This window comes from Carassius carassius, chromosome 40 (genome assembly GCF_963082965.1).
Source record: "Carassius carassius chromosome 40, fCarCar2.1, whole genome shotgun sequence".
In the NCBI taxonomy this organism is placed as follows: domain Eukaryota; kingdom Metazoa; phylum Chordata; class Actinopteri; order Cypriniformes; family Cyprinidae; genus Carassius; species Carassius carassius.
The window spans coordinates 23234906-23306994 of NC_081794.1; the positions used below are offsets into that span (position 1 = coordinate 23234906).

At 36.6% G+C, this 72089-nt stretch overlaps 4 protein-coding genes across 8 annotated transcripts in view; 2 read left to right on the forward strand and 2 right to left on the reverse strand.

Moving 5' to 3' along the window:
* gprc5c (G protein-coupled receptor, class C, group 5, member C) overlaps nucleotides 1–1913 on the reverse strand; it is a 9367-nt gene extending 7454 nt beyond the window's left edge. For 4 of the 5 annotated variants that reach the window (XM_059532711.1, XM_059532713.1, XM_059532708.1 and 1 more), the window contains exon 1: nucleotides 1593–1873. The gene's annotated coding sequence lies outside the window, so the exon portion shown is untranslated. Of the gene's footprint in view, nucleotides 1–1592 lie in introns of all 5 variants that reach the window. The other variant, XM_059532709.1, reaches the window with a different exon arrangement.
* Nucleotides 1914–10578: 8665 nt separating this feature from the next.
* gpr142 (G protein-coupled receptor 142) lies at nucleotides 10579–18426 on the reverse strand. Its single transcript, XM_059532714.1, has 3 exons — nucleotides 18290–18426; nucleotides 13377–13524; nucleotides 10579–12009 (listed from the first exon to the last, which is right to left on the reverse strand). The coding sequence occupies exons 2-3, from the start codon at nucleotides 13507–13509 to the stop codon at nucleotides 11057–11059; spliced, it is 1086 nt and encodes a 361-aa protein (XP_059388697.1). The 5' UTR covers nucleotides 13510–13524; nucleotides 18290–18426; the 3' UTR covers nucleotides 10579–11056.
* Nucleotides 18427–27183: 8757 nt separating this feature from the next.
* Nucleotides 27184–33049, forward strand: btbd17a (BTB (POZ) domain containing 17a). The gene is made up of 3 exons (XM_059532706.1): nucleotides 27184–27504; nucleotides 28542–28824; nucleotides 30716–33049. The coding sequence occupies exons 1-3, from the start codon at nucleotides 27411–27413 to the stop codon at nucleotides 31800–31802; spliced, it is 1464 nt and encodes a 487-aa protein (XP_059388689.1). The 5' UTR covers nucleotides 27184–27410; the 3' UTR covers nucleotides 31803–33049.
* A 533-nt stretch (nucleotides 33050–33582) lies between these two features.
* Nucleotides 33583–56638, forward strand: map2k6 (mitogen-activated protein kinase kinase 6). Its single transcript, XM_059532715.1, has 12 exons — nucleotides 33583–34017; nucleotides 46274–46340; nucleotides 46548–46596; nucleotides 47586–47699; nucleotides 48274–48393; nucleotides 48688–48804; nucleotides 48970–49021; nucleotides 49107–49234; nucleotides 52093–52170; nucleotides 52857–52996; nucleotides 54089–54134; nucleotides 54892–56638. The coding sequence occupies exons 1-12, from the start codon at nucleotides 33930–33932 to the stop codon at nucleotides 54967–54969; spliced, it is 1077 nt and encodes a 358-aa protein (XP_059388698.1). The 5' UTR covers nucleotides 33583–33929; the 3' UTR covers nucleotides 54970–56638.
* Nucleotides 56639–72089: the final 15451 nt, after the last annotated feature.

The window sequence follows — 72089 nt, forward strand, 5'->3', positions numbered from 1 at the left end:
ATTTACTACTTAGTAAGAAAAGTATATTAAAAACACCAATTACATTTTCTATTGTGTTGTGAAGATTAACCACAATGAATTGAATTGCAATGAATTGTAAACACAATCTCATTACAACCTAGAAGTGAGACTGTTACCAAATGATAAGACCATTCATGGTTAACAGGTTGTGTCTGTTTGATCACATTATACTGATTTCATTACTTAATCGATACTTTCCCACAGAAATCAGTTTCAGGAACTGCTACAGTAAAGTTTGTTCTTTACTGAAGCCAGTTGCTTTCATATCCAACGGATAAAAACTACTTATATTAGTAAATGCATTTCTATTTGTTCAACTCTCGCAGTGGAAGAACTCTATTTGAAAATTACAACTTTAACACAGGCATACAATGTAAAAGGTGGTTAAATTGATGAACACCACGCAGGGCCTTAAAAAGAAACATAACATGCATTCAAGGTCTGTGAGTTGTTCACCTGCTGGATGTTTAAAACTCTCTCTAGGTTTCTAATGTTCTGGTTTTAGCCAAGCTCCAGTAGAGGATTACAGTTTTTGAGAGTTACATATTTTTTTTATATTCTACCATGTTAAGATATGTCAATTTATAAGACAAATCAACAAGCACTTTATTATTTCAAGTTCAAAAATAAAATAATGGGAAGGCTCTTCATTTTTCAAGCCTTTTAAGTCAAATGGCTTGTATGGTTTTCTCACATGGAAAGAGTTCCAGTAAAGAGAATTCATAGACTTTGTATTCCTTGTAGTTCTTTACAATTCATACTCATGTACTTAATTTACATACAGTACTACGCTCTTTCTTTCTTTGACCCCTGATAAAAGGAAGAAAGCCGAAGGAAGAGAGAGAGCTCTTTCTTTCAATTTTAAGTAAATCATAAATAGCTTCACATAATAATAAATAAGCTTTAACATACACACAGTCTATTGGAATATTCAACACACAATCCACCCAAATATATAGTGCTACCACACATCTAAAATATAGTGATTAAATATGACATTTTTTGTATTATCATGAAACATTTTAGCAAGGTTTAAATACATTTTGGTTCTTTTCGATATTTTATCCATGTTATCTAACAAACTCATATTGTCATATAGCCGTTTGAGCCAATCACATAATTCAGTCCGTTACAACGCACCAATCAGATCCCAGCACAGACAGGCATTCGTGTCTGCGACTGACTGGGCGTCTCACCTGAGCAGGTGAACAAAGATTCTCTTCTTTGCTTAAATATAACGGCTTTACGGTTTGACAGCAGAAGATGAATCTGAATGGATAAATATCCATAATAGCTTTACTAAACCGCAGTAAAACATTTGAAACAGCCCCCAAAATAAAACGTATTAAACCGAGTAGCGTCTAAATATCGTGCTATTTTCACCAACATATTTATAAACTAACGAGATCAATGCTCTCGTAATTCCATAAAACGGATTAAAAACCAAAGCACAGGCAATTAATATAAATAAGCCACGATAAAATAAAGTACAAACCACAAAAATAGCCTATTGTAAAACTGCAAATCTGTTCATGGAATCACGAAGATACACAAGAAACTAACAAACTCACCCTATGCAGTCAGACGTAGGTAGGCTACTGTGTCGTTTCTCTGTCACTCAGCAAGTGCAGGAAAATAAATAACACATCGCGACGCCTAAATGTTCCAGAGAGAGTTTAGGTGAGGCATTAAACCCTGAAGAAGAGAAAAAATTAAATCAACAATGTTCCCTTTGTATTCCAGGCAAACAAACCTTCAAAAAGCTTCAAGGATAGTCGAGGGTAAACACTTGGCGAGTTCTGATAGCGCCAGTGATGTGACTCAAACTCTCAGTTTCTCTCTCGCGCGCGCTCACCTCACACGAGCTTCCACCTCTCTCTCTCTCTCTCTCTCTCTCTCTCTCTCTCTCTCTCTCTCTCTCTCTCTCTCTCTCTCTCTCTCTCTCTCTCTCTCTCTCTCTCTCTCTCTCTCTCTCTCTCTCTCTCTCTCTCCCTCCCTCCCTCCATAGGGCAAAACCAAGGCGATCTTCCTTGAAAATTCACTTGCTTATACGCTGCCCTTTTAAAATATGCCAAAACTCTTGTTATGATCAAAACACATTACTTGTTTGTCGCTGTAACGTTACAAACCTAAACTGATATTACGAATCGACATTTATGTTATCTACGTTTCACATTTGCAAGCAGTAATGTAACAGGTTTAAATGTGGGAATTATATTTGCAAAAAAGTGTGTACATTGCCACCTAGTGGCTAACCATATAAACATAACCTATTCATCTCATTCACATTCATTCTCATTCATTGATAATTTGTTTTTTGCCTTTATAAAGAAGAATTGGATTCAAAATACAACAAATCTCACAGATTACAATTGAAATATTGTTAAAAATGAAATTTTAATTGATTTACCACTGAAAAGGTTTGAATAAAATAGCAAAAAATATATTTACAATGCAGATGTAAATAGGTCGATAAAACCCTTCTAATTAAATGATTATTACTGTGTTTTGGTACAGTGACAAATTTGGGGAGATGGCAAGTATTTAAAAACTTTCTGAAAATACAGTATGAGAATTACCTGCACTATTGTGCACGAAATGTGTGCCTTGGATATTTGCATTAAAAAAAATGTAAAAAAAAAAATATTTTTTTTTTTTTTCATGACTTTTACAACTCTGACATGGACCAATTCTGTAGAATTGCCCATATAGCTACATCTTAATCTGTCTGTTTGTATTGCATATAGAGGGCTTTGTCCATTTCTGTTACAGTTATGATATACTGGAGGTAGTCCTAGCAGACTCATTGTTTGTTTTCCTGTCTGGTGTGCTGTTGGAGTGTGAGGTGTGAATGTGTTCTGATCACATAACAGGATACTCTAGTTATTGCACAGTGTGTTTTCTTTCCGTTTTTGACAACAAGAAGGAAAGGAAGAAAAAAAGTCAAAGAAACCTCAGCACGTATCTCGACTGATTTTATAGGCTTGGATTCTGAATTTTTCCATCATTGATATGCGACAGAGATTCAAGTTTGAGTTCTTTTATTTTTAAGGACTCCAGAACATAAATGGATCATCACAGACATTTCATATCTGATCGGTATTATCAAAACACATAAAAAAAAAGAAAAAAATGTTCAGTTGTCAGTGCACATTTTTAATAAGCTTGTGTGTCACAATGTAAACCATGAACAACAATGCAACTAAAGGAAGTATCATGCAAGTGCCACATGCCATTTTATGGAGATTTCTATTCTGCAGTTATTCTCTTACACCACATCACACAGAAACATGTAGAATGTGCAAGCTTAAGTCATATTTCACAAATTAAATATCACATCAAGGCAAAATAAAGTATATCACATTACAAAAATGATGAAACAGGTAGGCAGTTTTAATCTGCCAGACATCACCATTAGTTGTAATTTCATTAATTTATCTGTCGTAGATCATTTAAAACCATTTAAGTCAACATGAAATCACTTGTTTCAACCCAATTTTCTAAACGCATTATTGGTCTTATTGTGCATGATTTATTTGCAGATTAATTAAAAATAAAGTAAGAAAAAAAAAGTCTTAATCTTAGTGATTTGAGGAAGAACACCATCTGTCATCCATGCTTACGGGAACCACCATAGACAGTAAAAGAAGGGAACCACAGACATTTTTGTGCCAGATTACATAGAAAACATGGCTACTTTTAGTTTCACACTAACTAGCCAGGGGTGCGTTTCCCGTACAACGACGTAGCTCGCAGATTAACCACCATAGTACGATACATCGTTATGAAAACGAACGACCTAGTCACGACTGTTTCCGGAAACCATGGTAACTGTGTCGCAGATCCATGGTTCAAACTACAGTCGTGGCCAAAAGTTTTGAGAATTACATAAATATTGGAAATTGGAAAAGTTGCTGCTTAAGTTTTTATAATAGCAATTTGCATATACTCCAGAATGTTATGAAGAGTGATCAGATGAATTTCATAGTCCTTCTTTGCCATGAAAATTAACTTAATCCCAAAAAAACCTTATTACTGCATTTCATTGCTGTCATTAAAGGACCTGCTGAACATCATTTCAGTAATCGTCTTGTTAACTCAGGTGAGAATGTTGACGAGCACAAGGCTGGAGATCATTGTCAGGCTGATTGGGTTAGAATGGCAGACTTGACATGTTAAAAGGAGGGTGATGCTTGAAATCATTGTTCTTCCATTGTTAACCATGGTTACCTGCAAAAAAACGCATGCAGCCATCATTGCGTTGCATAAAAATGGCTTCACAGGCAAGGATATTGTGGCTACTAAGATTGCACCTAAATCAACAATTTATAGGATCATCAAGAACTTCAAGGAAAGAGGTTCAATTCTTGTAAAGAAGGCTTCAGGGCGTCCAAGAAAGTCCAGCAAGCGCCAGGATCGTCTCCTAAAGAGGATTCAGCTGCGGGATCGGAGTGCCACCAGTGCAGAGCTTGCTCAGGAATGGCAGCAGGCAGGTGTGAGCGCATCTGCAACGCACAGTGAGGCGAGTGGTGTCAAGAAGGGAAGCAAAGAAGCCACTTCTCTTCAAAAAAAACATCAGGGACAGATTGATCTTCTGCAGAAAGTATAGTGAATGGACTGCTGAGGACTGGGGCAAAGTCATATTCTCCGATGAAGCCTCTTTCCGATTGTTTGGGGCATCTGGAAAACGGCTTGTCCGGAGAAGAAAAGGTGAGCGCTACTGTGGTGAGTGGGGCGGGGCCGAGGGACGTGGGATCAAGGAGTGAGGCCGGCAATGATTGGGCAAATCAGGGACACCTGCGACCCACCGCCGGTCTCGAGTTGCCGGGGACGGGCGAGCTCGCTGCCGGCCGCCCGTGATGTGGAGGGACGGCTGCCATCTGTGAGGGAGCGGAGGAGTCGGCGCCGTTCGCCAGGGGGCCGGAGCCTGCTGCCTCCGTGAAGGAATCCGGAGGAGCAGGGAACGGGGGACTCCTGCCGGCTGCCCAAAACCGGAGGAGCCGTCGCCGTCCACCGGGTGGCGGAGGAGTGTCGTACCGTCCGCCGAGGGACGTGGGAACAAGGAGTGAGGCCGGCAATGATTGGGCAAATCAGGGACACCTGCGACCCACCGCCGGTCTCGAGTCCCACGTAGGAGATGGAAGGATATAAAACTGGAGCGACGACAGTGAAGGACGAGAGAGGACCAGGCCTGGGCATCATTTTAGGTTTTGGTTTTATTTTGTGCGCATCAGTCGTCCGTGAGGGGCTGGTGCGCTGTTTTGTGTTTATTTTGAATTATTAAAGTTTCATTTTGATTGTCCGCCGGTTCCCGCCTCCTTCTTCCAGATGAATATGAAGGTTTTTATCATTACAGCTACCATCAGTCCTATGTCATGCCAACAGTAAAGCATCCTGACACCATTCATGTGTGGGGTTGCTTCTCATCCAAAGGAGTGGGCTCACTCACAATTCTGCCCAAAAACACAGCCATGAATAAAGAATGGTACCAAAACACCCTCCAACAGCAACTTCTTCCAACAATCCAACAGCAGTTTGGTGAAGAACAATGCATTTTCCAGCACGATGGAGCACCGTGCCATAAGGCAAAAGTGATAACTAAGTGGCTCGGGGACCAGAATGTTGAAATTTTGGGTCCATGGCCTGGAAACTCCCCAGATCTTAATCCCATTGAGAACTTGTGGTCAATCCTCAAGAGGCGGGTGGACAAACAAAAACCCACTAATTCTGACAAACTCCAAGAAGTGATTATGAAAGAATGGGTTGCTATCAGTCAGGATTTGGCCCAGAAGTTGATTGAGAGCATGCCCAGTCGAATTGCAGAGGTCCTGAAAAAGAAGGGCCAACACTGCAAATACTGACTCTTTGCATAAATGTCATGTAATTGTCGATAAAAGCCTTTGAAACGTATGAAGTGCTTGTAATTATATTTCAGTACATCACAGAATCAACTGAAACAAACATCTAAAAGCAGTTTAGCAGCAAACTTTTTGAAAACTAATATTTATGTAATTCTCAAAACTTTTGGCCACGACTATACGTTGGTTTGAGCATAGACAGTAAAAGAAATGGAGCCGTCGTTGTTCTTCTTCTTCGATCTAATGGCTGACTGGAGACATGAGCACATTCCGCCACCTACAGTAAGTTGGTTTTATTTTCTCTTTTCTTCGACTCAAATTCAGGCGGCAAGGAAGTCGACCGGAAGTTGAAGTCGGCCGCGTGCCGCCATCTTGTAGCAGAACTTCACTTGCGTTAGCATCCCATTGACTTTGCATTCATTTTGGCGTCACTTTGACAGCGAATAACTTTACATCTGAGGTGTTTAAAGACTCCATTTGTCCATTATTTATTTCTAAAGATACACTACAATGTATAAAGGGCTCCATTACCTTCTATATTACATTATGGCCCCATAGAAACAGTTTTTGTAAAAATAGGCTAACGATTGCGTCATAACCACTCGACGTTCTGTCACACAGTAGAGAAATTACCGTACAGACAGGAGGAGAAGCGCGCAGGCAATTAGCTTAATATGGCGTACTGGCCTTACATTTTAAAATACTATACAAAATAATTAATCAGAATACTTACTCCTGCTCACTCACGCCAAAGAACTCCCCGCTCAAGCTCGCCGTCTCTGCAAGATTAACGATGGCAGTTTTCACGCACAGCTACTAGAAGATTTACATCTGTCAGACAGGTTGCTGACGTCATCAAGCCTAGTTTGAGTCTGCGTCAGAAACGGAAGTGCAAAAAATTGCTAAAAATTGGCTTCACTCGTCTCAATTGAGTTCCAATGGGGTCGCTATGTCCATTTCTTTTACTGTCTATGCTCGAATTACGCTTTTGAAAAAACGTACGAGTCGAGTAATAACCAATCATTCGTTTGTACTGCAATACATTTTACACACACGGAGTTAAAAATGTGCTCTTTTCTGATCCCAATGTCAATAATTTTACAATTTCAGATAAATACTATTTCTTATGTAATATTGATAGGCTACATAACCACAATTATGTAGTAATTAAAAATTAATTTACTATAAAAATACTGTAATTTGAGTGTTAACATTTTATATAAGGGAAAACCTCTAACACACTGTTTTACCAGTATTGTTATATGAGACATGTTATGTATTTTGGAATGTTTTAACAAAGATAACTCACTTGACAAACTCATCGTTTCTTCGCACAAACGAAACAATGACTGCGTTCTAATCAGCAAGATTAATGCTTTCAGAGGGCACTTCGAAGGGAGAATAATCGCGAGTGCCACGCTGCTATATAGTTTCAAACTGAATTTGTAATAATAATAAAAAGGAGAATTATGTAATAAACTTAAACCACAACTTTAAGTCTTTTAAATCACTCAAAGTGGATGGTGAAATCTTCTAAAGGAATAGGGCATAGGGTCGATAACTCCGAATAGAACACAGCCCAGGTGCGGCGCAATCAATGACGTTGACACAGCAAACTAACGACGAACTATGCCTCTAACCACAGGTGGAGAGCTGTCGTTTGCGAATGTTCGATTGAACTATGGTTTCGGGAAACACCGAATCGTTGAACTACGTTGGTAACGACGGAACTTGCGACCATAGTTGGCTAACGATGCTTTTGGGAAACGCACCCCTGATTTTAACTGACAGCAAATTCTGGCATAAAACTCCTATATATTTCAAAATCCAAACAAATGCAAAAGTATTTTTTAAAGTTTATTGACTTATTCAAAAAACATTGGCGTATGTTTAACAAGAAAATACTATTCCTTTCCACTTCTAAATTTTACGTTTTATTCAGTTGATTATTTGCCATTTCTTTGTAATTATCTGTGAAATTTACTTGCAATTTCTGAGTGAAAATCGTAAGTAAATCCTCCACCACTTCTTTCTTTCTTTTATTTTTTTTTCAGTGTACAGGGTTATGAATGTCATTTCATGTTAAACTTAACATATGTAATGTAGGTAAAGCAGCAAAATGCATGCATAGCAAGGACAAAACAATCTTCTGCAGCAGCAGCACAAGGCTAAGCAAATCTAAAGCTGACCTCAAACAGAGCAGGCTATTTATTGTCTTAAATATTCAGACTCTTTCTTGTGCTGTCAGCCGTCTGCTTGCATTAAGGCCTTAACGATAGATGTGCTTTCTTCTCAGGCATCTGTGTTTGTGATGCAGCGGGGGATTTTTCTTTCAAAGAGACAACATCTGATAACATCTGCAGGGCCAGAGGCTCCCTCTCATGATTGAGAAGGGAAGGGAGAGAGAGATCAAGAAAGAAGAAAGGAGAGAGACACAGGATGCAACACTGGGTGCTGAGAAACACAAGTGAACTAAAAGGACAAGTGAAGTGTTCATAACCAAAGCTCCAGATAATAAGTGAGTTAGTGTTTTTTTCTTTTTTCAGACCAAAACTCAAAATGTTCCTCTGTAATTCACCAGATTAATTAAATGAAAGCTTTCAATGTACCTTTTAGTCAAACGCGTGCTTCACTAAACCATTAGTCATAAAAAGGTCTTCTAAACACATTTAATCATCATTTGTACAGTCAAGGACTATAATTGATTCTTGCAGCCTCCCATTAGATTTATTCAGATTAAATTTGACAGGAAAATCGACGCACGTGCTTGGTGTGTATGTAAAAACATAGAGACTTCGGTAATCATACCACATTTTTCATTGCATTTAGATTGAATTGAAGCTGAAGATCTGAATCTGTTCTCCTTAAGTACACGCTGGCATGTCCTACACAATATCTGATTAGATAACAAATTACAGAGTAATTCAACTGACCCCAGCACATCTCTGGTGATCCTGGTGAATTCTAGCAAGTGGAAATTTTTACTGTTGCTGCATGGGTGCATAGAAGCTCAAGCCTGGCTTTGTTCAGCAGAGCCTGAGCCCCTCAGATGGGTCTGTTTGTACAGTGGTGTCTTCACTCTTTGTGTTCCCACGTCGAAGCCCCTTTTAAAGCCTAATCCAGTCGCCATGCACTGAAAATAAACAGCTACGCTAGTGTCTGCAGTTTGCACACTGGGGATAAAAAGGTCAACCATCGTGCTCTGCTTCACTGGATGGGTTCTGAAAGGGTTTAATTTAGTCATGCAACATAAACTACAGCTGCAAGAAAGGTCTTGATCATAAGATTATGAACTTTATGGAACAGTGTGTTAAGTTTGATCCAAAAAAATTAAATACTAATTACATTCAAATGGAAAATTATTTAGCGTTGCATTAAGATGTCTTGAGTAGATTTCAGATGGCTTTAAATCCACCAATAAAAATATTTTATAGTCTGGAATGATAGATCATAAATTAATGAGACAAGTCTGTTAATGAAACATTGTATGTGTTTAAACAAACTCAAATTCATCTGCAATATGAGCAACATTTATAAAAACACTTAAAAGGTGACATGTTTTTACAATATCAAAACACAACAATTAAATGGATTAGTCTACTCAAAAAAAAAAAAAAAATCTGTCATCATTTACTCACACTTATGCTATTCCAAAACTCTATAACTTTCTATCTACCAAAGGTAAAACGTTTTTGATGTTCATGTGACATGACCATCATCATAGCTATCAAAACTTATGTAATAAGTGTCATATTTGAATGAATGCAAATTTAAAGAAACATATGGCTTCTCATATAATTAATTGAATTTCAGCCTTTTCTCACACAAAACTATCTAATGGCTTTAAAACACCTTGATAATCTTTTACAATATGCAACAGTTTTCCAATACTTTCATGCTGGTTTTTTGTCACTGTGGTGCTTTATTATACATCACCATTTACTTTTCTTATATAGAAAACTGTGTTCCACCAACCTGTGTTTCTCAGAAGAAAGGAAGTCTTACAGGTTTGGACCAACACAAAGGTGTATAAATGATGACAGAATATTCATATTTCAACCTATTCCTTAAAAGGATAGCCATTTATGGAAAATGACAAGACATAGTAGTACTCATTTGATGAGCCAAATATCTTTGTTTTCATAAATACTTTAGTATGTTTTTTTATCCCTGCAGAGGACAGGACAATAAATAACAGATATTCAGATCAGTGCAAAAGACAAGTAAGCTCTGCAGAACAAAATACAATGTTTTCTGGAATGGTTATGTCTTGATATGATGTCCTGCAAAGCTTACTTATCTTATCAGTAGACAAAGTTAATATTATTGGGCTTTTGTTTAATGACCGTAAACAGTGATCTCCCGGGTCACTTACCAGAGGCCAGATAAGACAGCATTCAGATTAACAATACCCGTGGTGCACATTATAGCGTGAATGGATGCGAGATGCGTGTTTTATTACAGGTGGATATTTTATTATGAGGATATTTTACTTCCACTGTTTGTGGGAAAGAAGTCAGTATTTTTTTTTTATTTTGTTGGGGATGCCAAATCATGCACAATTACACTGCGGTCACATTTACTGTTGGTGAAATTTCCCAGCAGAAAACCAGTCAATGCAATATGAGTCTGTACAATTAGGAGTTTTGAATGAAGGCAAAAAAAGTTCATCATGGAACTTGCTCAAATTCAAGTTAGTCACTTGGTTTGAAAGTGAATTCTGTATGAGCTGTGCTTCATATGTCGCTACACTATTGACAATAAACAATGCACCTTTTTTTTGCATGTGACATTTCGCTAATGTGACCGCACCTTTAACTTTTAAATCCATAAAAGACTCTAATTTGAATTCTTTTCAATTTTGTTTTAAGAACAACACCATGCTTTTTGTTGGGGCTTAAAAGGATAGTTCGCCCCAAAAATGAAAATTCTGTCACTATTTGCTGGCTTAAACTTTCCCTCCAAAGCTGTATTCTTTCTTCTTCAGAACACCAAAGAAGCTACTCTGAAGAAGTGTTCAGGGTTTTTTTTTTTTTTTTTTTTGGTCAAAATAATTATAATATAATTGAATTTAATGTATGGACATTAAGAAAAGTCATACATGTTTAAAAAAACATGAGGGTGATTAAATGGTAACAGAATTGTCATTTTTAAGTGAACTTTCCCTTTAAGCAGGACTATATCTTGATGTCTGCCCTTTTGGGTGAGAGAGGGGTGACCTCTCGCTGGGAACGTTTGGAGCTGGAAATAGAAGATGTGGAGACATTGGCAGCATTGTGCTGGTGATGTAGGGGGCGGCGTGGGTGCAAAGGCGCCCCCCGGAACAACAGGACGTCCCTCACTGCCCCTCTAAAGGGTTTGCTGACAAAACAGTACAGAAAGAAATTCACAGCAGTGTTTAGCATGGCCAACATGTTAGCTAAGTCGTATGCTAGATGTACCCGCCAATCGCTGTGCACTGATGACACATAGAGATGGTAGAGCACCACTCCGGTACGAGGCGCCCACAGGACAGCAAACACAGAAGTCACTGCTAGGAGCATAGCCGTGGTTTTACCCAGCTTGCTTGGCACTGCCAGCTGCTGCCCGCTCTCGTCTTGGCACATCTGCTGCCGCTGTCTCTTCTGGAGCCTCAGGATGATCAAAGAGTTTAGTACCAGGAAGATGCAGCATGGAAGGAAGTAAATAATAGTCACATGGGTCCAAATCAAGGCAGTATCCAAGCTGTTTGGCGCATGGCTGACCCTCCACATGTCCGACCACCAGAAGAATGGCACGCCGGATGCCAGCGCCAATGTGAGCACCACTGCGATGATCCGCCGAGCCCGTGCCGGGTAACTGATCTGCCGATGAAGTAGCGGGTGGCACAAAGCGACATAGCGGTCCACCGTGAGGGGAACGGTAGCCCAGATAGATGCATGATTGGCAGAAAACTCCATCATACTGACTGACCTCAGCAGCAGCACAGGGACGTCTCGGTGAAACACAGCCGTTTCCAACAGAAAGCCCACGAAGATGATGAATAGCTGGCTGAGGATGTCCGAGCCAGTTAGTGCAAGAAGATACACATACAGGGCCTTCTGAGTACGAACAGCCAGCCGGTAAAGAGCCACCAGCGTCAGGATGTTCACTAGGGAAAGGAGAAAACTGGAATTAGAAAGAAGGATTAGGGTAGAGGAGGATGGACAAGGCATAAACAGTAAGGGAATGAGGCCAGAGAAGGGAGAAGCATTAGACGGAGATAGAAATCAAGGGCATGGAGGGAGTTGACACAGCAGGATTGATGGGAAGTAAAAGATTAGGGGTCATATTTACAGAACATGGCAGCCCACGGGAACCTTTGACCTTATTTTCCACAAAGAAAAGATTAAACAAGTAAATTTGTGCTATTTTTACTGGTTGAAACAACTGAAGATAAGTGTATTTTACATGTTTTAAAGATTTTTATAGTAAAACTATTTATAGAAAAGACATGTCTTCATACAGCAGAATGGATAAATCCAATCAAAAAGATAATGATTTCTTCTCATTCACATTCATGTTGTTCCAAAACCATATGCTGGAATTTTTCCATTAAAATTTACTTACCATGTCATACCACAGAAGTTAAGTCTTTGGATAATTCATCCAAAAATAAAATTGTCATCATTTGCTCATGCTTACGATGTCCCAAACCTATATCATTTATTTTATTTTTTGGGGAACATAATATATATATTGAAAAATACTTCAGTATTTTGTGTCCATACAATGATGTTTCAGACCCTTTTGACTTTGATTATATGGAAAATAACATTTTACATTTTCTTCAAAATGTCTGCTTTTGTGGTCGTATAAGTTTAGAATGACATGAGCATAAGTAAAAATGACAGAATTTTCATTTTTGGGTGAACTAGAGAGATCTTATATTAGACAGCACTAAACGGATTTGAATTTACTGTTGTGAACACCAATCATCTGTCTGTGACCCTGATCCGATAAACAGTTGCAGTTTATGGGGGGCTTTCAAATGAGTCTCTAATTAATTGTCATTTGCATTGGTTGGTTTATTGATTTCCTTTCTTGTCTTCAAGCAGCTGCCAGTCTCTCCCAGGATTGGTGTAGTAAAATGTTTATGGATACTGAAGTGTGTCTCACAGAATGAATTTACTGTTCCATGATCTTCCTCCATCAAAGGAATCAAGGTGATGAAGATCAATTTCCCATGTGCCAAAAATGAATATTGTAGAACAGTTTATGTGCCATGGTGATTTCATTCCATTTTTTTTTGTGATTATTTGTTTTTTCTTGCAGAATAGAACATGGTCAACATGTGTGACACAACTTAACTATATTATTTCATTCCATTTTTCCTTCTACTAAATTAAATCCAGAATTGCATATTGATTGCTACCCAATTCTTGACTTAATATGCATTCTCAATTCAATTCTCAATGGCGCATGACCCTAATCTTAAATTGACCCATGTTTATAGGTATTAAAATGCACATCTCATACCTGGCACTCCAACACACAACAGAGTACTGTAGTAGATGACAGGGATGTAAGCCAGCACACACTCTGACCTCTCCTGAGCACTGCTCTCATCCTCCTGCTGGCCGGGTGTTGTGCCATTGTGCCAGTCAGTCATGGCCTCTTAGTTCCTCTTGTGAAAAGAAAGAGAACAGGAAGGAAACCTTAAAACTACAGTATCGTAATATGCCTTACAACTGAAATAAATGAAATTAACCTTATTGTGTTTATGTCACATAGATTGTGCAGTGTAGAATAAAGAAGAGAAGGTGTAATGCATTTCTGCATGGAATTTTACTGTGCTCTGGTGGTCTTTTACCGGGTCACTGTGTTAATGACCTCATAGGTTAAAAACAGTCAATTAGGGACAGATGGAACCAGTGCACAACACTCTCCCTCATTTACTTGTCTTATCTTTCCACTTTCTACCTTTCCTTCTGTGTTTAACTTTGATTACTCCCATAACTGCCCCCTCTGGAGAGGATGAGGTGATCAGCTCTGTGCCAAACATGTTTATTTGCTTTCAAACCCAGTGCAGAGAGCGGAAATGATTGCTTTGCTCTGTATATTTCCTTTACCTCAGGGGAAGTCGTGGCCTAATGGTTAGAGAGTCGGACTCCCAATTGAAAGGTTGTGAGTTCGAGTCCTGGGCCGGCAGGAATTGTGGGTGGGGGGAGTGCATGTACAGTTCTCTCTCCACCTTCAATACCACGACTTAGGTGCCCTTGAGCAAGGCATCGAACCCCCAACTGCTCCCCGGGCGCCGCAGCATAAATGGCTGCCCACTGCTCCGGGTGTGTGCTCACAGTGTGTGTGTGTGTGTTCACTGCTCTGTGTGTGTGCATTTCGGATGGGTTAAATGCAGAGCACAAATTCTGAGTATGGGACACCATACTTGGCTGAATGTCACTTCACTTTGTTTTTTTTTTTTTTTTTTTTTTTTCACATCTTTGAGTTTTACGGACAACTCTTCTAATGTCCTTAGGTGATTTTTGTATGGTCAAACTGTGCATCTCACCTTTGCAGTATGCAGTTTTTGTGTTGTCATTGGAATTGAACTGCCATATATTCATAAGCCATTCATTCTTTCCTCCTGGCAAAAAGACAATATGAAAGAGGGTTTATGTTGTGGAACATGATTGCTTGCTATGATGAGGCTGCTTCATCAACTGTCCTGCTTATGTGGGCAAATTCTCACTGTGAGTAAGAACTGGACAAGGCAGGAATGATTGGTCTTCTGTCACCTTATAATTACTAATCTGTCTTTGCCTTACTGGGGATTTATGTGGGGTTCTCTTTGTCACTGCTTTAGCAATTGCCTAAAGCAATTCCTCCCTACATTCGCCATTCATGTGCATTTATAGTAAATTTAATTTAGGTAAAGCATTGCAAAACATTTTGGTACTATGTTGTGGGAAAACATTCTCTACCCATAGAAGTTATATCTAATGGGCATGACCTATAAATGAATATAAAAATTATAAATACGCTAAAATATGATTAAAAAAAAATTATTGAAATAGTTTTAGTAGTCTAAGAAAACAAATACTACTTTTCTTTTTTTCTAGCAATAACATGAGATAAATGTGAAAATTAATAAAATAATCAAAAATACACCTGTCACAATGTGTAAGAGTAAATGGTTTGATATAAACACATTATTATTATTATTATGCATATATTATATGCAAATATAATTTTTAAATATATTAAACAACAGGGTTGAATGGTTGAGATTGACAAATGCAGACAAAGTTCAATTTGTGCATAAATCAGGAAAAAAATGCCTTCACAGTGCATTTCTGCATTAATAGTGATCCACAAATGTTTTTAAAAAGTGCATTTGTATCATCTCAATGGTAAAATTCAAAAAGCATCTTATTATTTCCACTTCCAGAGAAGCGTAATCTCATTATCATAGGCAGTTACATCATATATTGCAATAAGACTTTTATGGCTCTTTGTTACTGTGTAGTTGTTTTGATACAGAAGCTGATAAATGATAAATCTTTAACTAAAGCAGAGTGTGTGCTAGGCTACAGAAGAGAGGTTTTCCCTGAAAGGCTTTAAGTACTTCACTACTAATGTTGTTTTCCCTTCTGAAAATATCTCTACAAATAAATCATCGCTCATTTAATAGATTCACAATGAATGAGGAGTAGCGTGTGTGTGTGTGTTTATATGAGTCTGAGTGTGTTTATATGACATGCTGTTTGCACTGTGAAATCTGTCTCTATTTGTAGTAAAAAAAAAAGTCGGGTTCACTGGTAGCACCTATACTCTATTCACTATTCAAATCGTGAAAGCATTTATCAAAGGAAAGTATAAAATAATTATGATTATGATTATAGTGCAGTTCAAATGTTCTCAATATTAAGGAACTCGTATTGATTTTGGATTCAAGAATGTGAATATCAAACATTACAAATGATGTGGAAGCAATATCTTCTCACGAGGTTTAGATTTTGTGGAGAGGAAATTTGTTCTCGTGCATTAGACATGCCTGTTAGCAAAAGACTTTAATATACACACTTTTCCTATGGGAACTCTTTGGATATTATCCTATTTCTCATTGCCAATCTTTTATATATATATATATATATATATATATATATATATATATATATATATATATATATATATATATATTAGTATATAGTACAATTGTATAGGCTTTGTGATATAGCTAGAAATAGATACATTATTTCTCATGTGTCCTGATATGGATGGTGTTGTTATGCCTAGCTCAGAACTATTGTCTTGAAGCCAAGCAATGAAACTTATAGCATGTTTTACACATTTTGTCACTAAATTGTCAAAAGGAAAGATTATATTTAATATTTTAATTAAAATGCAACAATATCACAATACATACAACCATAAATCTTAATTTCCTCAGTTTTAATATACAAAAAATTATAATAATAGAAAAAATACAAAGGGACACAAACTTTTAAGTGATGATGCAAATGTATCGTTCACTCAGAGATTTGAATGGATTCATTTAAATAATTGTTTATTTATAATTATTTTGTTTTAAATTATTCACAGAAATGAATCACTTTAGCTAGCTTGAATCAGACACTATTAAAACATGCCTAATGTTCACATATTCAAGTGTCAGGATTGTGAATTTAGTCATACTTGTTAAGAAAACTTAATGGCCAAATAAAAAAAATATTAAAATAATCCTGATATTCACAATTTAACTCTTAATGCAAAAGTCTCAACTGGCCTTGCATTGTGTCCTCATATGCAACAAGGGCTTATTTCCATGACCAGGGATTTCCAAAGTTCCCATCCAGAGGCTACCATTTAGAATTAGGTTCTCCAAAGATTCATGTGAAATAACTCGGACGTTTAAGCTGTTTAAGCTGAAAGCATGACATTGCAGATTATAGCCTGAACTATGTGAACGCCAAATAGAAATGTTTTTCATTAATGCATTAGTTTACATGTGCTGCCTCAGGGCAACTACCAATACAAGCTTCTATATCTGTTCAAACAGTATAGACAATAATGAAAAAGGATGTTTTACCAAATAATGAACTGTGGCTCTATCTACAGTCTCGAGAGTAATCACCTCATTTTGTTCCAGTATAAATGGCCACTGTTTTCCATTCTGGGATGTACAGGGAGTCAATGTGTAAGGTTTCAGATCTCTCTCCATGGACTTTTTGCTCTAATGAACATGCTCAATTATTCATATTCAGCCGGTACACCTGAGACAATAGTTATGAGCTCAAGGACGATGGTATAGCAATACTATCCATATCAGCACACGCAGGGAAAAGAGTGTAATTTATGTTGTTTTCTAAAAAAGGAAGAGAGAAGATGAGAGGGACACAGAAATAGAGGTCTTGAAATTCACAGTCTCTTGATTGCATAAGACGCTCACAAACAATGCCACACATTTTTAAAGCGATCTTTATGACTTCCAGAGCTGACCTCTGGATATCCTGCAGTTCTTGGAGAAAATATTAAGATGACAAAACACAGAGGACACAACACATCAAATAACTGATTTATGTCCAGAACAAACCCGTTAAGACCCGTTTTAAAAAGCTGTTTTTTAAGAGGATATAAATAATAGTGGAAAGTACACATTGTGCCAATATAAATAAAATGATTGTGTTGTTGTGAGCATTTGGATGTTTTAAAATCCTACTATTTTATATACTTTTTAGAAACATACACTTGTATATGTGTAAATTAAACTAATAAATAAAATATCAAATTCATATCAAAATATTTTAAAGATTTTTTGTAAAAAATGTTTTTTAAATAATAATAAAATATATTCACATATCACAGTCTCAAGGGTTTTATGGAGTAAATTATAAATGTATATATAAACACACAGAGTTTATACTGTTCATGTTTTAAAGTATTTATATACTGTTAAATACTTTTTTACATTAATTTTTTTTTAATATAAGTATATATATATATATATATATTTTTTTTTTTTTTTTTTTTTCAATGTATATTCACTTATCATGGTCTCAAGGGTTTTATGGAGTAAATTATAAATGAACAAACTTTAATTATTAGTTAAGTTAATAATAATGAATTTCAATCATAATGTTACATTTTACTGTATATTGACATTTTGTAATACTGTGAAATTTTAATTCATTGTAGGCAGATTAAATCTGAATGCAAATGCTTAGCCCTTGCCATTTTAAATAGGCTAGCTAAAAATATCTACTAAATTACTACATAAAGAAATATTAAAAAAGAAAGTGCCCCACTTTACCTGCATTTACAAATTTAATACAGCTAAACATATTAACAAAAACTCTTAACTGCAACTGATGCTCAATTTATAAAATTCACTGAATGAAGTGATTCATCAGACAAAGACTGATAGATTATGGACAAAGAGGTTTTCTTACCCTCACAAATCGCTGTAGGTCCCCATCCGTGGACTATGGAGCAGGAGTCCTAACTGCTGATGCCCAGGCAGGCAGCCCTTGAGGAGGACGGGGAGGGAGAACAGGGGTCTGAATAACAGACACATCACTGCAGTCACAGAGTGAGTTCGGAGGAGGTTATGGAAGAGAGATAGAGAGAAGGAGGGGTTAAGTAGGGCTGGTATCTATAGGGAGGATTTTGGTAAATGAGTGAAGCATTGAGAAAATGAAGGTGAGTCAGATATAGAGGTCTGTCTTTCACAGAGGTCAATATAGCGCAGACACATGAGGAGTAGGGTGTATAGTTCCACACAGCGATGCCTTCAGACCCATGGGAGCTCTTATCTGTTGTGTGATTCCTCTGGCTGTGATGTGAATGTAAATTTAGCTTAAATCTAAGTATAGCCTCTGTGGTCATTTTTAAGCTTGAATCATTTGAATCAATACCTAGGTTTGTTTATTTACTAATGAAAATGTGAATGGTTCTTGTCTGTGCAAAACTCGCAGTGCATGCTAGGGTCTTCAGGTTGGTTGCCAGGGTATTGTGGTTGCTAAGGTGGTGCACTTTTTTATGCAGTCGCTAGGTGGTTGCTGGATGGTTGCTTGCAAGGGAAAATCAAAAGAATCTATCATTCTGGTTATATGCAAATAAATTCTTCAATGGAATGCAAGTTTATAGGATTTTCTTCACCATTCATTTAATGATGCACCAGAAGCATCATTTATATACTAAATGTAGTGTCTTTCAAAACATTGTAAATTGGCTTTTATTTTGAAATTTCCTGGTGTTTTAGTGATAATGCGGTTTTGTCGTTTTAATTGTTGTTTACTATTTCTATTTAGCTTTTATTTATATCTATTTCAGATTTCGTTTTAGTAATTCTAGTACTTTAAGGCGAGACACTGCAGGTGAATAGGGCAAAAAAAATAACTAATAGTTATCACCTTACTTACCCAGTTGATTGATTACATTGATTATTGCAAACATTTTTTGTATTACAAGTTTTCAAAAATGTTATATTTAAATATGCAAATGAGACATTATTTAATGAAATATGTGCTAATTTGCATAAATGTCTAGTACAAAAATCTGAACACTAGATGAAGTCAGTTTCAAATTTTTTGTTCAATTTTTTTTAACATATTAGAGTCAAATGTTTTTACAGAGGGAATTCTGGTTATCTTTTTTTGTCACTCCATAATTCAGAAAATACTTTGAACATCCAGAAAACAATATATTTTCACAATTTTGGGGGGAATAAAATGTTGTATATAATCAAGGAAAATATATATGAACAAATATATAGACAGGAATAAAAATGTCAAGTTTAGTGTGTGTAAGTGCTACTGAAGTGGAGATTTATGGCTCAGTGTTGAAGAAAAAACTCATTTTGAGAAAACGGCCTTTAAAAATATGTATTGTAATTGAAATCTATTGACACAAACAGATAAAGTGCTATAAAAGAAACACTTAACAGTGTCTTTTGGATGTTTTCCTTCCACTAGTTTGAAAAAGCACTTTATGAAAAACCAAAAAGCCCAAAATCTCAAAATTGACAGGTGCTTGAAAAAACAGTGTTTTTGCCTGCAGTGTCTCACCTTAACTTCAACTTATTATATTTTTCTCAGTTGTCAAGTCAACATTTCTGATTTTCTTTTATGTATTTCGTCTAATATTTGTTTTTTATTTCCACTCTATTTCAATTAACAGAAATGATTTTTAATTTTTGTTTCGGTCAAAATCAACAGCACTGCTCAAAAAAGTCACACAATTTGAGATATGGGACTTTTACATTTTTTATTTTTTTTTGACATTGTAGAACCATATTATTCTTTTAAATTCTTAGGCATACAAATCAAATTACAATTAATATCTACGTACAATGATATTGCCATCAGATACCATGACTGCACAATACTTTTACAATACTTTTTGTTCATTTAATGATCAAAATGTGCTATGGGGTCCAATATGTACAACTTTTAGCCAAATCAATAAAGGTGTTAGATGTTTTCTAGAAGAATTAGCATCCCTCACTAGCCAGCAACATCACATCTCCAGATGGATGGAACAAAAAGTACATGTACACCAACATCTGGACACAGAAGGAGAGAAAGGATGGAGGATGGAAATCTGGATGCATGGATGCTCTCTCTTTTTCTAGTAATCACCGAGTGTTCGCTTTGATGATCAGTCTCTGAAATGGCCTTGTACCACAACAGAGGACTGGTCAGGCAGAAAATGAGCTGTGTAAACTCTGTCATTCGTCGTGGTTCCAGCAGTATAGACATATTATTCCTATGGTGTGACAACAGAGACAGAATTCGCTATAACTATCTATATATATATATCAGTACAGATAGGGTAGATCACCACAGATCTTATTGACTTACGCAAGTAACATGCACTTCTGCAAAAAAGTCCTCTTTATGTGTCCAGATCATAGAAAAGTATGAAAAAAAATTAAAAGGATTGTTCACCCAAAAATGTATTTTAAAGAATGTTGGTAACCAAAAAGTTGACGGTAGCCATTGAGTTCCATACTATGTATTTAACTGAAAAAAATAAATAAAATAGTTTCGGGTGAACTATACCTAATGCATTGTGTTAAATAACCATTTCTTCACTATATATGATTTAGCAAAACATAAAATACTAAATAATTAAAAAAATACAATAAAATCTATTATAATAATATAAAACAATTGCATTATTTTCCCCAATGACACTGATGCAATATTCTCTAATAGAAGAGCAATTTATGTATTTTTCGAGAGCCTAATGAGCCTCAACTATCAGCCTAATGTTGTCACACTATATATCATAACCTTTTTTGGATGGCGAAACATTTCTCTTAAAAAAAAGTCTTGCAACTTTGTTTGGAATCCATGTTTTCATAATGTTAAAGTGAGGGTCAAACTCAGCAGAAGAAAATGTTGATTTAATATGTCCTGTGATGCAGAACAGCATTCATTATACCATATATTCTTGCACTATGACACTTCAACATGTTAGATCTGAAGCATGGTAGAGTTATAGATTTATAAACATATTCCAAAACCCTCTCATGTTTGTAATTGTTTTTAGCAATTGTCCCAAAAGAGCAGATGCTCACGCAGCTGCAGGAAGAGAGCAGTCTCTTTTTATTTGACCTACAACAATCTCAACTTCTATAGCATAGTGTAGGAGTGCAGTACTATCTTACACAGGTCTATAAATTCTGTCATCTATTTTTTTTTTTTCAAATGAAAGTATGTTGTTCCACTTCACAAAAAAGTCATTAAATATGCTGTCATGCAGAAAGCGGTTATGTCCTCTTTGTCCACTTTGAACTGGTTCACTTGTATCTACTCTTTGCAGAGTGAAGAAGAAAAATTGCCACCAGAAACTCACAGTTGAAGCACTTAAAGTGAAGGGTCCTTTTGTTCCATCTAAACACATTAATTCATAATGTGATTGCTGTGAGTGGGGTACACGAAGCCTAACATTATTAATGTGAATTTAATTACCTGTAATTTCTGAGGCATGTGGGGGAGATGAAGGGAGAGAAACAAGATAAAAAGGAAAAACAGATGAATAAGTGGCAAAAACTAAAGTAGTAATGAATGCAAAGAGATAAATACAGAAGCAATTTTTGTGATGAATTATGAATTGTTAAGGTTTATTTTTATTTTATTATTTTTTTTGTCACTAGGACAACAGAAATGAAGTTTGACAATGCAAATGTATGTATTTCGCTTGCAACAATACTGCCCTCTAGCGACAATATCCATTCAAGTTTAGTAAAATGCATGATTGTTTGGTTGTAGATATGAATAACAACATAAACAAAAAACAAAATTGTTAAACAAAATAGTCAACTAATTAATGAAAATTAAAAATTAAACCAATTTACTCATGACCCACAATACAAACAACACAATATACTGCTAAAAGGCAGTAGAGAGAAATAGATGCATTGAGGTGCCAAGTGGGTCAAACGTGGAGTCCTGTTATGAGAGAGGGAGAGAAATCGAATTAGGTTTGCTGGGTCACTGTATCACTGATTTTATCACTCTCATCAATCAATATTCCTGCAGGCTATCCAGACTGGCTTTCTCTTCACTGAGTAGTATAAATACTGGAGTTTGAGTTATACAAAAATAACAAACCAAAAGCTCTGCGACCATATTTAAATTATATATATAATGTAAAAAAGAGTTGGCATACAGTGTGCACTGTAGAACCGATTTTAAAATAAAAAAAGTATGTTTTACATAATATTTTAGTCTTTCTAACTCAAAATTTTTAATCCAATGTGTTACTTGCTGTTTCTGTGTGACTAGCAATCTGAAAGTTGAATCCTACTTGATATAATATAATATGACCTGTACACTTGTCAATTATTGTTGTTCTTTCACCTGAATATGAAAGCTTGCTGCTTTCTTACATTGTCTATGAGTCACTGCATCACTCATAGTTACTGTTCTAACAGTACAATAATATTGACCGTTCCTAGGACAGCTCACCAATGAAACAATACAAGCATTATAAGGAATTATATATAATCAGCTGGTTATTATCAGCTGACTGTACATTATCCTGCATTATGTGGCTTTGGTGTACCAAATAAATAAATAGCCAGTCATATGTGAGATGTAAGGAATGTGTCATAGTTTCCGAAAGTTTGTGTCAAAGGTTGCAAAGCCGAAGAGTCAGAAAGTTCCAACACAAAGGTGTTTAATAAAAGAATAAACATAGGGTAAGCCAAGGCAACATAATAGTGTGCATTACACAAACAACAACCGACAATGAACTGAGGTAACGAGGAACCTAAGTATACACTGGTAATGAACTAAAAGGCTAACAGGTAATGATCAAATGAATTGCCATATTAAATATTACTGTACAAATTACAATATTACTGTTTTTAATAACCGTTTTATTGGATGCAGCCATTTATCAGCTATGTTTTCTCCCAATCAAAATCAGTTTTCATATTCACCCAGAATATAGCCTTAAGAGGAATCCATTCATCGATACCAGATCAGGGTCACAATCGGCCTGATAGCTTTAGGCTTTCTCCTAAGTAAATGATTTACTCAAATTTTACTCGGAAGTTCATCTCACACACGCACAGCACACACACACACACACACACGCACACACACACACACACACACACACACACACACACACACACACCCGTACACTTACACAAACACACGCGTATCTGTTCTCCCTCTGCCGCCTTGTTACACAGCCAAGGTTCAGGCTCTCTCAACACATTTCCTCCACTCCTTTGACTGGCAGTAAACAAGTGACATAACCTCTAACTAGAGGACTCTGCAGCAGGGGTGGATGTCCTTACATACAGAGAGAGAAATAGACTCCAATCCTTCTTTTGATCCTGACTGTGGACAGCGTGTAACAGGATCCACATGTTCAGTCTGGCTGAGTACCTGGCTCAGTGCTAAACAGAAATGTACAGGGGTCTCAAATACTTCTGGGTGTCATATTTAGATAGGCCTATTACTACTTCTCATACTTTAAACAAACCCCTAACTGAGGAATTAAAAAGCTATTTATACGGGCATGAATGATATCTCAATGTTATGCAATTTTAAAATGGTAGCTCACCAAAAATGTATGTCATTCCAAACCTGTTTGATTTTCTTTCATATGCAAAATGCAACAGAAGGTATTTCAATTTTTTTTTTTTTATACGATGAAAGTCTTTCATTGTACTGAAAATAATTCCCACATATTTCTAAATTTGGTCTTTTGTGTTCTGCAAGAATAAATAAATACATATGGGAATGACAGAGGTGTGGGTAAATGATGACCATTATCATTTTGGGGCAAACTATTCCTTTAACTTGATTTTTTTCCCTCTTTTTTTTTTTTTTTTTTTTAATAATGGACAGTACAACAGACAATTTTAATCAGCTTTTGCATCTTTAGAATATTGACAGTATATTATGTGCCCCTAAATATCCCTGTTTATTTGTCAGCAAAATTATATATTTATTATTTTTGTTTTGACGAATGAGCATTTTTGTTTCCCCTCCCACGGACAATCAGATTGACAGTCGGATGGCACCAAAATCAAAAGTTCATTATGGATATTGAAGTTTTTTGCAAAAGGTAATGCCACAGCCATTTTTCACTGTTTTGTCTAGTCATGAGGGATCTTTAGAAAGCTCTGTTAAGGCTGCTCTATGCCTGCACAAAATTCAGTGTAAAGACGCAATGCTAGATAAAATCCAGACTAAATTATACCTGCTGTGACCCAGCTCAGTCCCTAGTATCAAAGTATACAGTTGAATTGCTTTGTAAATGACAAGTTCTGTCATGAAACTTTAGATGGCGCAGACTGATGGTTCGTTAATGCAAACTGATGATAAACTACTTGCAAAAAGCTGATTGATTCATGTCGCATATGCTGCAGATGAGCTTACTGCTTTATGTTTAAATGGTTGGTGCAGTTTGCATCGCACTTTCAGAGTTCCTCCGAAACCCTCCACATTCCCCAGCTCCACCTGTATAGACCTGTTATGGGTTATTATTAGTGGTGGGCATAGATTAATTTTTTTAATCTAGATTAATCTCACTGTGATCTTGAAATTAATCTAGATGAATCTAGATTAATCTAGATTAAAATGACTCATTCGAATTCTGCCGAAGGTATTCAGAATATGTGTGTTACCCAAATAAAATTGACAAACAGTAAGTCTTTGAGAAGGGGTTTATCAAGCTAGGTGGTGCATTAGAAAAGGGGCTCATCTCCTGTTTCCAAAATGCATCACAAAGTGCTTGAAAAAGCTGTAAACTAATTCCACATTGCACAAGGTGCAAACAACCTTACGCCTGTTTCACACATACTCCGTCTGCAGTGCGTATGCGTTGCATATTTGTTTACGCACCCATGTTAACGGATTCCAGTTGTGTTCCCGGAGCGTTGCGTCTGCAGCAGTGCAGCGATCGTTAAAGTACCGAGTAGCGAACTGCAAATGCGTCCTGTGTGAAAGCACATCGAGTCCGTGCTGCACCACATACGTAACGCACACGGACTGCATACGCACTGCAGACGGAGTATGTGTGAAACAGGCGTGTGCTATTTACACAATGTTTAAGTTTTTTCAAGTTTGTACAGTAGGTGTCAAGGTACAGAAACCAAATAATTAAATGTAAAATAGCACTGGATAGTCTTCAATGTAAAAATGAAATATACAATCAAACCTACATTTATTCAGACACCTTCATAATTTCTCACATTATTACAGTTTTGCTACGTATATCAAAAATGATATCTGGTGTCTGAATAATTTTTGGTTTGACTGTTAAAACTGCAAAGTAATTCAGTCAAGAGCAGTGAGTGATTTTCATTTTCATTTTCTTGGATTAACATTACAGCAGCCAGTAGCTAAATTAGGCGCGGTCACTTTAAGAGACGATGAACACATCCAATATAATAAACATCACATTTTTTTCCTCAACTGTTTACTTTCACTTAAAAAATAACTGACAGTTTTTTCGAGCATAATTTCCAAGGTGGATATTTTGACATATTTTGTATGTATTTGTCGGCACAAGAGCAAAAATAAGCAAATTCAATGTTCAAGTGTTTTGAGACGCTTTTCTCTGCGTGAGCCCTGAACACCAGAACACCGCGAGTACTGAATTGGGCTCTTTCACATCTTTTTGTTAGTTCAAACTGCGATTTGTATTTGTTTGTTCAGGTGCAGGAGGGACTTTGAAGAGAACTTCGCAGAAGAGAGCTTGGTTCAGTGTCGCTGTCCGTGATACGTGGCTCTCGATCTCTCTTGTATGCACCGAACACAGCGCGCGAGTAACCAGCTACTCTGTTCAGCTTTTCCGCATCTTGTTTTTGGATGCTTTAATGTTTAAATCGACAAGGGGTAAGGCTTAAAAACACGTGGAAAAGATAAGCTTTCGTGACGATGAGCAGCAGTGGCCCGTCAACTGTCCTGAGCATCTTTTCAGGCTGGGCTCAGCCAGTCGGTTATATAAAATATCAAGGTGAAAGTCATCATAGCTTGCTTAGTATAGACCCAGCTCCCAACCCAACTTTGAGATTAGATTAACGTCGATATTTTTTTTATCGCCCGATAAGAGTCTCCCATTAACGCAGCACGTTAACGCCGATAACGGCCCACCACTAGTTATTATATGTTATTTGTGCAGCAGCAGTATGTCTTAAATATTCACAGCACCGTATCAGCATATGTATTGGCAATAGCAAGTTCCTGTAGTTGCTTTGCAGCAGCAATAATCTACAACAACAGCAATAGCGTAGTTACATTTATTCCAAATACATTAAATTGTCATATCAATTACAACGCTAAAATCTTCAGAGAGTTGTTATGATAGAAATGCATTCATGCCAACTCTGAGCAGCATTAAACAGTCTGTGTCATCTTTGCTGTCTTCTCTCTGCATCTTTGTAATACCAAATAAAATAAAAATGTCTACAGTTACAGCCAAGTTTGATTAAAAGCTCATCTTGCCAGCAGTGGAATATCCCAAAAAGCAAACACATAGCAGCTCTCTGATAACCTCTTTTTCTTCAGTAAACTGTATAAATCTACTTGCTGTTTCCAAGGAAAGCCTGTATTAATTTCTGCATGCAGATACATTTGCATAAACACACCTGCAATTGTCCATAGCAGTTATAATTTGTGATTAGAATTCCACGCTCGCTCTGCCCGAACAGCTGAGGCCTCCTCTGGATCTATGTCATACAACAGTAAAAAAAGAGAAAAACCAAAATCAAAGCCGTTGTTATGGCAACTGCCGTTCCTGTCCACCAAAACGAACTCCCCACCCCCCACAGGTTCCACTGATCGATAGGATATTGTGAGGGTGGAACTAACCCAAATCAGCCAGGAACCTACATACTAGTTATGCACCATATATGCCACATAAAGAGAAAGGGGCTGACAGACCATCCATCATCCACTGAAGAGGAGGAGGAGGAGGAAACAGAAGAAAGACAATTAAATTAAGAAAGAGTAAAGGGTTGAAAAGAAAGAAAAGAGACGGAACTATAGAATACAGACAGAGAAGAGGAAGATCAAATCTACATTCGGACAATAAAAGATGGCTTATTTGTTGGGGAATGGGCTGCTTGCCCACGTTCACCTGCTCTTCCTGCTGTTGGCCACCGGGTCTCATGTGCATCCTGTCCATGGAGGTAAGGTGACTTTCTTCTAGATGATAGTTGCTTCGTTTGGACATCATGTCAGAAGTATTGGTTTTGAGGTATCCAGAACTCTGGGTATCATCTGTTGGATGATAGAAAATTATGAGTCTGAAGTGTGAAGTCTGCACTTTGGAAAGTTGCATGTTAAAACAAAAATCGATAGATTTTAACGTATCAGTTGAACTTCAATTCATCAAGGTTTTTTCTTTGCAAAAAGCATGTTTTAGGAAGAAATATAATGCTAAGATATTTTCTAGCACAGACAATGACATACCTAATCATGTCTGATTTTAAAAGATAATTATATTGTTTTAATTTGATGACATAAAAATTATCATCAGCCTTTCCTTTTATTTCATTATTATGTTGTGTTTATTTGCAGGTACAGCTTGTACTTTATGTGGTAACAAGTAATAGGAAACCAGGGCGCTGGTTTGTTCATATGCACACCAACACAAACAAAAGCACGCACACAAGCAGCTCATGGCATTTCCCAGAACTTTGCAATGACACCCAGTACAACAGAGGTTGGATGATCATCATGAGGGTGTAGATCCACTTGCCCGTTACAAAACACATTCTGTTTAAAAACATTTGTTACTTTCTGGGAAAACGGGAGGGTAAAGACAGTTCTACTATATGTGTAGTTTTAATAATGGAAAGTTTAATGCAAAACATGTAAAAGTTGTTTCAATATACAGGAGTCAAATGTCAGAGACTTTATTGTAAATCAATGATTCGGAATCTAGCAGAAAGAAGCAAACAGAAAGTTCTAAAAAATATCTGAGGAAAAAAGGCAAAAAGACTGGACTGATGATGCTGAAAATTCTATTAAATAAATGCCGTGGTGGGCATAATAGACACCTTTCCAAATAATAAAATTGAAATAAAAATAATTCATACCAACCCCAAACATTTTTTTATTGCACAAAACAGACAAAGCATACTTATTTGGCAACAAGGCAAGGCCTTCATTAAGCTGCATTAATGGAAATCGATAATTACACTTCTTCCCCCTCGCTCTGCAGGTTTAAGGGCAGAGGGACTGGTTGAAGGCACCACAGAAGTGATCAGTCACTCACAGGGGCTGGTGGCACGGCTGGAGGGCCTTCTGGTGCTGGGAAATAACAGTGACATTTCCCTACGTGTGGAAACGGTGGATGCGGATGAGGTCAAGGTTATCCAAGCCCACACGCTAGTGCTTTCACTGCAGAGCCGAGTGTTTGAGGAGATGCTGAGAAACCGCAATAGTAGCATGCTAGTGCTGCGAGAAACAGCAGAATGCACTGCCGTGTTCGAGAAATTCATCAGGTGAGAATCACTGAATTTAGAAAACAGTTTATTTATTTATTTTTAATATGAATTGTATTATTTTTAATATTATTTTGTTATTTTTAATGCAATTTTTATGTTATATATGTAATATAAATAAAATATATGTTTATTTAAAATAATAAATTTTAAAGGAGAACACAAAAGGAGTCTTTACCTTAAAAAAAAAATCTGAATAAAATAGGTCTAAACTAGAATTGCAAAGCATCATAAACATTTACCACAACACCACAATAATAAAAAAAGCCTGCAGTGCTGTTAGCCTAGAACATGTTGGGACATGACCAATTATGAGAACATTCTCATCCCACACATGTCCAAGACTCTCTCTAACGGCCAACGCTGGAACTGCAACTTTCCTCCTCAGCGACTCAGACCCAAAAGGAGATAACGTCTATGAAACAAAACAGCAATATTTAAAAATGAACTCTCTGCTGCAATGTAAGGTAGCTATATAATGAGAAGGGAAGAATAGGGTGCCATTACAATAGTGATGTGTAGCTAGCGTGAGAAGATGTTTTGTTACAAGAGCACATACCGCCTACTCATTTATTTTGAATGAGCTGAAGTTTTTTGTTTGGGGTTTTATTTCCTTTATAGCGATCCAAAGGATAAGACGACAAAGATGCAATCAGAATATTTTAAAAAGGGAAAACAAGGCAAACAAGGCAGTGACAGCATTAAACTACAACGGTAAACAACACAATGCATTCTTATAAAAAGAGATTTATATTTGCATATTATTTTATCAGATAATAATACAAGTTGGCTCACAGGGACATTGGATGCCATATCTGAGACAGCCTGTTAAATAGGTCTACATATCCAGGGTAGCAGGGAATGTTGACAATCATTCAGTTCAAGAGCTGCTGAAATATGAATTGAATTAGACAGACCCAACAGGAAGCTGAATTGCAATTCAAATCAGACTAACAGGAAGACAAACTGCATAGAGATAAGTGTAGAGATAAGCGTATGTAATTAAATTATTATTTTTGAATAATCATGCATATTTTTTTCCTGTTATGTAGAACGTGCCATATTTTTACACATCCAGTATTCTTTTCTCAGTTAGGAATAAAACAATTTTCAAAACACGGCCAAAACGCTCACCACAAAGTTCATTTAATAAATATAAATGTATTAAATATTTTGTTGTGAATATCTCATTTTGTTTTCCATGAAGAAAAGGAAATTTCAAAAATCCAGCCAGATCAATACAGCCAAATGTTCACCACTTTTGTCAGGTAACCTCATAAAAATAGTTAATTTAATATTAAAAGAATATGTTATTTGGTGATCCAAGAAGGAATGGAAATGAAAGTTTAGTAAATGATGACAAATAATTCTTACAATTATAGCCAAAAACAAATAATACATTCAAAATGGTCACCACAATGTTTTTATCCAACTTCATAAAAAAAATTATAATAATTTAAGTTAATTAACATAAATAATTATTAATTATTTTAAATACATTTTATTTATTAATTAATAATTTCTTGAATATTCTGCAATGAATATCTCCTTTTGTGTACCATGAAGGAAGGGAAATAAAAGTTTTGTAAATAATGACAAATTTCTTAAAACTACAGCCAAAATATTCTCCTCAATGGTGTCAGCTAATTTTATAAAAACAGTTATTTATTAAATATGAAATACAATTGAGGTTTAAAAAAGTATTACATATATGAAAGTAGTATACTACTACTAAATTAATATACAATAATAAACATTTAAATTATAATAATAATAATAGAATAAAATACAATTAAAAATCACAGTTAGGACACAGTTTGCTACCTTTAAACACATTTGGTTAAGATAAACTGATTGAAGCTTGATGAACTCGTTGTCTTCTGTTTCGCAGATATCTGTATTGTGGTGAACTCACATTGCAGTTAGACCAAGCCACACCACTGCACCGACTAGCTACCAAGTACAGCATCTCCAGCCTCCAGCAAGGACTAACCCAGTACATGAGCCAGAATCTGGCCAGCGATTCTCTGGGCGGTCACGTGGTGGGCTGGTACCAGTATGCCTTTTCGGTTGGTGACACGGTGCTGAGAGACAGCTGCCTTCAGTTTTTATCGTGGAATCTGTCATCGGTGCTGCAGAGTCCAGAATGGCCTTCGGTTAGTGTTGAATTGTTAACGACCCTCCTGCAGCGCTCTGATTTAGTATTGAAGAACGAGCTGGAATTGTTTGAGGCACTTGAAATCTGGCTCACCCGGAATGACCCAGACACCCTGACAGCAGAGAACACCCTTCGACTTGTGCGCTACGCCATGATCCCTCCACGCGAACTGTTTCGCTTGCAGCGACAGTCGGCGATCATGACGCGCTACCATGAGTCGGTGCGTGATCTTCTTTACATGTCGTACCAGTTCCATTCAGCTTCGCCGCTTCAGCTGGCCAAGTTCTTCGATGTGAATTGCAGCCTCTTCGTGCCCCGCAACTATCTCTCATCCATGTGGGGATCTCAGTGGGTCATAAGCAACCCAGCACGGGATGACCGCAGCACTAGTTTCCAGACCCAGTTGGGTCCGAGCGGTTTTGACTCCAGTAAGCGGGTGACATGGAATGCCCTGTTCTCGCCCCGCTGGCTCCCTCTCAGCATGCGGCCCATGTACACTGAGCAAGGTGCCATGCAGCCACCGCGACCCGATGGAGGAAGCGGCATTGCTCGGCCTCGTGTCATCATCACGCCTGCTACTTCCAGTGCAGATTTTGCAGGTGTCAGCTTCCAAAAGACTGTGCTCATCTTGACAAAGCAGAAGAACAAGCTTGTGGTGCGACATATCTTCAGTTTCCACCAAAGCACAGAGGAGGTGGGGGATTTCCTGCTTGGCGAGGACCTGCAATATCGCACGTCTGAGTACCTGGTGGATGGATCGCTGTACTGTCACATCATTGTAAAGCCTATCTACCAGACTCTTATAGCAACCAAGAAATAATGGAACAACAAGTACACTGAAGTAGAATACATTTTAGATTTAGAAGGTCTAAAGTTTTATTGGTGCATGGAAGAAAATGTTTAGGTCTAATGTGATTAACACTGATAATGTGCATCTCCACTATCCTTACTCTGGAAAAAAGTTTCGAAAAATTAAATGCAATAATCCACATGTACAAAATTGAAGGGATAGTTGACACAGAAATTAACATTCTATCATCATTTACTTTTTTTCTTTCTTCTTTGGAACACAAAAGGAGATGTTTGGAGGAATGTTAACGCTGCTCTCTTTAATATAGCGAAAATGGATGGAGAACAGGCCATGTCAAGTTCTGAAAAGCACAAAAACACTACTAATACTTCTTAAAAGTATCCATATGAGGCATGCATGACAAGCTTTCTAAATAATAATATTATGTGAAGAACAGACTGAGATTTAAGTTGAAAATTTTACCTTGTGGTCAAGAACAGCTTAGAAAATCTGCTATGAATATCTCCTTTTGTGTTCCATGAAGGAAAGGAAATAAAAAGTTTTGTAAATTATGACACAATTAAAATTTTTTGTGCATTTGTTGCTTTAATATAGACCTGTGATATACACGTCCCAGATATAACAACTCATATCAAGGTTTTTTTTTTTCTTGATTAGGCAGAACCCCTTTCCTTTTTAGGAAACTAATTTATGTGTAATCACCACAACATTCTTTCTCCACACTGGACTCAGTGGACAAAGAAAGAGAAAGTGCACAGAATTGTTGAATTTAGCATATTATTGCATAACGTATATTGCAAAAAAGAAACACAGGTTGCCACAATAAAAACATTATTATTATTATTAACATTTGAAGTATTAATATACTACGTTTAAAGTGTTTCAAGGTGCTTTTGTAAATTTAAAGAGAAATATCACATCTTTCAAACCTGTAATGTCTTGAAACATCAGACAGTTGTGCTGGTTATTTAATTATTTAGACCATTAATTGATGTTATAATTCTTAGATAGGGCTAGTTATTTTTCTGTAATATTCTGTGTCAATACTATTTTCTTAGATCTGTTTCTTTGCATGTTGGGATCATGTACGGTATTTACTCCCCTGTGCAGACCACACAATAAAAAGCATGATGCTTACAGAAAGTTTGATTCTATCATTGATTATGTGGGTAAAGGAAAGTAGACCAGACTTCAGACACATGGCCATGATGGTCTTCTTTAGGACATTTTTAAATGAAATAACTATAAAAAATATAGCCTAACAAGTTAATATAGTAATAATAATAATATACAAATATTAAATTAGTTATGTATAAAATGTTTTATTGTGGCCGCGACATAAGGATGAAATAGTTAAGAATCAGAACAGGAACAATAACATATATATACATATATATATATACACATATATATATATATATATATATATATATATATATATATATATATATATATATATATATATATATATATATATTTTTTTTTTTTTTTTTATTAAGGTATCAAGTTCAATTTCAAACTCTTATGGCATATTTCAACAACTGAACACATATTAATAGTGTTGATACAGCCAAATAGAAACAGGAACAAGAACTGATGATACATTTTCTAATGATTTCCAAAAATAAAACATTTCCGTCATCAAATATTCAGATTCATAATGACTCCAAATTAACGAAATGATGAAGTACACTTCCTCAAGTACTTTATCCCCTGCTTATCTGTCTGAAATACACAAGCTAATCTGTCTCTTAGTCTGAAAGATTCATATTAGTATCAGGCATCAGCACTGCTCCTCCTTTTCCCCCGGCGCACAGCAATTACGTGTAAACTACGAGTCCCATGATCCCCGGCGTCGTCAGGCAGGAAGAACGTGTGTTAGCAGGGGCTCACACTGATCCAAGTTAGGAGCTTTCAGCTGCTGGCCTTGGCCCATCATGTAAGTGCCTGCCGAGGTTTCTTTGCAGAGCGGTTGCAGAAATCTCTCCGTTTTCGTCGCGTGCAATTGAAAGGCCAGCCTTTGCACGGAGAACAGGTTACCCGACGCCCAAAGGCTCCGAGTGCATGAAGATCGCGGCTTGTATTTTGCACCTTTGTTGCAAGCAAGCCCGCTTGAAGCCTCACAGCGAGGGATAGATGGAAGGAGGCAGCGATAAGGAAAGCAAAGTCTTTTGTGCTTCCCCTTCCCCCAACCCAAAAGAGGAGATGTCGGTGTCAAAAGGAGGTAGGTACTTTTTTTTTTTTACTCAACCGATCCGTGCAAAACCTAGGAAATGCAGCCAGCGTTGCATGGCTTGCAAAGTGCACGGCTGCAGCTTCATCGTGGCCAGTGCATTAAAAGTTTGATGGCTCGCGAGGGTCAGTTGCAATGCCTGTTTTAATGATCTGCCCTTTTGCAGAGTTTCTGGTAAGCCGATGCTCTCCTTAGACACACGCACAGGCGCTATTTGCATTCTTGTTGTGCCACGATTATTAAAAGAAACGCCTTTCTTTCCGCGTTGAGGAACTGCCTAGCCAGCAATGCAAAAATGATTGTGCAATGGCAAAGCTGTCCGCACCCGACTTATTCACGCGCACGAGGCGATTTTCTCTCGAACAGTGTTCGATTGTTACGTCATGACGGCCTCGGCTTCGTTATGCACATTAAGATTAGTTCATACAACTTCTGACGTTGATGCATGCGAGGTGCATTAGATAACATTAAACTTTGGCCGACGGGTGACTGTGCAAGTGCAATGGGGAAACAGGGACCTTTACAGCCTGCTTGCATGCCATGTTGAGCATGCAACAATTTTTATTAGATGTGCGTAATGGAAAATAATTCGGACGCCCTGTCATGCTTTGTTCCAGCAACAATGCATAGGTAAATACTGCAAAAATAAGGGGCTAAATATAAGTTTGTTGCTGCAAACAGTTTAGGGAACAGGCTTCAAATGGGCTAAACAAGACTATTCACAAATATCCACAAACCCTCATGCCGAAAGCTGCAGAAAAATACGGTTAAGTATTCCAAAGTTGCTTGATTAATTGTGCATATTCTAAAATTGGCTTTTACTGGCATTTGTTCACCTGTTCATGCACAATGTCATTATACTCATTGTATGCAAATTTGTTGCGTGCATTTTCATCTTTTCCACTTACAATGTACCACTGCATGAAGCTTTGGGTGCTTGTTCAGACCCTGCCCTTAAATTGACCCCTCCAAGTTATGTGACCGAGGATGTGACACAAGTTAAATTATTGGCTGATGGACATATTTTTAGTTACGCAATTGTGATCATATGGTCAAACAAATGTCATGCAAAAGATTATTTGACCATCTTTTAGTGTCTTCAAGTTATAGCGCTATATTGAAAGTGCTTATTTCAAAATTACAAGCTTTTTACTTAACTGGGACATGTCTTAAAATTATTAATTTGCCTTGCACAGACAAACTAGTAGAATTCATGCATGTATATCAAAAACCTGCATTATATAGTGCTCTTTAGGACTGGTGCATGTTTCAAACTTCTCTACCATTTAAATTTTGGAATGCATGCTCAGAAAAAAGTATAATAATAATAATAATTCTGACAAAAACACAGGGTTCCCAGCACTGCATACTTAGGCCCCTTAATTACACTCCATGGAGCCTTTGCAACATATCTAATGTCCCTGCTCTTTCATGGAAGTACTGCAAAGAGCCTGTGTGTGAGGTTTCTCACACCTTGGGATAAATTGACGTAAATGCACAGCCCAAGCCCAAATTAAATCTATGGGCAGCAGCTGTTATACTGGGTCCCCCGTCCTATCAAGAGGCAGATTGCGGCGCAGGAGTATTTACATTTTGAGAACAGAACACTCATGCATTATATATTAGTAGGCGTGGTTGAAGAATGTGTGATTCTGACGCCCTAATGAGGTGATTTTGCATCATTGAAAGAGCAGTAATTGTGTTGTGAAACAGTGACACACCTGAGGAACATATGAGAACTAAATCCTTATGAACCAAGCCTCCGTCATGCAAACAAACACAGCTTTACCTTTACCAGGTAGTGGATTGTGAAGGGCAATGTTTAAGTTTTGTTTTTCAATGTTTAAGACTGCTTAATAGTGCAACTAGTTTAAACTCAAATATAAATGTATTGCATGGTTACTCCTTAAAGGGATAGTTCACCCAGTGTTCAATTACGCCTGTACTTCCAAACCTGTGTGCATTTCTTTCTTCTGTGGGGAAAATAATGAAAAGTTGTTTTGGACTTTTGGGCCTTTTTCACTTTTAAATATTGCTTAATCTTTGCGTATTTCTCTCCTGATCCAGATGAGACTACATTTTTTCACTGGATAAGATACTCATATTTTCGTTGAAGTTATTAATTATGGATTTATTACAAACACACAGCTTTAAGCTTAACAAGATGTTAATTGATCGGCTTAAGTTGTGTTATAGATTTTCTTCCATGCCCATGCATGCTTATTTTTTTTAATGATGCATACTTGCACACTAAAACTGTGATCTGAAGTGTCAAATGCCTTAAAGCTGCATAATTCAGAATGAAAACTGAAAGTCAGATTATAAAACTGATTGGAAACAGTTGCTTTTAAGTGAAAGCACATAGACGGTTTTAAAATTTGGCAACTATTTTCCTGGTTGGAAGCTGCTTACATCAGTGGGGGTCTATATTTTGCCTGTTGGCCCCTGGTTCATTGAGTTTGCACTGGCCCCAGTGGCAAATACAGAGAATTGATGTCCCCGCCATGCAACCATGCAGCATGCTGCCGCCATGAACAATTGTTACGTTTGTCATGCTAATAGACCACAGAGATACTAAATCCCCTATTTGCGACAGCTCAATTGTTGGTGACCGTCCAGCCTTGCTGTGTTGTTTTGATGCAATAGCATGAGGATTGTTTTAAGCATTGTGCAGCTGATCCCCCTTAGACCTGCACTTTTCATCTGTGTGCATGAAGAGCACAATAATGCCATTCCATCTCTCCAGCATGCTTTTGCATGAATTTATGCATGCTGCAATTCAGGCATGATATCTCCTATAGATACTTGCAAGCAAATCACAGTCTGCATGTTGGCAAGCTTGCATCCCAGTCTCTATATCAATGAAAGCAATACATTGCATGCATTTTTGTAAGCAGCTAAGCTGTTTTTAATGGGGTAATATCAGGCCTGGGAGTGTCCTCCTGCTGAATCGCTTGGGAGTGACCATATGATGACTCTATTGGCTCTCTGGGAGGCCCTGTCTAGAGGCCCCTTTCTGTCTGTCTTTGTTTTTGATTTTTCTCTCTCTCTTTTGTTCTCTCTCCCTCTCTCTCTCCTGTGGGCTGTGAGCTATGCTGGGTCACAGGAACTGCATTCTGACATTGATCCATCTTATTGCAGACTTCTGAATAATTGACCACTTTCAGGGTTTTCTCTTGAAGGCCGTCAGGGTGTCTCTTACCATAGCATTACTAACAGTATTGCTTTCCAAGAATGGGCTGCCTTTAGCTTATTGGAATCAGGGTGTGAAATACATGTCTAGAAAAGGTGGAGGTTACCTCCTTAGATGCCTCATGTTGGGGTGAAAAGCAGTTGGTTTTTTAAAATCGGTACAAAACTTTTTACCCAAATGATGCATTTCTTGATAAAAAATTTATCTCAAGTAAATAGTTTTTTTTAACAAAGGTTCTTTGAATTGTTCAAACTTAAGACATTTATAATATTACAAAAGATTTCAAATAAATGCTTTCTATTCATTAAAGAATCCTTAAATTGTATCACTTTCCACAATATATATGTATAGTTTCAATATAATAACAAGCAGTGTTTTTTGAGCAGCAAATAAACATAATTATTCCTGAAGGATCATGTGACACTGAAGACTGCAACAAATACCATCACAGCAATAAATGATATTTTGTAAAGTATATTAAACTAGAAAACAGCTTCACAATATTACTATTTTTAGTGTATGATCAAATCATTAACTTTAATCAAATAAATGCAGCCTTAGTAAGCATAAAATCGTGTAATTTGTAATGGTAGAATTAGTCGTGCAGACAAAGTCGTGCAGTTATTTGATGTTTTTAATTCAATTTATGATTTCTAATCTATATGTTCTAGAGAATGTGTGCAGAAATTTCCTGCATTATGAATGATTAAATTGTGTGAGAAACCCACAATGCTGCACTGAAATGAAGTTCTTGGTGATTATGCTATTGAAGAGAGTATGTCATGTATCCTTATTTAAAAAAAGGTTTTGTATTTACAGCACCCAAGGGAGGCCCCTTCTCTGCAGGGGGCAGTAAACTGCTTTCTGTTGTCATCCAATGAAGCTAAAATGTGTTCAATATTAAAGCAGCCTTTAAATGACAAGACAAATCCATTCTGCTGTGTAACATTCTTTTTATTATGCAGGTCTCTGTTCAAATTGAGTCTTATGAAATTTCTAGTTTTGTTAAAGCCTTACAGATTTCGTACCAACTTTTTTATAAGCTTGTGCATTGAATTTAAAATGGTGACGTCTTTAAAAATGGCAAGATGAATGCCTTCCAAAGTAGTTGCACTGTTTCCCATGCCCTCATTTACTGTTAACACTTTGATTTGGTTTTCAAAATGGCATGTGTCACAACCAATTATGCTAAGTGCTGAATAAAAGATTTTGCATCACATACAAACCACTTAGTGTGACTGCGGCAGTGTTTCGTGGAAGATGTCAGGGCAGAGATTGAGTGTCAACAGGTTGAGGACTCCACCCTCTGGTAGCACTTTGCCTTGCTCTAATTCTGCCAGATCATGCATCAGGGAATTGGGATGCCTCCTGGTATCCTCTCATGCTTTGAGGAGAATATCATCAAAAAACATAATGGCTCATTTCATTCTAGGGTTTGACTGTCAGAATATGCATGCACCGTTATTAGATTGCAATTTGAAGTAGATTTATGTGACACTCACATCACCAAATGCAGCTGTCCCCTAGTACAAGCTGAATCCGTCTAATGTAATATATGCATGAAAAAATCATAAGATTGTATTTAAAGGTATTTATGTGCCACTAAATGTACTTGCAAAAAATAACTGTTTTCAAACATCTTGGTTAATTGAGGCAACATTGCTCTTTTGGGTTGGCCTCCTATCCCAAGCTGGATCCATCTAAAATGGTGGCATGCAATATATGTGCATGCAAATGATTAGATTGCACTTAGGTAAATGTATGTGCCACTAATATCACCAAAAGCGCTTTGAGAAACTGCTGTTTTCAAACAGGTTGGTTTATTGAGCCAGTGTTGCCGTTTTGGACTGGTCTTCTATCACAAACTGTATGATGCATATGCACACTTTCAGTCAGACAAGTGTGCAGTAGTGTACAAATGTAATGGCGACATGGTTTCTGGTAGAAGAAACTGTTTTTGTAAATTGTTTTGGAATTAACAGTTTAAATTTTATAACATCTACAGTTACAGTAAAATCAGTATGAAGTTATACACTGTGGAAAACATCTCAACAAGCAATCTGTAAGAGCTCACATGGCAAACCACACAAAGCTGTATGATCTCCCTTAAAGCGTTTAGTATGAAGTGATCCCAATTTAGCTTGTGCACTTTCCGCTCCAGCTCCCTCTGTGGTCCCTGCCATTCAAATGCACGTTTTACATAAAAGTGCATTTTTGTAAAAACTCAGAGGTTTTCAGTACTGCAGCACGCATCCCAAAAAGTAAAAAAAAAATTTTGTTGCTGATAATTTTCTTTTATTTTCAGTTTAGTTGTTTGCTTTATTTATTGTTTTTTCTTTCTTTTTTTTTTTTTTTTTACTTTAAAGGCCACCTTTAAGAAGAATCACTTTATGTGTCCCCCGATTGTAAGTCGCTTTAGATAAAAGCATCTGAAATATTACTTAATGTAAATGTTTATATACACACTACTAATTGTTTTTGAAGAGGTCTCTTAAGGTCATTAAGGCTGCTTTTAATTCATATTAAAATTAAGTAATTAATTCTTTTTATGGCAAATCTGAATTTTCAGCAGCCATTAGTCCAGTCTTCAGTGTCACAATCTTTCAGAAATCATTCTTATATATATTTTTTTGGAAACCATGAACAATTTTTCTGAGAGAAAAAAAAAAAAAGCATTTCTGTGGAAGAAATCTTATGTTATATTTATTTAATGCGTTAATTAGATTAGTTCATTATGAAGAAAAATAGTGATAAGCAGTGACGGCATTGGGTCTAAAGCAGTGTCTCCAGCTGCTGTAACCCAAAGGGTCAGCCATCTTTGGAAGTATAGTGTATCTTACAAACTTCCAGTGCGTTCAGAGGGGCCAAACAGCCGGCAGCCCAAGAGAAGTTATTTTCAACCCTCTCTCTCTTTCTAATTCACCGGCCCTCCTCCGGGTCCCTGAAATTCCATTGAAAAACTCCTGGGATTGTTGGAATTCTGTGTGTGAGTGGGATAGTGAAAGACTATAATTGGCTGACTTGGGTTTTGTGATACGGTCCTGGGCAGACGACCACAGAGCAAGCAAGCTACAGCTAGGGGGTCTCAGGGGTCAGTAAAGTTCATGTTACTCCATAGCCCAAAACACGACGGCAATTGTGCCTGATTCGCATTGCTAACGGTCACCTGAGGCCAGACGCTAAAGGACCTGGCAGACATTAGCAATGACTGTGCTGTGCCAAACCCTCTGTGCTGAGAATGAAGCAATGAAATAGGCTTTTGATTAATTCAAACATGATTTGAAGGTTTTGTGAGCGTGTCTGACATACCTGGACACCGTGTGCTTTTCATTACGTTAGAAGGCCGAGTTCAGCAAAAAAAAGAGAATGGGTCTGTGTGCTTGCTTAATGTTGAGTCAACATTAGTCTTACTCAAATTATACAAAAATATAACACTTGCAAATCTAGGTGGGTGAAAATTGTGTTATGAGATTGACTTAATTTACTTTCTGTAGTTGTTGAACAACATCTTTGTTTCCTGCCAATACTGTATGTTTATATAATCTATTGGATCTTTTTTTACGGTCTTGTTCTCCCTATGCAAGCACTTTTACATGTACTGATATCGTATGCTTTCAGTCCTAACTGTGTACGTATGGTTTTTTTTCTTTTTCTTTTTATTGTTTACAGCTTTGAGAACAGTGATTTTTAGGTTAACCTTGGCTTTTGAATGGTAGTATAAAAAAGAATGTAATGCATTCTGTTATAGTAAAATAAATCTATTAATATAAGTTATTAGTTTTCTTTAATGTTAATAAAGCTCTTCATTGATTGGAATTGAAATAAACCTGAAATGAGTAGAAAGTTCAAAAGCAATTACTTTATTTGATGTCATTTGCTATATAAATCATTTGTAATGTATGAATCAAAATTGGCATTAAATGCATCTACAATATTTATTGAAATTGTGTACATGCACAATATGTAGTATTATATATATATATATATATATAAAATATAGGGATGCACCGATCATGATTTTTCATGGCCGATTCCGATACCAGTTTTTTACAAGCAAACTGGCCGATACCGATTTCCGCTTTTTTTTTTATCTTTTAAGCAACAAACAAGAGAGAAGGAAAGTGTGCATAAACAAGATATTTGGTATTTAATAGGCCAAACTTGCTTTTGGCTATTGAAAACTATAACTGTAACCATCTGAAATTAACAGCAGTAACTGCACAATAAGTAGCCTACATTCAATACAAACACAGATGGTACAGACATCAGCATTTAGCTTTTGTTTTTGAATTGGGTTGAAACTACAGACAACTGGCCTTAAATTAAAAGATTAACTGTAACCATGTGAAATTAAAGGCAATAACTGCATAGTTCTACAGTCCAAACAACACAATCAACACACATTCAACAAGATGTTTCTTAATCAGCATTCAGTATTTTAGTTTTTAAATTTGGTTTTAAATAAAAAAAAGGTCTTTACCAGTGAGACTTAATAAAAGTATGCTATATAAATACATTTTCCAAAATGTTAAAATCAAATAATGTTGGTGCGAATAAAGATGCAAAGTGTTTCATTCATCCAATTAAAAAAAAAGATTAGGGTAATGATTCACATCTATATTTTTTTACTTGAGCCAATGAAAAATAAATAACTTATTGTCTCAAGTAAAAAAATATAGATGTGAATCATTACCCTAAAATGTTTTAATTGGATGAATGAAACACTTTTTCTCAGTGTGCTACAGCAGGTGATTTTTAAATCAAATTAAGTCTATGTAATTTTAAAGTAAAATAAAAATAATCATCCTAATGCAGAACTGACGTTTATTTCTGGCTTTTCAAACGTGTATGCAAGTTCCAATTAAAAAAATAAATAAATAAATTTGTTTTCTCACAGTTTAGTCCGTTTTGTTTCGTCGGTCAACCGGTGCATCCCTATATATATATATATATATATATATATATACTATAGAATATACTACTAATACTATAATATACTACTGGATTTGATACATCTGTATGCAATTACTTGGAAATGCAAAAAATTTTTTTGCACTGACTTTAGTTGGACAAAGTAATTTGCAATCATTGTTGCATTCAAAACATTAATTGCAGATTAAATAAGTATTGTTATAAATAATCTATACTTGTCCATACTTTTTTAAAACAAATGCATAGGAATATAGGCATTAACTTGACTTGATAAACTTTGACCTTTTTAATATTTGAAAAAAATAAATAAAAATTTGAGTACTGTAAATTTTAATTTTTTAATTGGTTCAATGAATCGAACTTTTGTTTTTGCACTTTTACTACACAATAAGCAATTAATTAATGTTCAGTAGAATTGTTGCAATTTGCACACTCAATTTAATAATGCTATCAAAATCAATTATATTGTGACTAGTCAATGTGTTGCCCAGTCCTTGTTTTAACATGGTGTTTTAGTCGTGCACTTTGTACAGTGGTTCTGTTGAATAAGAAACCTTATTTATCTCGGTTATGCAAGCAATAATTGCCAACTACTTCAAGAGCAGAATTTATTACAAAGAGTTCATTTATGTGACCAAAATAAATGCAATATGTGTTTATCTGCATGCATGTGTTTAGTTCTTCTAGATGCGGCTGGTAATTCTCATGGATGGAAGAACTTCTCCAGTCTGTAGAACATGCAGGAACATGTTCCAGCAGATAGAGCCGCCTCTGCATCTCTCTTTACATTTTGTCTGTACATTGACTCATTTAAATTGCTGTAGGCTGTGGATTCGTTATACTGTTTACCATTTTAGTCTGCTCAACTTTGTCACATCGCCAACGTTCGCTCATGCTGCCTCATTAATTGCCAACTCTTGATAAAAACAAACGGCTTCCGGACACTTTATGGCTGTAATTGCATTAGTCAATACCAACACCGGGAACTTTGCACAGGCAGCATTGTGACATGGAAGGGCACTTGTAATATTTGGAGTGCCTGAAGTGGCTGTTTTTAACGCTTATGTAACCATTTTCACAAAGTTAGCAAAGTCACACAGAGGTCCAGTAACTGAGATCAGCCTTTTCCCTACATCAGGTTTCGGCCTGTAGTATGTCCGCATGTGTGATTTTAAGGATTAGAGCTTTAAACACGGAACATTGCTTGAGTCAGTTGCTAGGGAGTGATTTCCAGTTGGGGCATAGTTATTTTGGCAGTCGTGATTGGTGATGTATTTTCTCCAGGAGGCATGCAACCATTTTGTGGTTTTGTACCCTCACTTTAAAAGGGATTGGAGTCCTTGTTTTTTTTTTGAGTGTCAGCTTTCTGTTTCTATTGTTGTGCATGCAAAGCCAGGTGGGAGAGGTTCAGAACTACTTTTTTGCCAGTAACAATAGTGTAACGGAGATAAAACAGGACTGTGGGTAAAGGTTGACAATGCACAACCCCCTTCTCATGCTGCACTGGCAAATAGCTGCTCGTATTTTAGAATTGTACAATATGGGAAGTGTCTCTGCATTTGTTTCCTGTCTGTGGGCTCATGGTGTGGTCAGGACTTTTTTAAAGCCACACCTTTTGCAGAGTTTCTTTCTCTGGTAGTGATCTGTGCAGCTGTTGAATATTAGTTAAATTATGTGGATTTATTTATTTTGTGTGTTTGTGTGCTGCTAATATACTTCCTCTTACTTCAGATTAATGAGACCAACTATTATTAGACCATGATTATCCAGAAAACCTGAAAGACACTGTTGCTCTGTTGTGCCGTCAGCTTTGCTCTGTTTGTTTGAGCAGCCCTACACGAGTTTGGGGCGGGACTATCTGTTTGGCTGACCAATGACAGATGGGGAAGTGTTCTGGAAACTGTTTTTTTTTCCATGTTCCATATAATTAATTATTAATTTATTCAAATGTGCATTTATTCATTTTATTAAGTTGCCATATGACATTAGAAGTGCTATTTCCATTTCTGGTTTTAAATCTAGGCTGAAGACTTTTTTTCCACTAACCTTCACTGCCTATTAATTTGCTTTCATCCTATTATTTTTTTTAACTTTTTTTATGTATTTGTATTATCAAAAGTGTGTGTGTATATTTAATTTTTTAGTACATGGGTCAGTTTGGTCATTGTGCTTAATGTATAATTTATTTAAAAATAATTGTAATTTAACTTCTTTCAAATTAAATAAATTTTTTGTTGTATAATTTTTTTTTTAACAGTTTTTTGTTTCTTTCATTTCTGTAAAAAGAAAAATATATATATTATTATTATTATTTCTATTATTTTAGCCATTTGTCGTGGTGGTAGTGGCTCAGAAATTGCTTTAAACTTTCTACTGTGGCTTTATCTTTCTGTCAAAACATTGTTTTCTTTGCTTAAGCAGCCAGACACAGAAAATTTGCCTTAACCTTTTATTTTTTATTTACGGTTCTCTGTTCCAATTTCGGTACCAAAGCAAAACATGCAAAAAAAATATATATATATTTTTGCTAATTAAAAAAAAAAAATAAACAAAAAAACTTTATCACTAAAAATAAAACCAATGCCATTCTTTATACTTATTTACAATTGTGTTTAAAGATTTTCTACAGGTAATATAATTATGAAAAACAGTAAACAAGTTAATCCCAAATTTAATTTGTCTTTTAAATAATGAAATTTAAACAAATGTTTTTTGTAAATAAAGGGGATTTGCTATTAAAATTAAAACATGGAAGAAATATTGTGTGATTTATTTCTTTAAAAAGTTTTTTTTCAACTGTAGTAGCAGTATCACATACATTCTACTAAATAATAGTAATATTTCTAGCACAATGCCTTTATGAAAAATGAACTTATTTTGACGGGTTTCGGTGAATACCTTTAAATTGACACTGGTCTTACTCAAATGAAACGGTAAAATGCTTGTGAAGTGACTCAGTTTTGGTGATGTTGTTTATGTATTTATGTCCTCATTGAGACGGCAAATGCTGAAATTACTGCAAGCGTCACGTTTCATTTTCATGACTGGATTTTGAGATTCCGTCCGCGTTTTCTGCTTGGCAGAAATCATAGCGCTGAATGCGTCAAGAACCGGGTTGACCGGGTACCTTTGTACCACTGCTATTAAAAGAAACCTGGTACCATGACTTTCTTTTTTTTTTACCAACTTGGTACTGAAGTACCAGGTCTTTTGACACTAGTCGTCACATCACCATTTTAATAAATGTAAATTTTTTTAAGGATTCTTATGCAATTAAATTTTTTTTTTGAAAAAGCTAAATCTAATAGATAATATAAATATTCCAAAATTTAAACCAATGGCATATATACAATGACTGTCTTTATTTATTGATTCATTTTAAAGTAAAATACATTTAATTTAATTAATCATTCTTTTAAGATTTTAAATATTTTTAATGATTAATGAAGTTTAAACCTTTCAGACTATGCTCCGACACATGCATGAGTCAGACAGCATTTAGGTACCAGATTGAGAGCTGCTGATGCTACACAGAGACTGATATTCTTTGAGCTTCTTTTTTCAGCATTTAATATTACAGAAGTACTGCATTTGACATCCTTATCGTTATGTATTGAAATATCTCATACAGAGCACTATACCTATTGTTTGCCTTTAGCAGACTGGATTGAGTCAGTCAGGTGGGTGTGGGTATGTGGATTGCCCCACTCAGGTGTCACTCACGATGATGGGTCACGCCTGTGACAGCAGCGCCTCCGTTCTGCTTCAGATGGAGAGAACGTACCTGGACCTGCCATCTCGCCACCCTCGTTCACACATGCACTCTCTCTCCTCGCACTCTCTTGCTCTTTCGCATTTACTCAGCCAGGATCTGGAGCCGCTTGCGTTGTCTGACCGTAAGTGCTCATCCGATAGGGAATCTTGCAATTCCACGGGGAGCAGAAATAAAGGAAAAGGGCTCTGTATCCCTCAGGACGGTTTCCGAATGCCTCTTTTGTTTAGACAGGCCTTTTGAGTGTTTTTCTCACATAAAGCTCTTGTTGCAAGACTTTTTTTTCCCCTCTCTCTTAAAGGGATCTTTTAAAAGGACTTTAATGATGATTTTTCTTCTTCTTCCATCAGCTACTAGAAAGAAGCCACCACTCAAGCTTCCAAAAGAGGTGTTTGAGAAACCCCAACCTGCTCCTACGTAAGATTTTATGCAGATTTGAGTGCACCGATTAAGTTATATTAGATAATTATGCTTTTCTTGATGATATTCAGTAATGGTGCTAAAACTAAGTGTTTCTGTCTGAGTGTGTAAGCAGAACAGATTTTATAATTAAAGCTGGCTTTAGTTAGTAAGTCATTTACTGTGTCAGACAAGGACACTCAGTGGGATTTCTTTGTTGCGCAGACCCCCGAGAGACCTGGACTCAAAAGCCTGTGTTACCATTGGAGATAAGGTACGTTTCATCATCCTTTCTTTAATTAAGAAGGGGAATCTTGTTTATTTTCATCGTATACTTTTCCACTCCGTTTGTTTCCTGTATTCTATTATGTCGTTTTTCACTTTTCATTTATGCTTTTTTAATTGTTAAAAATAAATCTGTATCAATCTGTTCATGGCAATAAAAAAATCTAGCCTCTATGGGGAATATATCTTGCTGCAAGGTTTCACTTCACCTGATCTTCTTCCTCATCTGTATTAAAAAAAGCAATATTAGAGGAACTGTCCTTGGGTCACCTGTATGCAAAGCGTCGTTTTAATCTGCATTCCCGTGCTAAGGTGACAGATGTCATGTTTTACATTGCTATTTATGGTGATGTAACTCCTGTGCCGGTCTTCATACGAAAGCTTGGCTCGGTGAAAGACCTGCAGGTTGTAAAGAATGGCCCAGTGCACATTACAGCCCTTTTGAATACAACTGATTGTAGGCAGTCTGGAATGTGCTTTACTGCCTCTCTGGCTGTAAAAATATTTATTTTAAACTCATCCAATAAGTGGAATTTTCCATTGGCAAAGATTAAGGCTTTTGTCTTGCAACCAAACCCGAAGAGTAAGTAACTTACTAGCTTTTTTATTAAGTCAGATAGGAATATACAAGCTTTTGTGAAGAAATTCTGAGGAGCCGGGTTGTTGTTGCCTCCAGGTTTAAGGGTTTGTTGTGATTGCTAGTGATAATGAGCTGAAACAGGGATTGAAAATTTCATCAGGGATAGCGTGCTACCATTCATTCCATTCATGCTTCATTGGAAACAATCAGCTTAAGCTCATTTGTGCCATTTATTTTTCAATTTTTAGATGTCTTTCAGACTGTGTTTGGAATGCAGGCTTCATTTTTTTCCCCATGTTTGTCCATCCTTTTTTATCTGCCATTGGGTGTGTGCCTCAATTTCACCATTCATAAACCTTATATGATACCTTTAAAGTGTTTTTCTTTGTTGTGAACAGAACTTTGTGGTGAAGGCCGATGATTTGGAGCAGATTGGAGAGTTGGGGCGAGGGGCATATGGAGTGGTGGACAAGATGAGACATGTCCCAAGTGGCGTAATAATGGCAGTTAAGGTGAGTTCATCCAGGCCTATGCTTTCCAGAATCGTGTGGGGAATATTGCTGTAATCAAATTTCTCAATTCAAAAAGAAATGGACAAGATTTAGTTGTCATACTTGTAGCATTTCCTAGTATTTCTTAAAAAATTATATTTGCTTTGTACATCAATATTTAAAATGCTATTCAGTGTAATAATAAACCAGTGAGCCTAAATCAACTTGAAAAAAAAGACTGTAGTAACAAGGTCGGTAAATTAAATTTGGTTGCATTATTTGTTGAAATAAAGCAATTTTCTGCCAAGTAATATGGTTCTGGTGCTGTACTACTAGGTAACCTTGTAACTGTATTTAGATAGATAGAATATGTTGTTAGGGATGTGCTAGTGTGTGTTTATTAGCATCTTTCAATTACCTTCGAACCAGCTTTGTATGGCTTATCCATTTCATCGTAACCATCAGGTTTTAAAAACGTTAACTATAGTATGTATTTGACACTTTTTGAACACTGTGTTTATCAGCATCCAGCTCTGAAACTATCATAATTGACATAATATTATTGCTTGTTTCCCTGACCCTTTTTATTCTACAGCGAATCCGGGCCACAGTAAACACACAGGAGCAGAAACGGCTGCTAATGGATCTGGACATCTCCATGAGAACAGTCGACTGCTTTTATACTGTTACCTTCTATGGAGCCCTGTTCAGAGAGGTACAAGCACATGTACAGTAAATGCACTCAGCAGTCATCTTATTTGTCGCTCTTTTCAAACCAGAGTACAGAGTGGTAATTGTACAGACTAACGGCTGAGCAAGCCCACTTATCTAAATCTGTGTCCTTACAATGTCTCAACTCCATTATTGTACTTTTATCTGAGAGAAAAGTTCCACAGGAAGTCCTACAATGGGAATGTGTTTAGTCATTTCCTGCTGTCTCATTTTTATGTCAGGTGGTTGTTATGTCTGAAACCCTAGCTCTAACCTGATTGGCTCATCGTGTTTTCAGGGTGATGTGTGGATCTGCATGGAGCTGATGGACACCTCTCTGGATAAATTTTATAAACAGGTGCATGAGAAGGGTATGACCATCCCAGAGGACATCCTGGGAAAGATCACCGTTTCTGTAAGTACCACCTGATTTTTCTGTCTTTTATACAGATTTAAAGCTTCGTATGTTTATTTTTAATTGCATGCCCACTTCCTGAGCATTCACGATCATTTTAACGCTGTGTAACTCTGAGCTCCTGCAGATCTGTAATGAGCCTGATGTTTTATATTCCCGTTGCAGATCGTGAAAGCATTGGAGCATCTCCACAGCAACCTGTCAGTGATACACAGAGGTGAGCTGTGGCTCAAATACAGGGTTGTATATTTGCTTTTTAATGATGCCAGCAACTGATTTTCTTTTTCTCTGTTTTTTTTCAGATGTGAAACCCTCTAACGTCCTGATAAACATGCAGGGTCAGGTGAAAATGTGTGATTTTGGCATCAGCGGGTACCTCGTGGATTCAGTGGCGAAGACCATGGACGCCGGCTGCAAGCCATACATGGCGGTAAGCGAGAAGAAAGAAGAGTTGTATATTTAATTTTCTTATGCTGGAATTAGTTTTTTCCACGTAGATCTTCATAGTCGTTTAACAACAGTATACACAAGCACATTTATTGCAATTTATTTCTAATCTGAATATTTAGGGTTAGAATTAGGGCTGCACGATATTGGGAAAAAATGACATTGCGATATTTTATTTTTCTGCGATATATATTGCGATATTTTTTCTTACAAACAAAAATGGGGTGAGTACACTTACATTCTCATTTCGTGTTGTTTGAAAACGGCTCGGTCTCTCTCTCTCTCTCTCAATTCAATTCATATTGCTTTATTGGCATGACATACAAAGGTACATATTGCCAAAGCATTGTACATAGCAGAATAGAAACAAACAAAACAAAAATACATATCCATAAGAGAAAAAAAATACATGCAAAATAAATCCATATACATTTCTATAAACATTGATGGTACTTCTAATGTACTCTCTGTCTGTCTCTCTCTCTCGCGCGCGCGCTCTCTCTCTGTCTCTCTCGCGCGCGCTCTCTCTCCCTGTCTCTCGCGCGCGTGCTCTCTCTCTCTCTCTCTCGCGCGCGCTCTCTCTCCCTGTCTCTCGCGCGCGTGCTCTCTCTCTCTCTCTCTCTCTCTCGCGTGCGCTCTCTCTCTCTCTGTCTGTCTCTCTCGCGCGCGCTCTCTCTCTCTCTCTCTCTGTCTCTCTCGCGCGCTCTGTCTCTCTCGCGCTCTCTGTCTCTCTCGCGCTCCCTCTCTCTCTGCCCTGTTAAACTTGCATGTGGTTATCACACTGTCAAGGGCAGGGGAGCAGCTGGCCCGTACAGTTAATGAATAACGGATCAACTACGACAGCCTACATCGCACATCCTGCGATGTGACTATCGTGGATTCGTGCATCGCGATATCGATGCTTAAACGACACACATACATGCCAACCCTTCCCTAATTTTCCGGGAGACTCCCGAATTTCAAAGCCCCTCCCGAAAATCTCCCGGACTGACATTTCTCCCGAATTTCTCCCGATTTCCACCCGGACAACAATATTGCTACACCATCCATCACTGGGCGCCGTTTTAGACCAAACTCTTGCGCTCCCATGGCGTCTGTCGTTGCTATGCAACCAAACTGCGCTCTCCATGATGACGACGAAGAAGTATCAGCAAAGGATTAATTGATTTCTAGCCTCACCTCGGCTCGCATTAGCTTTACTACTAGATATATTTCTGGAGATGAGAAGGAAAAACCCGCCTGGAAAAAGTAGCGCACCACGTTGCTTCCATTATGAGCGTGCTCACCGCGGCCGCGCACCTATGGTTGAAATAACGACCTTGAGCGCGAAAAAGATGCGATATGTGAACGGCCCCTAGAAGCAGACGTCTGAAATGAAAGGCAAGAACAGCTATTTATTTAGCTTTAGACTGTTACATGAAAATTTAAAAATGAAATGTCATAATTATAATGTTTTGAGAGTTTACTTATGTAATTGTTGCATTAGGCTATGAATTAATAAATGTTTATTGATAAGATCTAGCTATTTCATATCTCTTCATTTACAGTAGCTAACAAATTAGGGTCTAACCTCCTGAGGAGAGGCCTTAAGGAATTGAATTTGTCAAATAAATGTATTACATTTTTGTTTGCGCTTGTGTTTGTGATATTATATATGGCGACACATCGTTTGTGTATGTGATATATATGACGACACACAAACCCCCCCCCCCCCCCCCCGGTCCTTTTTAATATCTCCCTAATTCTGAGGTCTCAAGGTTGGCAAGTATGACGACACATCGTGCAGCCCTAGTTAGAATATTTATTTATTTATTCTTTTTTTGTACATGTTTGTTTGAGTGTAAAGGTTAGTAAAATAAAAATTCAAAATGTATAAGAAATAACTTAAGAAAATTTTCATTAAGTAATTAATTTAAATGGTTAGTATTTATTTGATGTCTTTTTAAATATTAAGATTAATATTAACATTTAGGGTCAGTGAAATCGCAGAATTTAGTTTTTAAAGTGGTATTGGAAGCTTTTTGACTATTTGCCTTAAAACGCAAATAATGAAACTGTCCGTAATGAATTAAATATGAGCCATTCACATTTAATGCAATATTTTTAAATGAATAAACATGCATTTTTCTTATGTTGCATATGTTGTCTGTGTGTGTATATGTGATCCTGGACCACAAATACGGTCATAAGTCGCTGGGGTTTATTTATAGCAATAGCCAGCAATACATTGTATGGGTCAAAATGATAATTTTTTTCTTGTAGGCAAAAAATCATTAGTATATTAAGAAAAGATCACGTTCCATTAAGATATTTTGTAAATGTCCTTATAATATATCAAGTCCTAAATATATCAAGACTTAGTAATATTAATTGCTAAGGATTTAATTTGGACAACTTTTAAAGACAATTTTTCCATTGAAAATGTAAAAAAAAAAAATTTGCACCCTCAGATTCCAGATTTTGAAATGGTTGTATCTCAGCCAAATATTGTCCTCCTAACAAACCATACATCAATGGAAAGCTTATTTATTCAGCTTTCAGATGATATATAAATCTCAATTTCAAAAAATTGGCCGTTATGACTGGTTTTGTGCATGCTCCAGAGAATTCTCCACACACTTCACAGTCTGTGTTCTTGCATCTCTGTATATAGCTGTGAATGTTATACATCTAAATGGGAGACTTGTGTGATAAAGAGTAGAATACAGTAAGAGCGAAAGTGACATATTTTTTTTATGGCACTTTCTCAGACTTGCTTATCTCTCCAGTCTACTTATCAAACCACACTTCCTCTTTTGCCCACAATTGTATTAATCACTCATAATACTTTCTCATTAACAGCCCGAGAGAATCAACCCAGAGACCAATCAGAAAGGCTACAATGTCAAGTCTGATATCTGGAGTTTAGGAATCACAATGGTACGTCTGAATGACCTTTTATATTTTTAACACTTCAGTGTTGATTAATTGTAACATTTCATACATTGCACTCAAAATGTATGTATTAAAATAAAGGCTGTCAGTTTATTTAAATTAATCGCATACTTTTGTTATACGTCCCCTTGGAATTATAAGGTTCTATCTGTATTCTGAGTAGTTTTGAGATATTGAGCTTCAAAGTTTTTGTGTTCCATTCAACTGTGTAGATAGAACCTTATTGTTTTTTTAAATAAAAAGTCCCATAATGTACACAACATAAAAAATCTATCACATAATGTAAATATGTTGACACAGAATAAGAATATGTGAATAACTCAATTTTGACACAAATGTCAGATAGAACCTTATAATTCCATGGGGACGTATAGCTAATATGTTAAGGTTTAAATTTGATTTGAAAAATTAAGGCCCGTGTGTAATATAAAACAATGCATTCACTTTAATATGAATAACAGTTTCACTTGTCCAGCTTCAGTGATGATTAAATTTCACTTTGCAAAAAAATTGTTTAATTTGTAAATTATCCATAAAAAGGTCTTTCTCTGTTATGTACTGATTGTTAAAATAATAATTTTAAAAAATCAGTGCCGCTTCCTGTGTAGCATGGCACTTTATGAATTGTGATGGTTATGTGCTGTGACGTGTTTGTTTTTTGCCTTTATCAGATCGAGCTGGCCATTCTGCGGTTTCCCTATGACTCATGGGGAACGCCATTTCAGCAGCTCAAGCAGGTGGTGGAAGAGCCGTCGCCCCAGCTGCCTGCAGACCGCTTCTCACCCGAGTTTGTGGACTTCACGTCACAATGGTGGGCGAGCTGTTACACACAGTAGCACACTTACACACTAGAGTACAACAATGATTGCCAACTTTCACTGGCTGCAACACAAATACAAAAAGTACTTAAAACAAAGTGTCCTTTTTTTTGGATTAACAAAAAAAATTCAGTTTGAGGTACATTTTAAAAAAAATATCAAGGGTGCATCAAATTGATCAAAAGTGACATTAAAAGTTTTTACACTTTTTTTTTTTTACGTTTATTTACTAAATTTTTACATAAACAGTCCTAAAAGAATGCATCACATTGTTTATGTATTTATTTAGGAAAACATTTTGTTGCGCACCAAATCAGCATATTAGAATTATTTCTGAAGGATCATGTGACACTGGAGTAATGGCTGCTGAAAATTCAGCTTTGCCATCAGAGATAAATTACATTTTAAAATGTATTAAAATAGAAAAGTTATTTTAAATTGTAGCAAATATTTTACTATATTTTACAATATTACCGTTTTTGTTGTCTCTTTCGAAAACCTATTTTTCAAAAAATATTTTTTTTACTGTTCAAAATTTGAACAGTAACATAAATCATCGTCCCGACATTCAATAAACTGGCCAAATCCTGTCTCTCCAAGATGCTTCAGTGTTCGTAAGAGAAATGCAATATGGTTACATGGAGTGAATAAATCAGTGTTAGATCTGTAATACACATTTGGGATTACATAACCCTAAATGGATATTAATATGTAAATGAGGCCTATAAATTGACACAGGATGTGTCTTGACTCAAGTATGTGGGATGATCATAACTGAATTCTGTAGAAGTGCATTTCTCAGAAACAATGCTAACACCGCATAGGTTTCGTGAAAGTAAAAACACTCATTTAAATGTAGCTTAAGACACACACACACACACACTATACATACCTTGACTCCGCATTGTGTAGTAGGAAAGCGAACAGGATGTAGAAACCTTGATTGCATCCTCTATGTCACATTGTGAGAGGAAGTACTTGAGGCCACAGTTTGCACTTGAGGTTTTTGTGTGTTCCTGCTGCAGTTCTGCTAATTCGTATTGCGTTTCTAAAATAATTTTTGTTTTTTTCTGGTTGTGTTTCAGCTTAAGGAAGAATTCCAAAGAGCGGCCGACTTACACAGAGTTAATGGTGAGTTTGATGCTGATTTTTATTTTATTTTCACTTCCTTGGATTGGCCTTTAGGTGTCAGACTTGTGCTTTCGATTGCAAACGTGAAACTTTTTCTATTTGATTCTGTTTGGCAGCTGACAGCAATTTGACTTGCAGCATTTTATCTAAAACTATTGTTTGTGCGTGTGTGTATGTGTGTGTGCGTATATATATATGTATATATATATATATATACAACAAAATATTTTTTAAATAAAAAACAGGTTATGCAAATCCTTAAACTCTGGAAAAAATTACATTGCATTAAATTTAGTGTATTTATCTATTTTCACATACATTTTCACTGAATGAGATTGAAAATGAGAGTGCACTATATATATATATATATATATATATATATTATATCAATATATATATATTATATCAATATATATATATATATATTATATCAATATATATATATATATATATCAATATATATATATTATATCAATATATATATATATATATATATCAATATAAATATATATATATATCAATATATTATCAATATATAATCAGTATCCTTTGCAATCCAAGCATTTTTATATATGCATTTACTTAACAAACTGTATTGTCTTCTATATATTTATAACATAGCATGCCCATGTTTCTTGTGTATTACTTATAAAAAAAAAATTTAACTCCTAAGAATGTAAATATACATAAATGTTGCTTTTTCTGTGAGCACATAATTTGGCACAATATTGACGTTTCAAATCTTTTCCACACCCAGCAACATCCCTTTTTCACCATCCATGACTCCAAAGTCACTGACGTCGCTAGCTTTGTGGAGAGCATCCTCGGGGACTGAGAACGTCCCTCTGCAAAACTGACGTGTTGCAGCGGGGGGAGAAGGGACTATTTGAGAAAAAGCACCAATAGCAAGACTAACACCTGTAAGACACGCCCACCTCAGCAGCCAACAGTGCACAGGCACTCAGGAGGGTCTGGGGAAAAAAAAACACCGAAACTGAGGGTGGGCAGGCCGTTTCCTAGCAAAACATGGAGTAGGGCATGGTATGGGAATCTCAGCGCGTGTGTGCATGTGTGGGTGCATCTACCAGAATGAGTGTGAGTGTGTGGGTGTGAATTCTTCACCTGCCTGTATGTGCATACATGTGCATTAAAAGGTTTTACAGTCCCAAGTCAAACTTCATCTATTGTTCAATCCCAGTCCTCCTCCAGCTTTACCTCTCAATCCAAAAAGCAGTTTTCGCATCAGGTGAGTCTGTTATAGATGTCTGTTGAGTTTCCCAGTGGCACTTCAATGTAATTCTTAAAGTATTCAGAAATGTTACCCACCCTCGCAACGTTCGGTTTTTCAAAAAAATAAATAAATAAATAAATAGAGGGAGAGTGGTATAGATATATTTATCTATTATCTAGATATGTATATATACTCAAAAATATTTCCTGTTTTTTTTTTTTTTTTTTTTTTTTTTTAAATAAGGAAAATTTTCTGTGTTGGCTGTAAGAAGTGATGGTTATTAAAGTGGATGAATGGAGCATCTTTCTTTTTTTCCTGAAATTGCAAAGACTGATTGGTGCGTTTGTGTCACTAAAGGCTAATCTGTTTATAAATGTCTTCATAGTGTGGGTCTAGGCCCGCAGAGCTGTCCCTGAATCAGATGTTAATGGCCAGAAGTGAAAAGAGCGCTTTTCACATACCCTCCATGAACTGTGTGTGTGTGTGTGTGTGTGAGTAAACACTTGTGTGCTTTATATGCTATTCATCTGAACCAACGTGATTTTGGGCAAAAGGTATCTAAGTCTGTTGGCTAAGTCTAGACCTCTTTGTTCTGAGCCAATCAAAAAATTCTCATTCTTTTCAATTGCAATCCAACTGGAAATTATTATATTATAATTATTTTATTATTATTATTATTATTATTATTATTATACACATTGCATATGTATTGAGGTAATGAGGTGTTCTGCAGTTTCTGTATGTGTTGAACCTGCTGTTTTTCTCATTGGAAACTTGACTTTCTTTTTAATTTTAAGGTGGTGTGTGCAGGTATGAGTGTGTGGTCATTTGTGAGCGTGTGTGTGTGTGTACGTGTCTGCATGCGTGCATTATATAAAAGTCTGAACACACATAGCTGACACTTCTTTCAAAGCCTCACTGTGACTCGGAAGCCTGATTTTGTGCCTCTCTATATATATAAAAAACAAAACAAAAAAACACCTACATTAAGACAAACTACAAAACCCACGCTGCTGTGTCATAAGACATGCTTTGCTTTCCACAGGCTTCAGGTAATGGCGGGGGGTCTGTTGCTTTGCTTTCTGGGCTACTGGTTTTATTCTCGTATAATTTTTGTAAGGTGGAGATTATGAATGTGTGTGTATTTCTTTTTTTCTTTCTTTCTTTTGGTTGTTTTTGTCTTGTGACCACTGTATTCAGAATGGATAACACTGCTGATTTGCCTGTAATCATTATATTGTTTGATTCAAACATAAAAGTTCTCTTATCTTCACAGTTTCTTTTTGATATGCTACATTAAATTAGTCGGTAGTTTTTTGTTTTACTTTTTGGGCCAGTCAGTTTGATATCAGAAATTATCATTTTCTTTTCACCTTGGTTTAATTTAGTAAATATATATGCATCATATTTGTATATTGTAGAATTAAATGGTCAAACCTTAAAAATGTTCATTATTTGGGTGAAAACAGACAAAGACATGTCTAGATCACACCCACCCCCAACCACCAACCTCTTTCCAATGTCATTTTCATTATTTTTTTATGTTTTTGGATGACAAAAAAATCATTTATACAGTGTGAATAAAATGTCACTTAAATGGTTAAAAAAATAAAAAATAAATTTTATTGTAACAATGCAAAACAATTATGGATTCCTTAAGCAAAATAATCTAGAATGTGAATGTAAAGCTATGGGGATTGTCAAAATGCAGAAATATCCCCAAATTGTTAGTTTTTCTATTTTAAATAATGTATTCTTTGAAAGTCAAATGTGACCTGGACATGTTTCCTTAAAATTCTATCAAAAAAAATTAATAAATAAATGCAACAGCAAGTATGTTACTAAACTCCTGAAACCTGTCTTGGAGGATCCTTCTTCAAAAAGATGACCGCTGGATGCCACCCAAATTTTTCCACTTCGTCTGCTTCATTCATCCAAATGAATGTTCCCAGCCATCGTATTTTTATAACATTAGACATTAGAGAGTGGACGTGACCATGAAAGTGAAAGTGAAGTGACATTCAGCCAAGTATGGTGACCCATACTCAGAATTTGTGCTCTGCATTTAACCCATCCGAAATGCACACACACAGAGCAGTGAACACACACACACACTGTGAGCACACACCCAGAGCAGTGGGCAGCCATTTATGCTGCGGCGCCCGGGGAGCAGTTGGGGGTTCGATGCCTTGCTCAAGGGCACCTAAGTCGTGGTATTGAAGGTGGAGAGAGAACTGTACATGCACTCCCCCCACCCACAATTCCTGCCGGCCCGGGACTCGAACTCACAACCTTTCGATTGGGAGTCCGACTCTCTAACCATTAGGCCACGACTTCCCACCTATGAGATGACGGTACAAGTGAAAACCTTCAGCACAAGCACTTTGAAAATACAAATGTTATTGTAATGCGTCGTCAAAAATTACATTCAATGTTTAGATACTCTCCCATTCAGAAGTTTGGGCTCAGATTTGTAAAGATTTAAAAATAACACTCAATTCAATTTTATTTGTATAGTGCTAATTATGATGCAAATTGTTGCAAAGCAACTTTACAGAAAATTAAGTTTTTACAATATTTAGTAGTAGTTTATCAGTCGTGACTGTCAGTTTATGTACATATGACAGAAATGTACGGAAAAATCAATTAAACACTTAATAAAACAGAAGGCGAACACCATTAACAGCAATTATTATATGATGTAATCAAACTTGAACCAAAATTTGTTAGTTCTGTATGTTGTTTCAGGGTTCGCATCATCTGAGGTCCTCTGAGGGGCCAGCATCATCTCTTCTCAGGTGTTCTGGATCCAGACTGAAGCTTGTGTAAATCCTGGTCCATTTTTTTTTTTTAAGTTATCTTCCTGATGTATCCAAATTCCTTAGCATATCCAAAACCTCAGAACAACTTGATGATGTAACAGAAACTATGGACTCTCTCTTTTCTAGCACTTTAAATACAGTTGCTCCTTTACGCTTTAGGAAGGTTAAGGAAAACAGTTTGACACCATGGTATAATGAGCATACTCGCACCCTAAAGAGAGCAGCCCTAAAAATGGAGCGCAGCTGGAGGAAAACAAAACTAGAGGTATTTCGTATTGCTTGGCGGGAAAGTAACCTATCCTACAGAAAAGCATTAAAAACTGCTAGATCCGACTACTTTTCTTCTCTTTTAGAAGAAAACAAACATAACCCCAGGTATTTATTCAATACAGTGGCTAAATTAACGAAAAATAAAGCCTCAACAAGTGTTGACATTTCCCAACACCACAGCAGTAATGACTTTATGAACTACTTTACTTCTAAAATTGATACTATTAGAGATAAAATTGCAACCATTCAGCCGTCAGCTACAGTATCACATCAGACAGTGCACCATAGACCCCCTGAGGAACAGTTCCACTCATTCTCTACTATAGGAGAGGAAGAATTGTATAAACTTGTTAAATCATCTAAACCAACAACATGTATGTTAGACTCTATACCATCTAAGCTCCTAAAAGAGGTGCTTCCAGAAGTCATAGATCCTCTTCTGACTATTATTAATTCCTCATTGTCATTAGGATATGTCCCCAAAACCTTCAAACTGGCTGCTGTTAAGCCTCTCATCAAAAAACCACAACTTGACCCCAAAGAACTAGTTAATTATAGACCAATCTCGAATCTCCCTTTTCTGTCCAAGATACTAGAAAAGGTGGTATCCTCACAATTATACTCTTCTTTAGAGAAAAATGGTATATGTGAGGATTTCCAGTCAGGATTTAGACCGTATCATAGTACTGAGACTGCTCTTCTTAGAGTTACAAATGATCTGCTCTTATCATCTGATCGTGGGTGTATCTCTCTATTAGTTTTATTGGATCTTAGTGCTGCGTTTGACACAATTGACCACAACATAGACTTAAACACTTTGTTGGCATCAATGGAAGTGCATTAGCATGGTTTAAATCGTACTCATATGACCGCCATCAGTTCGTAGCAGTGAATGAAGATGTATCATATCGATCACAAGTGCAGTATGGAGTACCTCAAGGCTCAGAACTAGGGCCGCTACTCTTCACGCTTTATATGTTACCCTTGGGAGATATCATCAGGAAACATGGTGTTAGCTTTCACTGTTATGCTGATGATACTCAGCTCTATATTTCTCCGCGGCCCGGTGAAACACACCAATTTGAAAAACTAATGGAATGCATAGTCGATATAAAAAACTGGATGACGAGTAATTTCTTACTGCTAAATTCTGAAAAAACAGAGGTGTTAATTATAGGACCTAAAAACTCTGCTTGTAATAACCTAGAACACTGTCTAAGACTTGATGGTTGCTCTGTCAATTCTTCGTCATCAGTTAGGAACCTAGGTGTGCTATTTGATCGCAATCTTTCCTTAGAAAGCCACGTTTCTAGCATTTGTAAAACTGCATTTTTCCATCTCAAAAATATATCTAAATTACGGCCTATGCTCTCAATGTCAAATGCAGAAATGTTAATCCATGCATTTATGACCTCAAGGTTAGATTATTGTAATGCTTTATTGGGAGGTTGTTCTGCACGCTTAGTAAACAAACTACAGCTAGTCCAAAATGCAGCATCAGAGAGTTCTTACTAGAACCAGGAAGTATGACCATATTAGCCCGGTCCTGTCAACACTGCACTGGCTCCCTATCAAACATTGTATAGATTTTAAAATATTGCTTATTACTTATAAAGCCCTGAATGGTTTTGCACCTCAGTATTTAAATGAGCTCCTTTTACATTATAATCCTCTACGTCCGCTACGTTCTCAAAACTCAGGCAATTTGATAATACCTAGAATATCAAAATCAACTGCGGGTGGCAGATCCTTTTCCTATTTGGCGCCTAAACTCTGGAATGACCTACCTAACATTGTTCGGGAGGCAGACACACTCTTGCAGTTTAAATCTAGATTAAAGACCCATCTCTTTAACCTGGCTTACACATAACATACTAATATGCTTTTAATATCCAAATCCGTTAAAGGATTTTTAGGCTCCTAGGTTTTTAGGTAAACCGGAACCGGAAACACTTCCCATAACACCCTATGTACTTGCTACATCATTAGAAGAATGGCATCTACGCTAATATTTGTCTGTTTCTCTCTTCTTCCGAGGTCACCGTAGCCACCAGATCCAGTCTGTATCCAGATCAGAGGGTCACTGCAGTCACCCGGATCCAGTACGTATCCAGACCAGATGGTGGATCAGCACCTAGAAAGGACCTCTACTGCCCTGAAAGACAGCCGAGACCAGGACAACTAGAGCCCCAGATACCGATCCCCTGTAAAGACCTTGTCTCAGACGACCACCAGGACAAGACCACAGGAAACAGATGATTCTTCTGCACAATCTGACTTTGCTGCAGCCTGGAATTGAACTACTGGTTTCGTCTGGTCAGAGGAGAACTGGCCCCCCAACTGAGCCTGGTTTCTCCCAAGGTTTTTTTCTCCATTTTGTCACCGATGGAGTTTCGGTTCCTTGCCGCTGTCGCCTCTGGCTTGCTTAGTTGGGGTCACTTCATCTACAGCGATATCATTGACTTGATTGCAAATAAATGCACAGACACTATTTAACTGAACAGAGATGACATCACTGAATTCAATGATGAACTGCCTTTAACTATCATTTTGCATTATTGACACACTGTTTTCCTAATGAATGTTGTTCAGTTGCTTTGACGCAATGTATTTTGTTTAAAGCGCTATATAAATAAAGGTGACTTGACTTGACATGGCAAAAACAGAGAAACAAATGGAGGCATAATTAGTGTAGCTGCTTTTCCAACCAAGTAAAATTATTTGTTTAACCCAAGCTAAAGAAGAATAATGCGCATTTGATCAGATATAACTGCAGTCCAAGATTATGAGATACATTATTTGAATGCTTGGCCAAAGAGATGTGTCTTTAATGTAGATTTAAACAGAGAGAGTGTGTCTGAACCCCGAACATTATCAGGAAGGCTATTCCAGAGTTTGGGAGCCAGATGTGAAAAAGCTCTACCTCCTTTAGTGGACTTTGCTATCCTAGGAACTACCAAAAGTCTAAAGTTTTGTGAACTTAGGGAGAGTGATGGATTGTAGCGTGGTATATGGCTAGACAGGTACGCAGGAGCTAAACCATTAAAGGCCTTATAGGTAAGTAATACAATTTTGTAACTGATCCAGAACTTAATAGGTAGCCATGCAGAGACTGTCAAATTGGGGTAATATGATCATATTTTCTTGACCTAGTAAGGACCCTAACTGCTGCATTTTGGACTACCTGTAGCTTGTTTATTGAAGATGCAGGACAACCCTCTAATATGTGCATTACAATAGTCCAGTCTAGAGATCATGAATGCATTAACTAGCTTTTCTGCAACAGAAACGGGTAATATGTTTCGTAGCTTGGCAATGTTTGTAAGATGGAAGAATGCTTTTTTTGTAACATGGGAAATATGATTTTCAAAAGACAAGTTGCTGTCTAATATAACACCCAGATTTTTGACTGTAGAGGAAGTAAGTACATCCATCTAGTTGCAAATTGTAATCTATACTGTGTACTGTTTTTTGGTCCAATAAGTAATATCTCTGTCTTATCTGAATTTAATAGGAGTAATAATAATAAAATTATTTGTAATCCAATCTTTTAATATTTTAACGCACTCTGTTAGTTAGATAATTTAGAAGTTTCGTCTGGTCCCGTTGAGAGATAAAGTTGAGTATCATCAGCATAACAATGTAAACTAGTCCTGTATTTTCTAATAATATTACTAAGGGAAAACATGTATATTGAAAATAGCAGAGGACCTATGACAGATCCTCGTGACACTCCATTTTTTACGGGTGATAAATGAGATGACTCCCCATTTATACAAATAATATTGTTGCAATCGGACAGGTAGGATCCAAACCATCGTAGAGCCTGCCCTTGAATACCTGTATAGTTTTGTAATCGATCTATAAGTATGCAATGATCTGTGGTGTCAAATGCAGTACAAAGATCAATTATCATTATAATTTGTAATTTTTTTGTTTATTAATATTGAAAACGATTTTGCTGATTTTAAACATTTATGGAAACCTCACTTTTCTTTTTTTCCAAGATTCTTTGATGAATAGAAAGTTCAAAATAACAGAATTTAATGTTTTACAAGTGTTGCATTTAATCATTTTAATGCACCCTTGCTGAACAAAATAAATATTATGAAAAATGGTGACATTTTGAAACTAAAATCGTAACCAGTTGTATGTAATAATGAGAGAACAATAGTGAAAAAATGTCAAGCCTTGTGGTCTTATGACTTGCAATCCCAGAATGCCCTCTGTGGTCACACCAATAACTTTCCCATTAATTTTAGTAGATGTGACAAGAAGCTGGACTGAGAACCCAACTTATGATCAGCTCAACATCTCACTCTCTCAAGCAATTCTTATCTTCAAAGCTTGTCCAAAAGGTAGCCAAGCATTTTTAGAGTTGGGGGATGCAAAATAAGCATTTGAGATTTGCTGAAAGGTGCTGTAAGCGTTTTCACGTCAACACCCCCTTTAAAGCCATGTCTGCAAACCTGAACACGTAAAATGACTGACTGACTTGGCTGGTTTTATCTGCAGTATAGTAAGGCCTTTTATATATATATATATATATATATATATATATATATATATATATATAAGAAGAAACCTTGAAGCACTTTTAATGCAAACTTGCACAGCAGTGTTACACAATATATTTTAGACTTAAGAAAAATGTCTAAATAATATTCCATTAAAAGTATTGCAAATTTCTGCATAATTTCTGAGGATAGCAGTTTCTTAAAGTCTGTTTTTATATGCACTCTTCTTTGCATTAATATTCATTCTTTCATTTATTAGCAAAACCAGTTGTACATATCCTTTATTAATCAGTCCAACATCAAAAGAGAAGCACAAAATAGTTATTTGATTAAAAATCTACGGGAGGTCATCATATAATTATTATGCTTTGTGTTGCTGTGGTTTGTCTATTCTTTCTCTCCATTGGGTCTTTGACAGGAAAATGGCGAGCCACACCGTAGGCATCAGAAATTGTGTCTCAAGGAGGTGTGTATTCGTCTGATTGTTAATTATAGGTTTTCATCCTTACATGCGAGTAGGTATTTTTGCCAGCTCTGTGATACCCACATGCTGACTAATCTCAGAATTTGTCACCTGTACTGTACAATGAAAAACGTGCCCTGAGAGCAATTGGTGACGTTTTGTTCCACTGGGTTCTGCTTTAACCAAGTGGTCTCAGAAAGAATGAATCTGATGAGTTCATCTCCTCTTACTAGAATATAAGAATATGGCTTTAATTAATCACAAAGCTCTGTCTGCACGTTGATGTGACTGATCCTATGAATCTCCACGGATAAAGAATTCAAGGAAATGTGAGGACATGTCTGTTCCTGTTCCGATGCTGTAAAAACGGCATGTACTGTAGGTCAGGTAGGTTTCTGTCTAAATCTGAAAAGCATTCAGGCATTTAAAGTTCACAAATATATTCAAATCTGTCTTAACTGTCACAGAGTGCTGGGAAGCCACGATGATAGAGCTTCCCAAGGTACCAGCTGCTCCTAATTTAAATTAGTTCAATTACAGTCAAGCAACCCCATTTAATGTGTAGTTTAATTTGATTGGATAATATAATTTATGTAATTTAATGATATAATGATGATAAAAATTATATTATACATAGTTCGATTTCATCTTACAAAACACTGCATCTCAATTAGGTTGATAGTATTAAACTTGATAAAAAATGTATGCCAAAAATTAATTATTTTTATTCAACTTTAAATTCTATAAATAATTAAAAACTGATGAATGACTTAAAATTCCTCAGTTCGACATCAGTGATATTTTAGTATCATTTAAACATTATTAAAGTATTTATTAATATTTAGAATTTTTGTATATATTACTGTCAGTTTTAGTAATTGTGCTTTTAGTATTTTTATTAAATTTATTTTGGTTTTAGGTTTAGTAGAACTTCAAAAACTACATTTTTCATCTATTGTTACATTTTATTTTAATGTTTTTTTTGGACATTATTCGTTAAAATTTCTTTTTTGTTTTGCAGGAAGAAAGCACAGGCTTGGAAGAAGAATTTGTATTTTTGGGTGAGCGTTACAAATCTACTTGTGGGTAGAAAATGTTTGTATACAGTGTGGACTGAAGCTGACAGTAAATGCACAGCAATTTTTATTATTTTTTTAACTGCCTTTGCTTTGTAAAAAGAGAAAATTGAGTCTTTTGCTTGAGGACTTTGGGGCCTTTTTGCCCTTATTTTACCCTTGTTTTTTATTTATTTATTTTGCCATGCTCCTGTGCAGCTGAGGACAGTTCATTCATTCAGCAGTTTCAGATGAAAACTGGATGAAATGGAAGCTTTGACTTAATTCTACCCATGAATAAGACTAGCAATGAGAAATAAGGCAGACCGCATAACCTTTGAAGATTTTTTCCTCTCTAGAACTAGTGTTGAGAGAATGGATGTACAGACATGCATTTCTGCTGGTCTGCACAGCTGAATAGATTTTTGTGAATATTTTAGATAACACTTGACTGATTTTGTGACCTTAATGAAAGGGGCTCAATAAAAATGGATTTTATACTTCAGAAATGCCTTTTTTTAGTCTCATCCTGTAATGAAAAAGACTTTGAGAGATGTGGGCTTCAATAGAAGACATTTGACACATGGCTGGGCTCCAGTGTTTAATCAAAAGCTTGGGCTTTGACAGACTTTTTTTCTTAGCAGAATGGGGTTTAGGCTTCAGTCACGTAGCATTGTGAGCTAGTGTATACGGTAAGGCGGCCACATGAACTCATTGAACTTGTTGAGCGTATTACACATAATATAGACAGCCAAAAAAAGCAGAGACGACAGACAAAACATGGCAAAGCCTGTCTGTCCAAAAGCCCCAATGGGAAGAGAGGGGAGTGAGAGAAGATGAATTCCTGTGGCCTCTGTGTGTGCAGCATGATATAACGGGCCCCTATTTACAGTCACCTGCTTTGATGCGTTGTGTTTTTTGAGACGCACATCCCTCCCCCCATGATCTTGAGCTAAATAATGTCCCCTTTGGATAGAGGAGGTATTTATAGCAAACTTCAAGGCCTCTGTTTCAAGATCTCAACAGATATTTTTTCACACAACTAAATCCACAATTAAATTGATCTTTAATCAATTTTTCATAGGACATAGGGAGTTTGAGTTAAAGAGGAAAAGCAGAGTGTTTATAGACTTTATATAAGTGTGATTATAATGGTCAGCCTTCCATGATGTCTGTAGCATATAATACTATTATATTTTGTCAGTAGAATTGATTTAGAAGTAAGAAATTCAAGTTTAAGTTTTAAGATCATGATTAAACAAATTCAGTCAAGTGTGTTTAAACTATTTTTTATTTTTTTTGCTGTTTACCCACTTGGCACAGGAACATCAACTTGTTTCCTCTTACTTATGAGAATTCACGGATTGAGGGGTCATAAACACAAGAAGTCCAAAGGAAGTGTTAAAATATGCTGTGCACGCCAGGTCTTTTGTCAAAGGTGACATCTGCACATATGCCTGTAGAAATATAAAATCTGTGAACATGTTTCTTTTCTCTACTTGTCTTTCAGTACGGATTAGATTATTTTATAGTGCTTTAATTAGAATTGGTCTGTTGTGTTTGCTTATGAGTGCAACAGTCGATTTTGAAAGAAAAAAATCCCATAAATATTTTTGTTAAGGACAGATATACTGTGAGCTACAAGGTTGTTAATTGGTATATGTTTGTTGAAGCCATAAGCTGTATAGCGTATTTAAAAAAAATTTAAAAAGTGAAAATAAATCGTGTTTAACAGCACAAATGAAAAACTATGATTCTGCAAATAAATCAGAGAATCCTGTCAAAAGAGCACTTTGGTGCCTGTCCACTCATTGTGAAAGATTAATCAATCTCCCTAAGCTCTCAAACAAAATGCTTTTTTTGCAAAAAAGGTTAAATATATTTTCTATACATTAGCATCTTGAAATCAATAGTTTTAAATTGCTCTTAGTTTTACCGTCTTGTACTTTTGTCTTTTTCTCTGATTTTTAAACAATTTTTTTGCTTCAATTCAAAGACATGATTCAAGTCTGAATCACCTCTGGTGAATAGCTGGTTAGTTTGGTTCACAGCCTAATACTCTTTAATGAAAACTTTTTTTATAATCATACTTCCGGAACCAAGGGTGCTAAAAAGGTAGGCTTTTGCACTCTATTAATTATCTATGACAGCAGAAAAGTAGTAAAAATGAATGATTTAGCACAGTGTATGTGGTGGTGACAGTGCTAACAACAGAGATGAGAATGTTACACGTAATTTGACCTTCATATATGATTTGCAGTCTGCCACATTTCTGAAAGCACCAAATGCAATGTATGTGTGTAGAGTGTAGAGCTTAGTTTTAATACGATGCGTCATGCTAGACATATCCATTTTGTCATACTAAATACCGCACATAATGTGTGTATGTGCTATTTCGTGGCTTATCTGGTCATATTTATATTGCATTATTTTTTTTGTGCTGTATAATGCGAAGATGTTTTGCAATAATGACACTAATTCATTTTTTTAATTATTAATATTAAGTTCCAAATTTGAGAGAGAAAAAAAGATAAAGTCACATTTTTAAAAAGTATTTAAGTCACCAAATTATGGGAATAAAGATATAACTACATAGTTATGTAACATACAGTGTAAAACATTTTGGTTTATAATTGCCTATAAAAAATAGCTGTATTGTGGAGTATAGTGTTATGACAGGAGATTTTGGTCATACCGCCTTTCTAAGTTTAACGGCCATTCATGCCAATGTACTGTATGTGGTGACCTTTGAGTGGCCTTTAAAAAAAAAAAAAATTCATAGCTATTAATGTCATTCCATGGCTTTGTGCATGCACTCACACCTTTACACGCATGTGTAACATTCATCATTATGAGTGTGTTTCTCAGTGGGACTTCTCGTAGCGTGAGGGGGCCGGTTTCCTCTCTTTGCCCTGGTTTGGGTTTCACAATATAAAGGACCGGCTTCCCATACTGACAGCTGATGATGTCATGGAAACTGTTATGATTGTACTTAAAAACTGGAGAATGATTTGTAATGAAGTGCAGCTCTCTCACTCGCCTTTTTCTCCCCTCTTTTTCTTGAGGAAATGGGGGGAGATGGACGTCTTTAAGCCTTTGCGATCATTAAAGTCATCCACCTGAGCTGAACTCATGCTTTTTTGGATATTTATGCATTTACGTAATCCAGAGGAGGGTGCTTTGTGGGACCCTGTTCATTTTAAATTTGAAATTATATATATTTTTTTTAAGTAGGGCCTCAAGTGAAAGACGGTTTTAATGCACATTTTACATCCGTTGCTGCTTTTCAGACAGGACACTGTACATTGATTGCAGTACAAAATACCCATTGACCCGAGACACAAGGTCTTTTGCAGACCTTTATATCAAACTGTCCGGTCTCATGCCAGACTGCTCAAAAAGAAAAGCATGTTGAAAAACACCAGGGGGCTTTGGAGATATATGCTTATGGGACATTGTAAAAAAAAAAAAAAAAATACTCCATGGCTATTCTTAATATTTGCACAAAAGATAAGTGACATAAGGACCTTACATAAGGTAACAACCAGTCATGGAAAAACTTGCATGACTAATTTACGCATGACTATATAACAACATGCACTACCCAATAAAGTGCAACAGTGGGATTCTGGAAGTAAAAATCACATTCATTTTCTCCACAGAGATTTTTATTTCTAGCAGTAATGTATTAACCTTTCAGAACAGACCTATCAGGAGCTTTGAAATCAACAGATGATATATGCTTTCTTTCTTTCTTTCTTTCTTTCTTTCTTTCTTTCTTTCTGCAATGTTCAGTAACTAAATGATAAAATCAATAATTGAATATAGTTTTTTTTTCCATTCCATTATTTCAAAATTTGAAATGGAATTCATCTCACAACACTTATTTTAAATAGTTTTTAAATGGAACACTGTTATTCCCTACTTAAAAGGAACACCATCCCTACAGTCAAGCATGTAGGTGAAAACCTCCAGCTTTGGGGCTGTTTTTCTGCTAAGGACAACTTCACCACAACGAGGGACAAATGGATGGGGCCATGTATTGTACTGTAAAATCTTGAATGAGAACCTCTTTCCCTAAGCCAGATCACTGAAGATGGGTCATGGATGGGTCTTCCAACATGTCCCAAAATATTTTTCTGGATTTTTTTGTTTGTATTCTGTCTCTATAAGTTTAAGGGGCCATATGATGCGATTTCAAATTTTCCTTTCTCTTTGGAGTGTTACAAGCTCTTGGTGCATAAAGAAGATCTGTGAAGTCAAATCCAAAGAGATATTCTTTAAAAAAGAATCCTCCTAAAACGGCTCATTCTAACACGCCCCCACATCTCTATGTCACTATGTGGGAAGATTTGCTGCCCAGATGTTCACACAAAGAAAGAAGGCGTACCTTTTATTCTCTTTGTAGTATTGTTGTTGCCGCCGCCATGTCGTAAAGATGCTGTGTTTTTGGTTGTTTAAGCGAAACTACTTTTTTTGGCTGTCCAAAAGTGGACGACATATTTTAAGTCATGCCTGGAGCTGATCCATGCTGGTCGCTGAGGAAATACATCAACTTTGCACTGTGGGTTTCTCCATTTGTATTTTTTATCCCAATGCCAATACAATAACATTTTCTGGAAAAGGAAAATACTCTCTGGATTAAAATGTCCAGAAAACAACAGGAAGGTTAATGCAGACATGTTGTAAAAGTTTACAGTTGTATGCATCAAAAGCTAAAACTTTTTTTTTTAAGGTGACATTTTTTACAAACATTTATAATTTAGTTTGTATTATTGATAATACTGCTGTGCAAAAATAAAAGCGAAGAAAACTTCAAGAACCAAGGCCACTAGGTTAGTCACCATCACGAGCACATAAAGGCCTTGAATACAGATTCAGTGTGAGTTTGTGCTAGAAATAGCAGAAGATGTATGTGTTTTGTAGATAAAGAGCGTTCACATGGCAGAGTGAGATGAGTTTGGAAGAATGGAAATAAAGAGGGGGGTTGGAGCGGCGGGGGGATCACCATGTTGCACCTGCAGTGTCATTGCACGTTGGGAAAAGGGAAAAAACAGGATATGGAGCTCAAACAACATCCTGTTACGGCTCCCCCTCCTCCTCGGGCTGTTTGTGTGTGTATGTGTGTGTTTGGTTTTTCATCCCTTCTGAGCGAAAAGTGAAAAATGAACTGAATTAGGATACGGTAGGAAGGATGGTGAAAGGAGAGCGGGTGGTCTCGTCTTTTCAGATTGGGTTTCATTGATTCTCTCTCATTCACCTCTTATTTCATTCATTCCACCTTAGGGGAAAGACAATGAATAGAGTGTGTGTTTGTGAGTGTATGAGAGAGGGAAAAAGAAAAAGTCATCAGCGAGATAAATAGTGACTGTGTGTTTGTGCATATCCTTTGCTCTTAATGATGATCTGAGTAATTGCCATTGTTACTGGAATCAAAGTTTTTGTTACTGCCCTTCCTTTGGTGGAAAAATAACTATGTGCCGTAACTCTGCCATCTAAAACTGGCAAAAAGGTGAAAGAATAGCACCACCATTTCCTCATGGTGATAAAGTTAGGCATTACCACACATTTACATGGACTTCCTAGGTTCTGATTACAAGAGACTTCCTTCTCTCTGTGTTCAAAGAGAAAGGGGGATGAAGCATCAGTCATCACAACACTACGTTGTAAAGTTATATAGTTTACAGCTGACCTCGGAGTCGTTGTTTGCATTCTATTTTTACTGAATCTAGCTAGTTAAGTGATTCAGGACCTTAACCAATAGAGTTGCGACTAATTATTTCTACACGCAGGATGCCCGTGTGAAGGGAAGTGTGTGTGGTGGTTGTGTTTGGCTACGGGAAGGCAAAGTGTTAAAGTTATTTGCTGAGAGGGAGTGTGGTGTTTAGGGGGCATCCTGTTCACAAAAAGTGCTTCCTCTCTCAGCTTCACATGCCATAAACAACAACGTGAGGGAAAGAGGTGCAAAATTATGTGTTTGAGAGATATAACAGGTTCACCAGTCACAAATGACTGAAACAATTATGTTTTTGTAATGATCCATATATATTTTTTTATCTTAAAGTTCCCAGTGACCAGTTTTCCTTGTCAGTGCCATTGTTGTCATTTTTTATATTGTATTATCTATTTTAAATTTTTAAAACCGTGTAAGGGAAACAGGTCAATTTAGCTCAAAATGGAATCATTTAAGATTTTAAAGGGAATTTGAACAGAATCACTGTTTCAAGGCTGATCACCGAGGCGCCCTGATAATACACAATAAGTGATTATAAACATGATAGTCAAATGTGTGGGTTACATATAAATGAATATGGAGTTAAGCAATGGACTGATATTCATTTATAAGTCTTTTTGAGTTCATTAAAAGACAGTTCTTGTGCCATTCTCTGACAAAAGATGTTCTGTGGGGACCAGAAGTAAAAAGGTCCCCTTAGGAATTTCAGTCTGGTTCTGCTAGGTGGGGGGAAGTCAATCCAAGGATCTTGTTTATTACTCTCATGGGTTTACATGTGCTGGCTGGTGTTGCATCTTGATTACTTGCCCCAAATTTGACAATTTCTTCTCTGAATTGAAATTTTCAATAATTGTTCTAGTGGTGTTAATGTTGAAAGCTGTTCTGTGAAAGGGTTGGTTGGTTGGTTATCTTGCTTCTGACTCTGGCATTAGGAATGATTTATGACCTCCTGTTGCCTTTCTGAGGAATTCGGCTCGTGTTTCAAACACAGTCCTGATTGACTCTTTAATTTGTCTGGTTCGGGTCTGATACGCTACAACCGTTTATTCAGCGATGGTGATAAACTGAATGACAGTGACAATTGCAAGTGACATTATTGCAAATATACACTCACTGGCCACTTTATTAGGTACACCTTGCTAGTACCAGGTTGGACCCCCTTTTGCCTTCAGAACTGCCTTAATTCTTTTCATGGCATAGATTCAACAAGCTGTTGAAACATTCCTCAGAGATTTTGGTTCATAATGACATGATAGCATCACACAGGTGCTGCAGATTTGTCGGTTGTACATCCATGATGTGAATCTACAGTTCCACCACATTCCAAAGCTGCTCTATTGAATTGAGATGTGGTGACTGTGAAGGCCAATTGAGTAAAGTGAACTCATTTACGTGTTCAAGAAACCAGTCTGAGATAATTTGAGCTTTTTGACATGGTGCATTATCCTGCTGGAAGCACCATCTGAATGTCGCAGCAGAAATCGAGCCTCATCAGACCAGACAAAATTTTTCCAATCTTCTTTTGTCTAATTTTGTTGAACCTGTGTGAATTGTAGCATCCGATTCCTGTTCTTGGCTGACAGGAGTGGCACCTGGTGTGGTCTTCTGCTGCTGTATCTCATCTGCTTCAGGGTTCGATGTGTTGTGCATTCAGAGATGGTATTCTGCATACCTTGGTTGTAACGAGTGGTTATTTGAGTTACTGTTGTCTTTCTATCATCTCTAACCAGTCTGCCCATTCTCCTCTGACCTCTTACATCTACAAGGCATTTTTGTCCACACAACTTCTGCTCACTGGATATTTTACATTTTTCTGACCATTCTCTGTAAACCCTAGAGATGGTTGTCCGGGAAAATCTCAGT

Coding starts and splice junctions, on each gene's coding strand:
- gpr142 (XM_059532714.1), bottom strand. CDS start 13,509: ATGACTGACTGGCACAATGGCACAACACCCGGCCAGCAGGAGGATGAG. Junction 12,010..13,376: donor GTTGTGTGTTGGAGTGCCAG/GTATGAGATGTG, acceptor TCCTTTCCCTAG/TGAACATCCTGACGCTGGTG.
- btbd17a (XM_059532706.1), top strand. CDS start 27,411: ATGGCTTATTTGTTGGGGAATGGGCTGCTTGCCCACGTTCACCTGCTC. Junction 27,505..28,541: donor TGTGCATCCTGTCCATGGAG/GTAAGGTGACTT, acceptor CTCGCTCTGCAG/GTTTAAGGGCAGAGGGACTG. Junction 28,825..30,715: donor GTGTTCGAGAAATTCATCAG/GTGAGAATCACT, acceptor TCTGTTTCGCAG/ATATCTGTATTGTGGTGAAC.
- map2k6 (XM_059532715.1), top strand. CDS start 33,930: ATGGAAGGAGGCAGCGATAAGGAAAGCAAAGTCTTTTGTGCTTCCCCT. Junction 48,805..48,969: donor TGGGAAAGATCACCGTTTCT/GTAAGTACCACC, acceptor TTCCCGTTGCAG/ATCGTGAAAGCATTGGAGCA. Junction 49,235..52,092: donor GCTGCAAGCCATACATGGCG/GTAAGCGAGAAG, acceptor TCTCATTAACAG/CCCGAGAGAATCAACCCAGA.